Here is a 72,089-nt window from a genome sequence, read left to right on the forward strand (position 1 = left end):
GAATTACAAATTCTACAAGGAAGACCTTTACCAGCACTTAAGTCCAAAAAATACAGAAGCGTCTGTAATGGTGGATTCCAGCAGGGACGAATTCATATTGTGTGAAAAAGAGGAGGATGCACACACTGATGGGGATGACAATGATGATGATGATGACGGTGACGATGATGACGACATCTAATCTAATGTATTGTAAAGCCAGTTTGTGTATGGGATCATTGCCACCAATATCCAGTGCGCATTGGCAGCTTGTTTTGTGGGGGGTCCAAACAAACCAATCATTTCAGCCACAAGTGGCAGTCCCTGTCGTTGAAGTGATTGATTTGTTAAACTGTGAATGTCCTGTTTCATATATACAACATAAGGGTGGGTTGGAGGGCCCAAGGACAATTCCATCTTGCTCCTTTTTCCTTTCCATTATGTGCTGATTGGGGCATTGCTGCCTGACATTTTTAGTGTTATGGTTTATGAATGCCCAGAAATTTTAATGGCCACAGACAGCATCTCTGAACCAATTGCTGCTTGTTGTGTCAACCCGATGGCAGAAGTCGCACAACAGTGACATTCAGCCAAGGGTTCTCAGCCCATAAGGCTGCTACATGGCCCAAAGGTTGCATCCTGCGACCACCTGTCATCACTCCTAACCAGCCCTCAAGGCTGTAATGGCTGCAACTTGCCAAGAGTTCCAGGTCTTAAGGCTGTTGCAGGACTGGTTCCTTCTTAATCATAGCTCTGTATTCCATTACTACTCAGCCCAGAGGCTGCATCAACAATAAACTATCAACTATCAATTCTTCAGCCAGTGGCTGCACCAGTTATCAATTCTTCAGCAAGGGGCTGCACCAATTATCAATTCTTCAGCCAGGGGCTTCACCAATTGCCAATTCTTCAGCCTGGGGTTGCACCAATTATCAAGTATAAACTCTTCTTACTTCACTCAGTGGCTGCGCCAACTATCAACTATCAATTCTTACTTCGGACGGTGATTGTATCAATTATCAACTATCAATTCTTCAATGCTCAAGGGGTACCTCAACCATCATCTTTGCACAGTCCTCAACTCTATTTATCACTCAGTTTTGAGCCAGCTAGCTGGATGCAACCTTTTGGCCCTTAACTAGATGAAAAAAAATCCATATTGTGAGCTGTTAGGTGGTCAAAATTGACTTGAAACGAGCGGAAATAAATAAAAACTTTATGAATGGTCCAACGGTCCAGTGTTTTACTCAGAGATGTAATGTGATTTCTCCCTCTCGGAAACAAGAAGAAGAACAAAAAAATACAGTCTATAGTTTAGTCCAATTCCTTATAGATGTTGTTAAAGGTGAGTTATAGATACACTCACCTAATATAGGTGAGACACATTCATCAAAAGGTATCTTTTATTCCTTCTTCCTTACTCTCAATAGTAGGGTGTTAGGCACAAATATCTCCCTTATGGAAATTAACTCACCTGGGCTCAGGTGTCAGTGTTCCTCAAAAGGTATCTTTATGCATCCTAGTATGAGCGTCTTAATAGGTCTCACTCTCCAAGCATATAGTCACGGATCTCATACACACTTCTCAAAAAAGATGATGAAGATCTTCCACATCCATAAAAAAGATTTTATTTCTCCACAAAGTTTAAAAACACATCAAACAAACTCTAGGCATCTCCTATCCCACTCACCTGGAATGAGTGGAAAAAAACGAAAAGATCCTACCAGTAGAAAAAATGGTGTAACCATCCAAATGGAAAATCCCTTGTCACCAACACGTTTCGGGCCATTGGGGTCCTTCCTCAGGGTGTAAAGGGATCATCCACATGCTAACTTTTATACCCCCCCTAATTTGAATCAATCAAAATTAGGGAAGAGCTTCCCAGGCATAACTAATAACCCGGATAAAGTACAGCACTCCTAGTCCTCCAAACCTTAACCCATATAGATCAAAGTAGCATAATACATCTCCTAATATGACCTTCCACCAATACCATACGTAAAAACATTCAGAAGCCATACTTTAAAATAAAGGTATTTAGTCCATAAAAATATTTCAGTCCATATTTCCTAGTTGTCCGGAACGGATTCCCATAATGACGTCATCAGCGGGAAGATGGGCCTCCACGTGCGTAACTGGAAGTATAAGGTACCGCTTCTCTAGCGCATCCCCTCTCGGCTCAGTGCGACCGGAAGTTCCTGATTCCCTGCCGACCGGAAGTGGTCATCTCCTCCTTTCCGGAGACAGGAAAAGTCCGTCACAACCTCAGACCTCCGATACTTGTCCGGTGGCCATTTTGTGTTGGTCTAAATCTCAACTTAGTACTTGAAGTCAATTTTAAAGTTTGTTTCTCCATATTGGGGGAGTTCATGATGAAGTATACATGTGGGATGTAATAAAATGTATAAGAATCAAACAAATAAATAATTGAGAATAAACAAATAAATACCACATAAGGCTTATTAAAAACTAATTAAAAACACTAAACGCACTAAGATCAACCATATAATATTACAAAAACCACTTACTCTCAAAGTCAACATTTAAACCTGCTGGTACTAGCGACTTCAGAGAATATATCATAGCCATCTCCATTTTAGCTAATCTTGTATCTCTATCATTCTCTCTCCAATTAGGTTGGATAATTTTAATACCACAAAATGATTTTAAATGGCTTATATCACATTGGTGAACTGCTTTAAAATGTGCAGAAACATTGTGTGTTGCAAGGCCCTTTTTAATATTTCTTGCATGTTCTGCAAGTCGCTGCTTTAACATTCGAGTGGTTTTCCCCACGTACTGGTACCCACAAGAGCATTCCAACAGATAGATACAATATTTACTCCCACAAGCAATGAACTGATCAATATTAAAGGTCTTGCTGGTCTGTGTGGATTTAAATTGGGTGACTTTGGTCTCTTTACTTTTACATATTTTACATATGCTACAACTGCCACACCGAAAAAACCCTTTAGAAAGTATGTTGCCTCCTGTCTCTGGATTGTTAATGACACTCCTGACTACACTGTTTTTAAGGTTCCGGGCTTTACGGTAAACAAATTTAGGATGGGCATCTACATGTCATTGTAGTAAGGGATCATGGGTGAGTACCTCCCAATGCTTTTTAATAATCTTTTCAAACTGTCTAAAATCACTATTGATTTGAGTAACAAATGGGATTTTTTGGGTCTCTCCCAACCTATTTTTGTTATTCATTTTGGATAAAATTTTGGGCCTATCCATCTTAGATCCCCTCTCCTTAGCCTCTTCCACTATTTTCATATCGTACCCTTTTTGTTGAAATTGATCTTTTAAAATTGCTGCTTGTTCCTCATACACAATTTCGTACGTACAGTTTTGTCTGATTCTTTTAAACTGGCTATTGGGAATTCTCTTGAGCCACTTAAAATGGTGATTACTATTAAATTCAATAAAAGAATTACAATCCGTTGACTTAATACAATTTTTTGTTTTGATCTGATCTTCCTCTATATAAATAGTTAAATCTAAAAAATTCCACTGATTTGGTGCTACTCTTAAAAGTTAAAACAATATTGTGCAAATTGCAATTAAGGTGCTGGAAAAACAGGTTCAAGGATGTTTGATCTCCATTCCATATAAAAATAATATTGTCAATATAACGACGCCAGAGCACCAGACTGGATCTGAATGGGTGGCCACTCCAAACAAAATTTTCTTCCCGCCATGCCATGAAAAGATTGGCGTAGCTCGGAGCCAGTCTGGTGCCCATGGCCGTCCCTGTCAGTTGTAGATAAAATTTTCAAACCAAAAAAAATTGTTTTTTAAAATCATCATAATCCCTTCTAAAATAAACTTTTTTTTTGTAGTTCTCAGACACATCCTTTTTATCCAAAAAAACCTTACTGCTTCTAATCCTAATTGGTTAATTATTGTATATAAGGACGTAACATCCGCTGTTACCAACTGGTAACTATCTTTCCATTCAACTTCAGATAATATTTTAATCGTGGAAATAGTGTCCTTGAGGTAGGATGTAGTCTCATGAACCAATGCTTGAAGTAGTGAGTCTATATAATGGGACAGATTTGATAATATAGAGTTGGTCCCTGCTGCTATCGGTCGTCCTGGTGGTTTATCCTTATTCTTATGTATTTTTGGTAATACATAAATTACCGGTATGGAGGGATGTTCTATTTGAATATAATCTTTAATGTTTTCTGTAATAATTAATTTTGAAGTGTATAACATCAAAAAAGTATTTAATTTATGTGAAATAGAGTCTGTTGGATTCCATCCCAGTTTTTTATAGGTGGTCTCATTAGATAGTTGACGAATTTTTTCAGCATTATAATCCTCCATATGTAAAATCACCACACTCCCACCTTTATCGGCGGGTTTGATAACAATTTGCTTATTTTCTTTCAAGGTTTTGATAGCTAACCTTTCTTTCTTCTACATGTTATTTTGGATAGGTTTGAAAATCATTTTTTCCAAGTCATCTTTAACTAGTCGCTCAAACGTATCAACAAAACATCCTTTTTTATGAGTAGGGAAAAAAGTGGATTTCCTCTTAAAAACAGAAAATGAATTTTTATTCTCTGCAGTAGGGCTCTCACTAAAAACCTTTTGAGCGTTAATCTCCTAATAAATTTTTGTTAATCTACAAAAGCCATAAAATCATTCATCCAGCTTGAAGGAGCATATTTTAAACCTCTCTCTAAGACACACTGTTCATGTTCATTCAATTCGTAATCACTAAGATTATATATTTTAGTTCTTAAGGTATTTTATTTTATTGTATTCACTCCCGCCACTGGTGGATTACTTGGAGGTCTTTTTTATCGTATTCTTTGTCTATGATTAGTCTTAGACTTAATCCCCGCCCTTTTTTCTACTCTGTCTCTTTTTTACACGGGGTAAAGGGGTTGTCTGTCCTGTCCTAAAAAATATTCCTCTTTTTTCAGAACACTATACTTATTTCCTCTTCTCCAACTAGTACCCTCCTGATTATAATCAGCTCGTCTCCCCGTGGATCTCCTATTATACGAAGCAGGGAAGTTCTTCCCTGGGGAATTCCTAGTTTTTCTCTTTCTATATGTTTCTGTTCTTACCAATCTAGGTGTTCCCCGAGAGTCTCTTTCTCTAAATGTCTTTTCCCTCCTCAACAGTGGGGTTAGTCTCCAGGATGCATAAAGATACCTTTTGAGGAACACTGACACCTGAGCCCAGGTGAGTTAATTTCCAAAGGGAGATATTTGTGCCTAACACCCTACTATTGAGAGTAAGAAGGAAGGATTAAAAGATACCTTTTGATGAACGTGTCTCACCTGTATTAGGTGAGTGTATCTTTAACTCAGCTTTAACAACATCTATAAGGAGTTGGACTAAACTATAGACTGTATTTTTTGTTCTTCTTCTTGTTTCCGAGAAGGAGAAATCACATTACATCTTGGAGTAAAACATAAGGACAGCACCCGTTGGACCATTCATAAAGTTTTTATCTATATGTGTTAAGGGGTAGTGCGCCTGAGAGTGGACTAGGGCTGCAGTCTGGGAGTGCAGGCTGTTGTGGTATAATTTCTGTATTATATATTGTTGAGTGGAAATAAATGTTCTTGATATTGATAATACTGTAGGAACAAAAAAGGCCCAGTTATGTGATTTTAGCTGTTTTTATGATTTTTTTAAGAAAAAATCCAGATCAAAAACCAAAACCGAAAAGCAAAACACGGAGGTGAAGTTTTGCCAAAACCAATCCAGATCCAAAACCAGGGGAGATCCAGATCCAAAACCAAAACCAAACCACGGGGGTCAACGCACATCTCTAGTCTAAATTAGGGCAGAATACATATTGCAGTGGCAATTTAATGGTTCCACTCAATTATAAGATCTCAAGAGCAGCACATTTTTTCCTTCTGTCTTTTTATCTGTTTCCATGTCATTAAGGGTGCTGATTTTGAGTCTCACTCAATTTGGCTTCATTTGCAGACGCACTGCCCCTATTCAGCCGCTTGTGAAAGTTGCAATCATCACTGTCAGTGCATGTTTCCTCCTGCCAAATCCTGTCTCTGGGCCTGATTCAGTAAGGATCGCAAATCCGATTGCAATAGCAATTACGCACGCAGTCTCACTGTGATAGTATGCTAATCCATTGCAATCGCTATGCCATTGCAGCACTACACAAGGATGACCACTTTACCTTACAGACATCCATAATGTTTAGAAAGACTGCAAAACCATTGGTACAATCGAATACCATCACAGCCTCACGCACAATTGCACAAGTTTTGACCTTACTCAGAAATTGCTAACTTCATTGGACGTTGTGAGTCCTCAGGATGCGTACGGCATCGCAGTGGCTAATTCATGCCTTCTCCTGCAACAGCGTTTAAACGCACTTGCACACCTGCATTTCGCCAACCACCCCCCGTCACCTCCCACAAACAGCACTTACTGTCAATCACTCTGCAATGGGTGTGTGTAGTACGATCGCAGTGGTTGGTTTGCGGTCGGGCTCTGCGATGAATGCGCAAAATGCAACAATCGGCTGATTGCGTGTGCAATCGCAGTTGCAATCGGTAGTGAATCAGGCCCTCTGTGTGCACACCATTCTGAATAGCCTGTATATTCATCCTTTGTACACTTATCTTACACACAAGTCACCACCCAGTTGCAACCACTGTGCCACAAGTGAAGATGCCGCTGAGATGTGTATGACTAATTGGACGTAGTAGCTGGAATATGTATATGTAAGCTCTGATGCATGTGCTGTTGCTGAAAATCATGAGATCACAAAGTTTACTTTCATGCAAATCTGAATCAGGCCCAAGATGTGTATCCTTGTATTTGCATATTGCTGGCTCCATATTACTCTTTATGCTTGTCGAGAATTTTGTTTGCTGTGAGGAGGACAATGGAGATATTAGTGTTGTAGAAAAGATTGTTACCTGAGACAATATAAAATGTGAAATGATCAGAGGTGATTTTTATTTTTCATGAAAAGAATAGTACAGGTACAATGTTAGTCATCATAGCACATTGTCACCTATACACTCCATGCTGTTTTCTTTCATAAAGCTTTCCCCTGACATACAATAGAGAGGGTCTATAGTACAAACCTTTTCAGAACTCTTCACATGCATAATATATTCTTCATGTGTAGCATACAACTTTGGAACAAGATGACAGCTCACAGCACATGATAAAATGAGTGCGCACAGCAAGGTATCATGAGAAAAATATGCCAGATATACAGACAATAAATGACGTGTGTATTATCTGCTCTCACTGATTGCAGATGTTGGAGAAAACATGTTGTACAGATAACATTTACCTCTTCTCTTGAGAACCAAGGTCAAATTATTGTATATTTCTGTCTGCATTACATATACTCAGACATCTTTTTATTCTACTGTAAAAAAATGGAAATCTTTGTTCAATTAACCTTCACCATTACCATTTAAATACGATACCTTTATCAGCACCCACAGCAGAAGGCTAGAGTTAGGTAGAGCAAGCTGCAGAGTCTACATAGCACATAGTAGTACAGTCGGGTCCGGTACTAGGGTGTTTGGTGCTCCCTGGCAAACTATTAATTTGTGCCCTCCTAACCTCCATCAGGGACAGGCAGCTGCCAGCTGTCTCTCTCTCTCACACTCACTGTTCGGCATGTCCTCCTCCTGGAATTAGCATACATCTCTGAATTGGGCCCGGACACTTGACAGAAAGTAGGGGGCTCTCATGCCCCTACCATCCACTACTATCTCCTCCTTAAGTATAAAGGTACACTGCACCCTCTCCGACTGGTACGCCGCGTCGCACGTAAATGATTTTTCCGGGAAACAACTGACAAGGACGCCCGCCGCTCCTCCTGCTCACACACTTGTTCAATATAGTTTTTTTTTTTTAAGTCAGCGCGCGTGACGTCACGCTGCACCACTGGAAGAGAGAAGAGCCGCGCCAGCCAGCTATCCAGCCTGGCCCCGGGAGAAGAAGGAGCCTCCTTCAATGAGTGAGTAAGTCTGCAGCCGCCAGGATGTCATGCGGATGCGGATGCGCAGACTGTGTGGCTAGTACTGGAGGGCGTGTGTAGAGGTAAGAGGGTAGGATAGAGTGTGCTGGCCCATCTATATTAGTTATATATACACAGCCGGGGGGGGGGGGGTAGGCTTTGTGGGCCCATGCCTATTTTACTAGTCCCGGGTCCCAAAATCTCTGATGGCAGCCCTGCCTCCCGGCATTGCGATGTGCAGCTGAGGCTGCTTCTCCATTGCTCCTCTTCTTGGGCACAGCACACCACACACAGAGAGAGTGGGTTTGCGCGTGCAGTGTGATGTCATCACGTATGTCACGCATGTAAACTGCTGGTTTAGATGCTATTGCTGGCAGTGGCGCTGCTTATAACAACTTAACAAGGCAGGGGAAGAACTAGCTCCTCCCTCTCAGGGGCGGACAATGCCCTGCAATTACATAATTTCCTGACAGGGCAGCAATGGATAGAAATTACATCTAAATGTAGATGAATCAGCCATCTGGCTAATGGGTGGTCTGGAGTCAGAACACCCCTTAGTTTCGCACTGCCAGGCCTGCCCATGACACTGCTGCACTGGCTGCCTCAGCCTGCCTGTAACAGGTGCAGCAGCACAGCTGTAAAGGAGCTCAGAAAGCAAGCAGCGGGGATGATGCCTCTCCAGCCTGGCGCCCCCCTGCAATGCTTACTGTGCGGACTGCATTGCACCGGATTTGAATACAGTAATGTGTTGGTGACACAAACTCCAAATTTTGCTTTTCAGTTGTGAAATGTACATTCTGGAGCATATACTTACAGTCCAGAACTGGCACTAGGCATAGGCAAACTAGGTATATGCCTAGGGCAGTGGTTCCCAAACTGTGCGCCACCGGGGTGCCTCAGGACACTTGCAGGGGTGCCTCAGGTTGGTGGTCCAGCACCAAATCAAATAATTTTGGTCAATGTAATGTAAATATGTGGACAAACAGATGTGCAAACCTGTCAACTACTACATAACTGACCATAAGGATGACAGGTAAGCACAATTTACTTCACTTTACTACTTCACTACATTTTTTCTGAATTTCTCAATAACAAACTTTTGGCTTAGGGGTGCCGTAAAAACAATTCTGATGCACTAGGGTGCCGCGATTCAATAAAGTGTGGGAATCATTGGCCTACGGCATTAGGAATGCCTAGAGTCATGCGCCAGCTGAGGTGTGGGGCATGCCACTCAGACCTGCTGAATGCGGGCAGCTGGGAGACTCTCTGCTCTCGCGAATGCGGTTACCTTACTACCCACCAGAGCAGAAAGCTCTCAGCTCCAATCAGGCAGCTCAAAAAGGGTGGGGAGCAGAGACTATCAGTGAGGGCAGTGGGTTACAACAAAAATGCCCCCCGGAAGATGGCTGCTGTGCACAGGGGTACCGAGAGGGGTGTAGAAGGCCCTTGATTGCTGGAGGGGCCTGGCGGAGATGGGGGCCCCTCTTACCTATCAGCAGCCCAGCACATGCTGCAGTGTGCTGGGCTGAAGTGGGCAGGGCCATTAAGAGCCAGCCTGGGAGAAAGGGCATGACCCAATCTTGGGAAGTGTGGCCTTAGAAAAAAAGAAAAATCCCAGTTGCAGTGCTGCTGCACACTGGGGAGGGGGCGCTGTGAGTCCCTCAGCCTAGCACAAATCCAGGGGGGAGCGTGATCAGTGTGAGTGCTCCCCCCAACTCCAGGCAGAGGAGACAGCTGTTGCTCAGCAGCAGCAAGTAGTCTCCCACTGCAACCCAGCACACAGCAGCGTGTGAGGAAAGAGGGAGGGGGGGATGTTGTACCTGGGCCTGTATAGCAAGTCCGGGCCCGGGTAATTAGTACTCGCCCCCCCCCTCTCAGTGCCCCTGGCAATGGGAGACAGCTCTCTCAGCAGCAGTCTCCTCTGCCTGTGGGGGGGAGCAATCATACTGAGTGCCCCTCCTGGCTTTGCACCCGCTGAGGGGCTCACAATGCTCCACTCTCCAGTGCACAGTGCTATTTTGCAGTGCTACAAAAAGATTTTTTTTTCTTTTCTTATAAGGGGGTGTGGCCATGCCTCCCACGATTAGGCCACGGCCCTGTTCCCGGGGCCGGCTAACTACGCCCTGGCTGCTAGTGTCATGACCGTTTTTGGGTGTGTCACATCCTGCATCTGTGATCCCATACACAGTAAACATTGCCCTGGCATCTCAGTTCCCATGGCCATTCTGCTGACCATAGACTGCTAACATTGGATGATCTGCAACTGATGGTGCGTCTTTGTATGCAGATATTTGGATTTGCAAAGATGCTGATTGGCGTCTCAACACATCTCCCAGCTCTGTGACATTTGCATATTTCGCACAGCAGCTGCGTACAGTATTGTAGCTGTGGTGGCATTAGCGTACATCTCTGAATCAGACCCATAATTCCTACTTATTCCCAAAAACATACTGAGAGGTTAATTGGATACCCCCTATAATTTAGCACCAGGTACAGACAGACAGACAGACAGATAGGTAGATAGATAGATAGACGAAATAACGTTATCAGCGATACTTCTCCACCGAAAATGGCTTTTCTCGGTTAATTGAATATGCCCCTATGTGATGTACTAAAGCCGATGACCAAGGGTATACAGGGCTTAAGTCAGAGATCTAAAATCAAAGAAGCAATTTTTTACATTGGCAAAGAAGTCTATGGGGTAAATTTACTAAGATGGGAGTTCTAGCAACCAATCAGATTCCAGGTATTATTTTCTAGAAGGTGCTAGATAAATGAGAAGTAGAATCTGACTGGCTGCTATGGGCAACATCACTTCTTAAATAGAACTCCCATCTTAGTAAATTTACCCCTAAGTGTGTCGGCTGGTGCCATGTGCAAGCCTGACCTTTCCAATACTGTACTCAAAGAGAAGCCTCCTTCCACCACTTGTGCATCCTCTACAAATGTGGGGATGAGCAGCACAAGTGAACACTCTGACATTGAAATCGAGGATGCTTCTGTGGAATAGCACCACGATGAGGAGGATATTTGTGTAGCTGACCATAATAAGGATGTTGATGATGAGGATGTTGATTTTGAGAATCTTGTTGATTAGGATGTTGTTTTTGTAAATAAGGCACTAGTGGAAACAGTTGTTGCCATGATAAGGAAAAAAACATTGTCATGCCTGGGCATAAGACAAAAGAATCAATTTCTTATGTGTGGAATAATTTCTAGCCAAATCCGGACAACAATTGTCAAGCCATCTGTACCCATTGTAAAGCCAAAGTAAGTAGAGGTAGGGACATTAACCCTCTAGGAACCTCCTCCCTGTTACATCATGTACTGTGCATCCATCCAAAGTATTTGCAAAATTCAGAAACTTTGATCAAAAAAGTAACAACAAGCAGTCCAGAATCAGCTAGCTCCCTTCTCTCTGCTAGATCCAAGCACTTGCCATCTTCACCACCAACACCTTCATCAACAATATCATCAATCATGATCGGAAGTAGTCTTGCTTCCAATTTGATAAGGCTAACTCAGTCATCCCCTATCCTGGATTCCTGAAAAGAATCCTTGAGCGGGCCTACTGCTGCTGCTGCTGGAAGTGGATCTTCATCCCAGAAGGGAATCAGGAAGACTACTAGTATTAGTTAAAAAAAATTACTGTTAAACAACCCTTTGCAAGGGGGAGCAAGTATGATAGCAGACACCCAGTTGCACAACAGATCACTGAGGCCATAACATGTGTGCTGGTATTAAATGTGCGTCCGATATCCACCATTAGTGCAGTGGGTTTTAGACAGTTAATTGAGGTCCTGTGTCCCCACTACCAAATCCCATCTAGATTCCACTGCACTAGAAAATAAATCTCAGCCTGTACAGGGACGTTAAAAAAACTTAATTAGTGTCCACCAAAATGCCATTGTACCCACTGTCCACTTAACCACAGATATGTGGACAAATGGAACAGGACAAATGCAAGATTACATGACTGTAACAGGTGAGTGAGTTGCCTTCAGCACCACTAACAGCAGCAGCATCAGTAGCATCTAAGTAACAGCAGCTCATCCAGAGGCAGGCTATTCTGTGTATCACCAGTTTCACTAAGAGGCATATCACTGACAACCTCTTAGAAAACCTCAGGGAAGTCATAGCAAAATGGCTTACCAGCTTGGACTCTCCTCGAGATTTATGATTTCTGACTAGGCCACCAATATTGTGAGAGCATTACAGCTGGGTCAATTCCAACACATCCCATCTGTTGCTCACACAATCAATTTGGTGGTGCAACATTTTTTTAAAAAAATGACAGCGTCATGCAGGAGGTGCTCTCTGTGGGCCGCAAAATTTCTCCACCCTTAATATGCTTCATGCGGATGGAGGAACAACAAAAAGCCATCCAAAGCTACACAATAAAGTATGACATAGGAAGAGGAGGGGGAATGTATCTTACTCAAGTTTGGTGGAAAATACTTTCCGTGTTGTGCAAAGTGCTGAAACCCTTTGAAAGAAGTCACCTGTGAAGTGAGTTCAGACACTTCCAGCTTGAGTCAGGTAATTCCCCTTGTTAGACTGTTGGCAAGCAGCTTGATAAACTGAAGGAGGGGCTGAAACAAAGTGACTCTGCTAAGTATGTTGGACTTGTTGATCAAGTCCTGTATTTGCTTTGCCAAGATCCAAGGGTTGTCAGGATCTTCCAAATGTATCAATACATTTTGGTGACCATGCTCGATCCTAGTTTTTAGTCATATGTTGTGTCTTTCTTCCCAACAGACACAGATCTGAACAGATGCTGTTGGTAAGCAAATTGTCAGCTCAAGTGGAATATGATGCAGTGATGGTTTCTCCTTCAGTTTCTCCAGCAAGTGCGGCTGACAGGAAAAAACTAAACTTTCCCAAAAAAAGATCCACTGGTCATATGAGTCAACACAACCAAGTTTTGACATCTGGACAGGTCTAACAGAGGGCCTGATTCAGAGCTGGACGCTATTTGCACTCACTCATTCAGAAAAAGGGGCCGGCTATTTAAATTGAGCGCCCGCTCTTTGCGGTCTGTTGACGCCTCTATGTCTGAGCAAGCGAACGAAACATGCGCTCGCTATTTTGTAAAGACGCTCCCTGGACGCTCGCATCCTACGTCATCTCCGCTATTTATTTGATTAATCGAGTACATCGAAAGGCATCTGAACTGCTCGCAGTGCTTGTGGTTGGATGTTCCTACCGCAATCATGTTCAGGCTAAGAAACAACCAAGTGACGTGGTCGATGACGCTGCTTTGTTAATTATGCACACCCTTAAAACGCCCGTTTTGACCGTTTGGCATGCCTGCGTTCGGATCTCCACTCCCCGTTTTCAAGCACCTTCCCCTGTTACCACCCACAAACGCCTCATCCTGTCACTGAAATTAGCAGGCACTCGCAATTTTGTGAACACACGTTTTCTGACCGCACTGACTGGTTGGCGCATGCGCATTGCGAACCATATGCATGCGCAGATGTGCGAACATCGCTCGGAGCAAACGAGCGGCCACTTACGAGCGGCTCTGAATCAGGCCCAGAATTCCCTACAATTAATGAGACCTCTACCGTGACTCCATCTGATATGGTCACCATTCAAAGAATGGATGAGGACTATTTTAATGATAGCATACAAATAGGCATGTCAGACATTTCGTTTGACTACTGGCAGAAAGAAAGGCAATTTGAAGGCCCTTGCACAAACTGGCTTTGCTTTACTTGAGCTACCCACCCTTCCAGTGTGTACTCAGAAAGAGTTTTCAGCACAGCCAGGTACCTTGTCAGTGATCCATGTAGGAGGCTACTTCCTCAAAATGTGGAAAAGATGATGTTCATCAAAATGAACTACAAATTCCATGAGGAAGACCTTTATTGCCAATTATGTCCAAAATTTACAGAGGCACCTGAGGCTGTAATGGTGGATCCAGCGGGACAAATTCATATTGTGTGAAGAAGATGTACACACTGATGAGGGTGAGGAATCTGATGATGATGGTAACAACATCTTGCCTCTGTAAAGCCAGTTTGTGCATGGAGAGGTCATTGCCAGCAATGTCAGCTGCCCGTTGGTAGCTTGTTTTGTGGGGGCCCAAACAAACTAATCGCAACGTCTTCTCTCTTTTCTGTAACATACTGTACTGTAATTTTTTTCAACAGCATCACCAGAGACCGTACCCCCACCCAGCCCCAGCGACAGTTTGCGTAAGTACAGTGCATTGTTCTCTCTATCTCTTTTCATTCTCTCTCTCTGTCTCTCTCCCTCTTTCTTTCTCTCCTTCCCTCTCCCCCTCTCTCTCCCCCTCCCTCTCTCTTTTTCTCCCTCTGTCTGTGTTTGTTTTTTGTTGTTATAGAGGCTCTGTTCAAGATTTATGGTGCGTACACACTAGGCGATAAAGTGGACGACTCAGGGAGCATATCGTGTAGTGTGTACGCACCATTACACAGTTTATGTGTTTCCAAATGGTTTTGATGGAAACTGTTCTTTTTCTACAGTCATTCCACCGCCAAGAATGGTGGCAACACCACCACCACCACCCCCACCGACTCGTGTCTCCATGCCGCGTAAGTAAAGTACACCACATTGTTTTGTACAGCACTGTATCGCTCTTTTTTTATAACCTTGTCAGTCTCTCTCTCTCTCTGTCTTTCTCTCTTCCTCTAACCCTCCCTCTCCCTGTCTCCCTGTGTTTCTCTCTCTCTCTGTCTCTTAAAACATCTCCAACGTCTTCTCTCTTTTCTGTAACATACTGTACTGTCATTTTTTTCAACAGCATCACCAGAGACCGTACCCCCACCCAGCCCCAGCGACAGTTTGCGTAAGTACAGTGCATTGTTCTCTCTATCTCTTTTCATTCTCTCTCTCTGTCTCTCTCCCTCTTTCTTTCTCTCCTTCCCTCTCCCCCTCTCTCTCCCCCTCCCTCTCTCTTTTTCTCCCTCTGTCTGTGTTTGTTTTTTGTTGTTATAGAGGCTCTGTTCAAGATTTATGGTGCGTACACACTAGGCGATAAAGTGGACGACTCAGGGAGCATATCGTGTAGTGTGTACGCACCATTACACAGTTTATGTGTTTCCAAATGGTTTTGATGGAAACTGTTCTTTGGCCCTCATTCAGAGCCGCACGTTAACAACAGTACGCTCGTTGCGTTCCGATGTTGACTAACCGCGCATGCGTCGGTGTTACACTGCGCATGTGCGTACGGCAGATTGCGAGCTTTTTTTCTCTCGTTCCTAAAATAGCGTACAGGAAGTGACATGTCAAATGTGATTGACAGAACAGGGCGTTTTTGGGTGTTGACGGGGGTGGAGATGAAAAAACGCAGGCGTGGCGAGGCGTTTTTGGGGCGTACATACATTAGCAGATGCGAACGTCAAATGTGTTCGGATCGTCTCATACGTCACTGAAACATCCGCTTTCCCTTCAAAATGCTCGCACAGCTTAGGGTCAGGATTACTCGACCACATTGGCGATGGCCTTCTCCTCCGTCCCGGGACTCCACGATGGTGCAGCGATTAAAGTAATTAGTGTTGGATTGAAATCCGGCTTGGTATGTGTTTGGAAAGCAGTTTTTTGGGATAGCACAAAAGCGTACGCAGTTGGAAATCAGAGCTGCTAATGTCATGATTACACAATCAATTAGCGTACATTTTTGGGGTTTTATTTTGGCCACAATTTGGTGGTTATGGCCTATTGTAACAATAATGTCATCATGTTTTAATTTGCTCCCCTTTTTTTTGGTTTACTGTGGAATTTGCATCGCTATGTGATTTTTTAAACGTTCCTTAAAGAGGCCTTTTTTTTTTTTAAAGAGGGTCAGTTTTTGCGTTTAAGGCCAGGATTAAATGTAACTCAATTGTACAATAATGTCACAATACAATGTCAGTGTTTTGTTTTTAATTTATTGTTTACACACAAACAAATTGGCCTAATATTGTATTGCCTTTTTTTGAGGCCAAGATATTTGATCCAAAAAAAAATATAACATAACTACTAACATAAGCGTAAATACAAAATTTAAAAACATTTCACAAGAAAGGAGAGGGAAGTTTTGACCAGAAAGGAATATGAGCCAAGCACAGAAGGAGTGTGGGAAAAGTCGCCATTGCTGTCACCGTTTTCTCGCCCGTTTGGCTGGGTGAGGGTGGGCGCCAGACTGGGTCCGGGATGCCATCGGGCTGGCCTGTCCAGAGGCAGATGTTGTGGCCTCTGGACTAGGCACAGGGCTAGGCACATTTGGAGGATTGCCTGATGTTGTGCCAGAGGTGGAGGATCCGGATGTTCCGGCAGGAAGGGAGGTCGGCTCCACCATGTGCTGGCGAACGAGCTGCTCCAGGGCATCGGCGATGCGGATGTTGGCCCTGGTATTTTCCGCCAGGGCCTGACCAATGGTCACGTTGGCCGCAGCATTTTGCTCCAGGGCCTCAGCCACCCGTAGCAGACTGGCGTCCATCCTCTGCAGAATCTCCGTATGGCAATCCGATTTAAAATTGAGTTCTGTGAGGAGGCCCACTGCCTGCGAGGGGGCACGCCCTGGACTGGCTTCTGCAGGGTCCTCAGCCGGATGTACTGGTTCCTCCCCTGCAGAGCCAGCAGAAATTCTGCGCCCAAGGCTCCCCTCTGGAGCAGACTCATCCGCCTCTGTCTCTGTTAGGAAATTGGAGAAAAGACTCACATTAGAATCTACATATTGGCACAATAGCATTTCTGAGTTGGTGACATCACAAGACTTACCTTGGCCAACATGAGGAGCCGCAAAGTCTGGCATGTCCGTATCCATGTTGGACACGCCAAACACCTCCACAGCCTGCACACACCCCTGTGCCATCTCTTCTAAGTCTGTCAACTCCAATGACACAGGGGTGGGACCCCCACCTGTCCCCCTTGCATGCCTAGCCCTGTCGGCAAGTTTTTGTTTGAGACGATATTTGAAGTCTGCCCATCTGTGGAATGAAATTGGAACCATTATCCTTTTTTTTACAATGGGGTTTGTTTATAGGATGGGAAAGTGTTTACTTACCGCCGTTTGACATCCCGGGCTAGACGGACATAATCACCCACCCTATTGACAGCAACGGCGACCTCCTCCCACATTCTCCACTTCTGGCTTTGGCTCATATTCCTGGCTGCCTGGGGCAGGATGTCAACGCACTTCTGGATCAAAACCTCCATCTCCTTGCTTGTGAAATGTGGCTGCCTTTTTTTTTTGCCAGCTTTGGCGGGTTGACTGGGGCCAGCAGTCTCTTCCATGTCATCCTCCTCACCTATTTGGGTAAATATGCAGATTTAGCCACTTCACAACTTGCACAATATTATGTTTTAAAAGAATCATTGACTCAAAATGCATGAAGGCCTTACCGCCGCAATTTTGACCATTGTTTCCCTGGTTTGAAGCCATGTCTCTGCTTCCAGCATGAAATCATCCAGAAATTCTATGTGATTTCGTGACGTATTTATACATGCGTCCTTAGTTTGCGGCCGCATCATTGATTGTGCGTCCCTATGATTCATCCTTAATTTGTGCGGGAAAATAAACACTATTTATGGCTTGGTGTGTGTGGAGTCGAGGTGGGGTTGTTGGAGTGTTGTTGGTTAAGTGGTTTGGATTTGGTTTTTTGCGGTTGGAGGATTTGGCAGAGTTGGTTTTTTGTTTGTTTTTGCTACATTTCTTTGGTTTTTCCGTTCGCATTTTTTTCATTTTTTCCACATCCTTTCCTGATTTGGTAAGTTTTGTGCATTCAAATTTGTGGCCAATTGGTGTATTCTTCTGTTTTGTGGTTCGTTAATTTGTTTAACACTCATTTCATCTTTTTTAGTTTTTTTTGGTTTTCGGACCCAAAGAAGTTTTTTGTGGAAATCTTATATATTCGAGTTGGGTAAGTCCATTTTTTGTCTTGCATTTGCGAATTAATTACCGCATTTTTGACTGTTGGTGTAGCGACTTGCATTTGCGAATTAATTACCGCATTTTTGACTGTTGGTGTAGCGACTTGCATTTGCGAATTAATTACCGCATTTTTGACGGCTTATTCATCATATAATCCAGTTTTGCTTTTCCCTTTTCCATTTTTTGGGTCCATTTGAACCCTATTTGACGTACGGTGTGCAATGTCGTTTTCATCGATGGCCAAATGTGTGTTTCCGCTATTTTCTGTGTTGGCTTGCAACAATTTTTAAACCAAAAAAACACCCTCTAAATTTTTGAAGTCTCATTGTTGGCTTTTTTACAGTTTATACGTATCATGACAATACCCCGGCATGTAAGCAGCTATGGATGGTATCAGAAAGCTAAGTTGTTTTTTGTTACTTTTGGGGTGGGTCAAAAGCCTTACATTGTAAACTTTGAATTTCAGGTAGATCTGGGGCGAATTGTTCTGGCCCTGCTCCCGGAAGACGACCAACCTCAAACTCGTCCCAGGCGTAGGCATCGTAGGCATGCAAGGCCCCAGATATTTCGAACACGTGTCACCCTTTTTGGAATGCCCGATGATGAGGTTTTAAGACGCTACCGTCTACCTCCCAAAATCATCATAGACACTCTCTCATTAATAGAAAGTGATCTTGAGCGGCAAATTGACAGTCCAACAGCAATACCACCACTGACGCAATTTATGGCGGTGTTACATTTCTGTGCCTCAGGATCGTTTCAAACAACGGTGGGAATAGTGGCGGGCATCTCCCAATCCTCCTTTTCCCGGATCCTGAGGGCAGTGATGGAGGCACTTTTCAAGCACCTCCATCATTTTATTAAAATGCCTTTGGATATGGGTGCCCTTAGTGTGGCCAAGGCCAATTTTTACCAAATAGCTGGCTTCCCACACATCATAGGGGTTGTGGATGGTACTCACATACCACTTCAGCCTCCAGCACGGCTGGAGGCCATATTTAGAAACAGGAAACACTATCACTCCCTGAATGTAATGGTGGTATGTGATGCCTCCCTCCAGATCCTGTCCCTGAATGCTAAATTACCCGGAAGTGCTCATGACTCCTTCGTCATCCGGCAATCAGGGAAATGGCAGAAATTAACCAACCTACAAGCTGGTGATGCGTGGCTTCTGGGTAAGTGGAGACCTTTAGTACATAACAATGTTAAGCTTGATACACAGTGTTCCTGATGTGGTCTATTTTTGTTCACAGGAGACAGTGGATACCCTTGCATGTCCTGGCTGCTCACTCCTTATTTGGCTCCCACACCAGGGCCACAAAGTGCGTATAATTCCGCACTTACAGCCACCAGGCAAGTGGTGGAGCGCTGTATCGGCCTTTTAAAAGGCCGATTCAGATGCCTCCACCGCTCTGGTGGCGAGCTCATGTATGTGCCGGATATGGTGTCGAAAATTGTGGTCCTGTGTGGGATATTTCACAACATTGCCATAAGGAGTGGTGTCCCAATGCAGCCAGAGGATGCCTTACCTGAGGATGGCCCCCCCGAGGTTGGTCGAAGGTCAGTATGTGGGGGGGCCATACGCGATGATGTGGTGGCCAGATTTTTTAGGTAAGTTTGAACAAAACTCCAGTGTTTATACCTAATGTGTTTGTGTTTTTTGGCGAACATCTAATTTATTTTTATTTTTCTCACCATCTTCTGTTTGTTCACATAATCTTTGGCACTCCAACGCTCACTACTTCCTGCTACCCTTACCAAACCTGGATCTGGTCCTTTTGGGCATATATTCTGGAACCCATATCGCAACGCCATGTTTGTGGAATCATGTTGGCATGGTCCTTCGTCAACCAGTTCTTGATTTTGTGTTTTTATTTAATTATTTCTTGGTATGTGTTGTATTTGAATTTATCACTGTGTATTTTTTTTGGGAGTGACCAATTTGTTTTCTCTGTTATGTTGTAAATAAATGTTTGAAGAGTGAAATGGTCTTCCTTTTTTGGGACGTTAACAGCAAGTGTAACCAGGTTAACACAAGTTACATTTGACTAAGGGGTAAACCAGTACTGACGCCAGTTGAGCAAAACTGAAATATGTTTTCAGCTTCCCAATCCACACCAAAAGGAAGCCTGGCCCAACCTTGGGATTTGTAAGATTGGCCTAAGCAGCTTGCGCACCAAGTAGGAACCTGGAAAATGTAGAAATCTGTAATTGACACTACACCCAAAAAGGGAAATGACATTGTTACTGTTATGTGTTTCTGGTGTCTGTTTGACATACAAAGACAAAACACAATCTAACTTTTAAAAAAGGGAAATCCTTGCAGGAACAGTCTACTTATGTCAGGCTAAACTATCTTGGTTTTGGTTTTTAAAAATGAGCCACAACGGATATTTGTCTGAATAAATTTATTTGGAAAATAGAACCAAAAAAAAAAAACTAATGCCGAAGGAGGCCAGACAGCCGGTCGAGGGCCACCAGAAGGCCGATTACATGTTGGCGCATGTGCCCCACAACATCCGCCACCTCTTGCCGACGCCTCTGTTCCTCTGTGGGTGAGAAAAGTGTGTGGGTTAATACAACAATAGGGAATCCACAGAAAAATTAAAAAAAAAAAACAAATCACTCCTAAACCCAAAAACAAAAATAAAAAGGGTGGGCTGGCAAAAATACAAGGCCTAGGTACAAATTCCCACAGGTATGATATGTGTATGCTTAAATCACCAGGAAGAGGTAAAGGCAAACCTTCACAATCAACAAAAGTCAAGCCACAAAAACACGAAGAAAGGCACGACACATGATTACATACAAACAGTTTGTGCTTTAAAAAAAAAATTAAAAAAACATACCGGGAGACAAATCGGGAGCTCCGGCCAAACCTCCATGATCCTCCTTGGAGGATCCGTCATTCCCCAAAGAATGGGGCGGAGTTATGCTGGACTCCGGGGAGGGGGTAATTGGAAGAGGGGTGGGTGGAGGAGAGGGGGAAGTGGGACGGAGGGGAAGGAGGCCCGATATTTCCGGGAGAGGGTCTGGGAAGGATGGGGAGGAGTGGGGAATAGGGGAAAGATTTGGGGTGGAGTGTTGGCTGGGGGTTGGGGAGAGTGGGCGGGAACGCCGTCTGGACGGACGTTGACGGCGGAGTCTTGGCTGTCCCCCTAAAATATGTCAAAGAAATTGCGTTTAGTTTATGGACAAATCCGGGCAACCAAACAAAAAAACAAAAAAACAAAAAAAAACAAAAAAAAACAAATAGCAGTAGAATTAAAAAATCAGAAATAGAGGGGAAACATGCAGACGCAGATATGAGTACAAATAATAAATAGAACAGACAGGAAAACATGCACACGCAGATATGAGTACAAATAATAAATAGAACAGACAGGAAAACATGCAGACGCAGATATGAGTACAAATAATAAATAGAACAGACAGGAAAACATGCACACGCAGATATGAGTACAAATAATAAATAGAACAGACAGGAAAACATGCACACGCAGATATGAGTACAAATAATAAATAGAACAGACAGGAAAACATGCACACGCAGATATAAGTACAAATAATAAATAGAACAGACAGGAAAACATGCACACGCAGATATGAGTACAAATAATAAATAGAACAGACAGGAAAACATGCACACGCAGTTTGCCCCACAAACACAAACATTAAAACCACAATACATAACACTTACTTGCCAGGATCTGCATGCGAAAGCATGCCAGCAAGCGGGGCGTTCGCCGTTGCAGGTCGGACCACCTGCGCTCCAGCTGCCCGATGTTGCGGCGTGAGCCGAAGGACCGCAGGCGGGACCGTACCTCCGCATACGCGGAGCGCTTCTGCCGGTTGGTCATGGGTTGAGGCTGGCTGGTGATCCGGCGATCCATGACCTCCGTAAGCACCAGCAGCTCACGCCTGGTGAATGCGGAGGCTCTCATGATGGCAATGGTGTTTTTCTTAAAAATCATTTTTGATAAAGTGTGTAAAAATTTTCTGATTGGCTAATGTATTTTGGAAATTAACAGGAGCAATTTTAGTGGTTAGTGTATGAGTCATGTGTTCGACAGGGCCAGAAATCTCTGGAGAGTTATGATAGGCTTGATGCAGTGACATGCGTAAGCAAATTTAAATAAAGAAATGAACCCAGGGAAATATGCGGGGATCCACAGCAATAGTACAATTGTTTAATTGTGGTTCACATGTTTTTTGAACAATAAAAGCGAATGTTTCATCCGTACGTATTCTGCGGGTAAACACAAACACGGACAAGAGTAAAGTTTCTTGCATTGTGTTGAAAAAAAAAAAACAATTAAGCTAATTGATACATTGATTGGCATGATACGATTGATGGAGGTAGGCAGAATAAAGGAGCAGGTAATCGACATCTGACAAGGCCACTTCCTGTTTATACGTGTGCGTGCGTTCCTTTCAAGCCATTTCGGGGATGTACGCTCGCTATTTCGTACGCTCGTTAGTTAGAGGAGGGGTCGTCAGAGTTTAGGGAGGAATTTTAGATGCGAACGAAAATACGAGCGAGCCATTGAATTTAAATATTTTTGTACGTACGCCTAACGTACGTGCGCCCGCTTGCGAGTGGGTCTGAATGAGGGCCTTTGTCCACAGTCATTCCACCGCCAACAATGGTGGCAACACCACCACCACCACCCCCACCGACTCGCGTCTCCATGCCGCGTAAGTAAAGTACACCACGTTGTTTTGTACAGCACTGTATCGCTCTCCTTTTTTAACCTTGTCAGTCTCTCTCTCTCTCTGTCTTTCTCTCTTCCTCTAACCCTCCCTCTCCCTGTCTCCCTGTGTTTCTCTCTCTCTCTTAAAACATCTCCAACGTCTTCTCTCTTTTCTGTAACATACTGTACTGTCATTTTTTTCAACAGCATCACCAGAGACCGTACCCCCACCCAGCCCCAGCGACAGTTTGCGTAAGTACAGTGCATTGTTCTCTCTATCTCTTTTCATTCTCTCTCTCTGTCTCTCTCCCTCTTTCTTTCTCTCCTTCCCTCTCCCCCTCTCTCTCCCCCTCCCTCTCTCTTTTTCTCTCTCTGTCTGTGTTTGTTTTTTGTTGTTATAGAGGCTCTGTTCAAGATTTATGGTGCGTACACACTAGGCGATAAAGTGGACGACTCAGGGAGCATATCGTGTAGTGTGTACGCACCATTACACAGTTTATGTGTTTCCAAATGGTTTTGATGGAAACTATTCTTTTTCTACAGTCATTCCACCGCCAAGAATGGTGGCAACACCACCACCACCACCCCCACCGACTCGCGTCTCCATGCCGCGTAAGTAAAGTACACCACATTGTTTTGTACAGCACTGTATCGCTCTCCTTTTTTAACCTTGTCAGTCTCTCTCTCTCTCTGTCTTTCTCTCTTCCTCTAACCCTCCCTCTCCCTGTCTCCCTGTGTTTCTCTCTCTCTCTGTCTCTTAAAACATCTCCAACGTCTTCTCTCTTTTCTGTAACATACTGTACTGTCATTTTTTTCAACAGCATCACCAGAGACCGTACCCCCACCCAGCCCTAGCGACAGTTTGCGTAAGTACAGTGCATTGTTCTCTCTATCTCTTTTCATTCTCTCTCTCTGTCTCTCTCCCTCTTTCTTTCTCTCCTTCCCTCTCCCCCTCTCTCTCCCCCTCCCTCTCTCTTTTTCTCCCTCTGTCTGTGTTTGTTTTTTGTTGTTATAGAGGCTCTGTTCAAGATTTATGGTGCGTACACACTAGGCGATAAAGTGGACGACTCAGGGAGCATATCGTGTAGTGTGTACGCACCATTACACAGTTTATGTGTTTCCAAATGGTTTTGATGGAAACTGTTCTTTGGCCCTCATTCAGAGCCGCACGTTAACAACAGTACGCTCGTTGCGTTCCGATGTTGACTAACCGCGCATGCGTCGGTGTTACACTGCGCATGTGCGTACGGCAGATTGCGAGCTTTTTTTCTCTCGTTCCTAAAATAGCGTACAGGAAGTGACATGTCAAATGTGATTGACAGAACAGGGCGTTTTTGGGTGTTGACGGGGGTGGAGATGAAAAAACGCAGGCGTGGCGAGGCGTTTTTGGGGCGTACATACATTAGCAGATGCGAACGTCAAATGTGTTCGGATCGTCTCATACGTCACTGAAACATCCGCTTTCCCTTCAAAATGCTCGCACAGCTTAGGGTCAGGATTACTCGACCACATTGGCGATGGCCTTCTCCTCCGTCCCGGGACTCCACGATGGTGCAGCGATTAAAGTAATTAGTGTTGGATTGAAATCCGGCTTGGTATGTGTTTGGAAAGCAGTTTTTTGGGATAGCACAAAAGCGTACGCAGTTGGAAATCAGAGCTGCTAATGTCATGATTACACAATCAATTAGCGTACATTTTTGGGGTTTTATTTTGGCCACAATTTGGTGGTTATGGCCTATTGTAACAATAATGTCATCATGTTTTAATTTGCTCCCCTTTTTTTTGGTTTACTGTGGAATTTGCATCGCTATGTGATTTTTTAAACGTTCCTTAAAGAGGCCTTTTTTTTTTTTAAAGAGGGTCAGTTTTTGCGTTTAAGGCCAGGATTAAATGTAACTCAATTGTACAATAATGTCACAATACAATGTCAGTGTTTTGTTTTTAATTTATTGTTTACACACAAACAAATTGGCCTAATATTGTATTGCCTTTTTTTGAGGCCAAGATATTTGATCCAAAAAAAAATATAACATAACTACTAACATAAGCGTAAATACAAAATTTAAAAACATTTCACAAGAAAGGAGAGGGAAGTTTTGACCAGAAAGGAATATGAGCCAAGCACAGAAGGAGTGTGGGAAAAGTCGCCATTGCTGTCACCGTTTTCTCGCCCGTTTGGCTGGGTGAGGGTGGGCGCCAGACTGGGTCCGGGATGCCATCGGGCTGGCCTGTCCAGAGGCAGATGTTGTGGCCTCTGGACTAGGCACAGGGCTAGGCACATTTGGAGGATTGCCTGATGTTGTGCCAGAGGTGGAGGATCCGGATGTTCCGGCAGGAAGGGAGGTCGGCTCCACCATGTGCTGGCGAACGAGCTGCTCCAGGGCATCGGCGATGCGGATGTTGGCCCTGGTATTTTCCGCCAGGGCCTGACCAATGGTCACGTTGGCCGCAGCATTTTGCTCCAGGGCCTCAGCCACCCGTAGCAGACTGGCGTCCATCCTCTGCAGAATCTCCGTATGGCAATCCGATTTAAAATTGAGTTCTGTGAGGAGGCCCACTGCCTGCGAGGGGGCACGCCCTGGACTGGCTTCTGCAGGGTCCTCAGCCGGATGTACTGGTTCCTCCCCTGCAGAGCCAGCAGAAATTCTGCGCCCAAGGCTCCCCTCTGGAGCAGACTCATCCGCCTCTGTCTCTGTTAGGAAATTGGAGAAAAGACTCACATTAGAATCTACATATTGGCACAATAGCATTTCTGAGTTGGTGACATCACAAGACTTACCTTGGCCAACATGAGGAGCCGCAAAGTCTGGCATGTCCGTATCCATGTTGGACACGCCAAACACCTCCACAGCCTGCACACACCCCTGTGCCATCTCTTCTAAGTCTGTCAACTCCAATGACACAGGGGTGGGACCCCCACCTGTCCCCCTTGCATGCCTAGCCCTGTCGGCAAGTTTTTGTTTGAGACGATATTTGAAGTCTGCCCATCTGTGGAATGAAATTGGAACCATTATCCTTTTTTTTACAATGGGGTTTGTTTATAGGATGGGAAAGTGTTTACTTACCGCCGTTTGACATCCCGGGCTAGACGGACATAATCACCCACCCTATTGACAGCAACGGCGACCTCCTCCCACATTCTCCACTTCTGGCTTTGGCTCATATTCCTGGCTGCCTGGGGCAGGATGTCAACGCACTTCTGGATCAAAACCTCCATCTCCTTGCTTGTGAAATGTGGCTGCCTTTTTTTTTTGCCAGCTTTGGCGGGTTGACTGGGGCCAGCAGTCTCTTCCATGTCATCCTCCTCACCTATTTGGGTAAATATGCAGATTTAGCCACTTCACAACTTGCACAATATTATGTTTTAAAAGAATCATTGACTCAAAATGCATGAAGGCCTTACCGCCGCAATTTTGACCATTGTTTCCCTGGTTTGAAGCCATGTCTCTGCTTCCAGCATGAAATCATCCAGAAATTCTATGTGATTTCGTGACGTATTTATACATGCGTCCTTAGTTTGCGGCCGCATCATTGATTGTGCGTCCCTATGATTCATCCTTAATTTGTGCGGGAAAATAAACACTATTTATGGCTTGGTGTGTGTGGAGTCGAGGTGGGGTTGTTGGAGTGTTGTTGGTTAAGTGGTTTGGATTTGGTTTTTTGCGGTTGGAGGATTTGGCAGAGTTGGTTTTTTGTTTGTTTTTGCTACATTTCTTTGGTTTTTCCGTTCGCATTTTTTTCATTTTTTCCACATCCTTTCCTGATTTGGTAAGTTTTGTGCATTCAAATTTGTGGCCAATTGGTGTATTCTTCTGTTTTGTGGTTCGTTAATTTGTTTAACACTCATTTCATCTTTTTTAGTTTTTTTTGGTTTTCGGACCCAAAGAAGTTTTTTGTGGAAATCTTATATATTCGAGTTGGGTAAGTCCATTTTTTGTCTTGCATTTGCGAATTAATTACCGCATTTTTGACTGTTGGTGTAGCGACTTGCATTTGCGAATTAATTACCGCATTTTTGACTGTTGGTGTAGCGACTTGCATTTGCGAATTAATTACCGCATTTTTGACGGCTTATTCATCATATAATCCAGTTTTGCTTTTCCCTTTTCCATTTTTTGGGTCCATTTGAACCCTATTTGACGTACGGTGTGCAATGTCGTTTTCATCGATGGCCAAATGTGTGTTTCCGCTATTTTCTGTGTTGGCTTGCAACAATTTTTAAACCAAAAAAACACCCTCTAAATTTTTGAAGTCTCATTGTTGGCTTTTTTACAGTTTATACGTATCATGACAATACCCCGGCATGTAAGCAGCTATGGATGGTATCAGAAAGCTAAGTTGTTTTTTGTTACTTTTGGGGTGGGTCAAAAGCCTTACATTGTAAACTTTGAATTTCAGGTAGATCTGGGGCGAATTGTTCTGGCCCTGCTCCCGGAAGACGACCAACCTCAAACTCGTCCCAGGCGTAGGCATCGTAGGCATGCAAGGCCCCAGATATTTCGAACACGTGTCACCCTTTTTGGAATGCCCGATGATGAGGTTTTAAGACGCTACCGTCTACCTCCCAAAATCATCATAGACACTCTCTCATTAATAGAAAGTGATCTTGAGCGGCAAATTGACAGTCCAACAGCAATACCACCACTGACGCAATTTATGGCGGTGTTACATTTCTGTGCCTCAGGATCGTTTCAAACAACGGTGGGAATAGTGGCGGGCATCTCCCAATCCTCCTTTTCCCGGATCCTGAGGGCAGTGATGGAGGCACTTTTCAAGCACCTCCATCATTTTATTAAAATGCCTTTGGATATGGGTGCCCTTAGTGTGGCCAAGGCCAATTTTTACCAAATAGCTGGCTTCCCACACATCATAGGGGTTGTGGATGGTACTCACATACCACTTCAGCCTCCAGCACGGCTGGAGGCCATATTTAGAAACAGGAAACACTATCACTCCCTGAATGTAATGGTGGTATGTGATGCCTCCCTCCAGATCCTGTCCCTGAATGCTAAATTACCCGGAAGTGCTCATGACTCCTTCGTCATCCGGCAATCAGGGAAATGGCAGAAATTAACCAACCTACAAGCTGGTGATGCGTGGCTTCTGGGTAAGTGGAGACCTTTAGTACATAACAATGTTAAGCTTGATACACAGTGTTCCTGATGTGGTCTATTTTTGTTCACAGGAGACAGTGGATACCCTTGCATGTCCTGGCTGCTCACTCCTTATTTGGCTCCCACACCAGGGCCACAAAGTGCGTATAATTCCGCACTTACAGCCACCAGGCAAGTGGTGGAGCGCTGTATCGGCCTTTTAAAAGGCCGATTCAGATGCCTCCACCGCTCTGGTGGCGAGCTCATGTATGTGCCGGATATGGTGTCGAAAATTGTGGTCCTGTGTGGGATATTTCACAACATTGCCATAAGGAGTGGTGTCCCAATGCAGCCAGAGGATGCCTTACCTGAGGATGGCCCCCCCGAGGTTGGTCGAAGGTCAGTATGTGGGGGGGCCATACGCGATGATGTGGTGGCCAGATTTTTTAGGTAAGTTTGAACAAAACTCCAGTGTTTATACCTAATGTGTTTGTGTTTTTTGGCGAACATCTAATTTATTTTTATTTTTCTCACCATCTTCTGTTTGTTCACATAATCTTTGGCACTCCAACGCTCACTACTTCCTGCTACCCTTACCAAACCTGGATCTGGTCCTTTTGGGCATATATTCTGGAACCCATATCGCAACGCCATGTTTGTGGAATCATGTTGGCATGGTCCTTCGTCAACCAGTTCTTGATTTTGTGTTTTTATTTAATTATTTCTTGGTATGTGTTGTATTTGAATTTATCACTGTGTATTTTTTTTGGGAGTGACCAATTTGTTTTCTCTGTTATGTTGTAAATAAATGTTTGAAGAGTGAAATGGTCTTCCTTTTTTGGGACGTTAACAGCAAGTGTAACCAGGTTAACACAAGTTACATTTGACTAAGGGGTAAACCAGTACTGACGCCAGTTGAGCAAAACTGAAATATGTTTTCAGCTTCCCAATCCACACCAAAAGGAAGCCTGGCCCAACCTTGGGATTTGTAAGATTGGCCTAAGCAGCTTGCGCACCAAGTAGGAACCTGGAAAATGTAGAAATCTGTAATTGACACTACACCCAAAAAGGGAAATGACATTGTTACTGTTATGTGTTTCTGGTGTCTGTTTGACATACAAAGACAAAACACAATCTAACTTTTAAAAAAGGGAAATCCTTGCAGGAACAGTCTACTTATGTCAGGCTAAACTATCTTGGTTTTGGTTTTTAAAAATGAGCCACAACGGATATTTGTCTGAATAAATTTATTTGGAAAATAGAACCAAAAAAAAAAAACTAATGCCGAAGGAGGCCAGACAGCCGGTCGAGGGCCACCAGAAGGCCGATTACATGTTGGCGCATGTGCCCCACAACATCCGCCACCTCTTGCCGACGCCTCTGTTCCTCTGTGGGTGAGAAAAGTGTGTGGGTTAATACAACAATAGGGAATCCACAGAAAAATTAAAAAAAAAAAACAAATCACTCCTAAACCCAAAAACAAAAATAAAAAGGGTGGGCTGGCAAAAATACAAGGCCTAGGTACAAATTCCCACAGGTATGATATGTGTATGCTTAAATCACCAGGAAGAGGTAAAGGCAAACCTTCACAATCAACAAAAGTCAAGCCACAAAAACACGAAGAAAGGCACGACACATGATTACATACAAACAGTTTGTGCTTTAAAAAAAAAATAAAAAAAACATACCGGGAGACAAATCGGGAGCTCCGGCCAAACCTCCATGATCCTCCTTGGAGGATCCGTCATTCCCCAAAGAATGGGGCGGAGTTATGCTGGACTCCGGGGAGGGGGTAATTGGAAGAGGGGTGGGTGGAGGAGAGGGGGAAGTGGGACGGAGGGGAAGGAGGCCCGATATTTCCGGGAGAGGGTCTGGGAAGGATGGGGAGGAGTGGGGAATAGGGGAAAGATTTGGGGTGGAGTGTTGGCTGGGGGTTGGGGAGAGTGGGCGGGAACGCCGTCTGGACGGACGTTGACGGCGGAGTCTTGGCTGTCCCCCTAAAATATGTCAAAGAAATTGCGTTTAGTTTATGGACAAATCCGGGCAACCAAACAAAAAAACAAAAAAACAAAAAAAAACAAAAAAAAACAAATAGCAGTAGAATTAAAAAATCAGAAATAGAGGGGAAACATGCAGACGCAGATATGAGTACAAATAATAAATAGAACAGACAGGAAAACATGCACACGCAGATATGAGTACAAATAATAAATAGAACAGACAGGAAAACATGCAGACGCAGATATGAGTACAAATAATAAATAGAACAGACAGGAAAACATGCACACGCAGATATGAGTACAAATAATAAATAGAACAGACAGGAAAACATGCACACGCAGATATGAGTACAAATAATAAATAGAACAGACAGGAAAACATGCACACGCAGATATAAGTACAAATAATAAATAGAACAGACAGGAAAACATGCACACGCAGATATGAGTACAAATAATAAATAGAACAGACAGGAAAACATGCACACGCAGTTTGCCCCACAAACACAAACATTAAAACCACAATACATAACACTTACTTGCCAGGATCTGCATGCGAAAGCATGCCAGCAAGCGGGGTGTTCGCCGTTGCAGGTCGGACCACCTGCGCTCCAGCTGCCCGATGTTGCGGCGTGAGCCGAAGGACCGCAGGCGGGACCGTACCTCCGCATACGCGGAGCGCTTCTGCCGGTTGGTCATGGGTTGAGGCTGGCTGGTGATCCGGCGATCCATGACCTCCGTAAGCACCAGCAGCTCACGCCTGGTGAATGCGGAGGCTCTCATGATGGCAATGGTGTTTTTCTTAAAAATCATTTTTGATAAAGTGTGTAAAAATTTTCTGATTGGCTAATGTATTTTGGAAATTAACAGGAGCAATTTTAGTGGTTAGTGTATGAGTCATGTGTTCGACAGGGCCAGAAATCTCTGGAGAGTTATGATAGGCTTGATGCAGTGACATGCGTAAGCAAATTTAAATAAAGAAATGAACCCAGGGAAATATGCGGGGATCCACAGCAATAGTACAATTGTTTAATTGTGGTTCACATGTTTTTTGAACAATAAAAGCGAATGTTTCATCCGTACGTATTCTGCGGGTAAACACAAACACGGACAAGAGTAGAGTTTCTTGCATTGTGTTGAAAAAAAAAAAACAATTAAGCTAATTGATACATTGATTGGCATGATACGATTGATGGAGGTAGGCAGAATAAAGGAGCAGGTAATCGACATCTGACAAGGCCACTTCCTGTTTATACGTGTGCGTGCGTTCCTTTCAAGCCATTTCGGGGATGTACGCTCGCTATTTCGTACGCTCGTTAGTTAGAGGAGGGGTCGTCAGAGTTTAGGGAGGAATTTTAGATGCGAACGAAAATACGAGCGAGCCATTGAATTTAAATATTTTTGTACGTACGCCTAACGTACGTGCGCCCGCTTGCGAGTGGGTCTGAATGAGGGCCTTTGTCCACAGTCATTCCACCGCCAACAATGGTGGCAACACCACCACCACCACCCCCACCGACTCGCGTCTCCATGCCGCGTAAGTAAAGTACACCACGTTGTTTTGTACAGCACTGTATCGCTCTCCTTTTTTAACCTTGTCAGTCTCTCTCTCTCTCTGTCTTTCTCTCTTCCTCTAACCCTCCCTCTCCCTGTCTCCCTGTGTTTCTCTCTCTCTCTTAAAACATCTCCAACGTCTTCTCTCTTTTCTGTAACATACTGTACTGTCATTTTTTTCAACAGCATCACCAGAGACCGTACCCCCACCCAGCCCCAGCGACAGTTTGCGTAAGTACAGTGCATTGTTCTCTCTATCTCTTTTCATTCTCTCTCTCTGTCTCTCTCCCTCTTTCTTTCTCTCCTTCCCTCTCCCCCTCTCTCTCCCCCTCCCTCTCTCTTTTTCTCTCTCTGTCTGTGTTTGTTTTTTGTTGTTATAGAGGCTCTGTTCAAGATTTATGGTGCGTACACACTAGGCGATAAAGTGGACGACTCAGGGAGCATATCGTGTAGTGTGTACGCACCATTACACAGTTTATGTGTTTCCAAATGGTTTTGATGGAAACTATTCTTTTTCTACAGTCATTCCACCGCCAAGAATGGTGGCAACACCACCACCACCACCCCCACCGACTCGCGTCTCCATGCCGCGTAAGTAAAGTACACCACATTGTTTTGTACAGCACTGTATCGCTCTCCTTTTTTAACCTTGTCAGTCTCTCTCTCTCTCTGTCTTTCTCTCTTCCTCTAACCCTCCCTCTCCCTGTCTCCCTGTGTTTCTCTCTCTCTCTGTCTCTTAAAACATCTCCAACGTCTTCTCTCTTTTCTGTAACATACTGTACTGTCATTTTTTTCAACAGCATCACCAGAGACCGTACCCCCACCCAGCCCCAGCGACAGTTTGCATAAGTACAGTGCATTGTTCTCTCTATCTCTTTTCATTCTCTCTCTCTGTCTCTCTCCCTCTTTCTTTCTCTCCTTCCCTCTCCCCCTCTCTCTCCCCCTCCCTCTATCTTTTTCTCCCTCTGTCTGTGTTTGTTTTTTGTTGTTATAGAAGCTCTGTTCAAGATTTATGGTGCGTACACACTAGGCGATAAAGTGGACGACTCAGGGAGCATATCGTGTAGTGTGTACGCACCATTACACAGTTTATGTGTTTCCAAATGGTTTTGATGGAAACTGTTCTTTTTCCACAGTCCTACCACCACCACCACCAACAACCACGGCAGAAACAGCAGCACCACCACCCTCCAGGGGTGTTTAATTTTCAGCATTTAGAATGCGGCTTGCCGCCCTGAGTAAGTACCGTGCACTACTGTACATTGTGCTCTCCTTTTTACACTGCCTCTCTCTTCGTCCTGTACTCCAAAGACCCATGTCCAACCTCTTCACCTTACACACTAATTGTTTCTCTACTTGTGTAACTGGAATATTTTTTTTTTTCCCCACAGTGCGGGAATGTGGAAGGCCATATCCACAACGCCCCACCGGCCAGTTTCCGGAAGCAGGGCGAAGCAGGCCTCACAGGCCGTGTAAGTACTGTACCCTACACAACTGTACATTGTCTTCTTCTGTACTGTCTCTCTCTCTATCCTTTTTTTGTTTTCACAGCTTCTCTCTCTCTTCTGTACTACAAAGACGCATCTCCAACCTCTTCTCCTTCCACACTTTGTTTTTTTTTTTTTTTATAAAGGACATCACTCTAAAAGGTGCCCATCTACTTAAAAATACCGGTATGATAACCACTGCATGATTACGACATTTTAATCGTGCAGTCGTTTGTCAGTACAGTAAGTGATGAGCCTACTCTGAACAAGCAGTTGTTCAGTGCAGGGTCATCAATCATTACTGTACTGTATCTACACTGCACCTAAAGTATCCCTCTATCTGCCAGCCTGAAGCTTCAGTCAGTATAATGACCTTTGGTGTAGCAATGTTTAGACTGTACAGTAAATACAGCACTATTAATGTGAATATATTTTTTTCCAATACAGTCTTCAGTCAGGGACCCCAAGGGAGGCAGGGACCCCAAGGGAGGCAGGGACCACGCCTGACTCGAGGTAGAGTACAGTATTTACGGTAGTGTCAAGATTGTACAATATTGTACTGTATATTAGTGTTGTAATACTGTACCCTTTTTTTTCTCCCTACAGAACAAATAATTATGTTTTTGGCATTATATCGCCAGATGGCCCACCACCTGGTGGATTTATTTTTTAATTTTTTGTTCACTTTATTTTTGTTTATTTTTGATTTTTATTAAAATTTCTTTTATTTAGTACAACGTTATCTGTCTTTACTTGGTTCTGTGGATAAAGTAGAGTATACTGTATTGAAATTTATTGATACGGTAGCAACTAAAAAGTAAGTCACCCATTCTGTACTTTTATTAATTGCACACCACTCTTAAGGGGTGATTTCATAAAGCTTGGAGAGAGATAAAATTGGAGAAACTGTAAATACAGTAGCACCAACCAATTAGCTACTACTGTAACTGTCATTTTTCAAACACATCCTGTACAGTGACAGTTAGGATCTGATTGTTTGGTGCTATTTACTGTATCTACAATTTTATCTCTGTCTGAGCTTTAAGTTAATAAATACACGACAACAGTAAACTTTTTTTAGCCAATCACATGTTTTTGCGCGCCCCTGGTGAGTGAAATCCTGGCAAATAGGACGATACACCTCTGCATCTGTGTGTTATTGACTTTTTGTACCTTTTTAATTACAGATGCACGTGTTGGGTCTCAGGCGCACTTAAAGACTGAATTACATACAGTACAAACACCAATTGTATAAATTAATGACAATTTTTATTTAACCAACATTAACATGCTTTACAGAGGGGGGGGGAACTTCTTTAGCTTTCCACCCCTGTAGTCCTCTACTGTCACACGCTTCTTTCTTCTGCCGCTGGCATGTCCTGGAGTTCCAAGCTGGACATGGACACGACTACTCTACAGTACCTAGGAGGAAAGAGATGACGTGAGAACAGTCCTTACTCAATGCCGACCGATACGCCCTACTGGACCGATGATTACACAAAAAGAGTTGGCTTTTAAGTTAAAATCATCACTGGCACTTTTGGCCTCAGATGCAGAGTTTCACCTACACCAGGTGCAGACTCTACCTTGTATCAGAGTGCAAGGTCCACTGTACACCCTGAAGAAAGGAGGATAGGCAGAGACAAACAAACAGTAAAAGACAGACACACAGGTACAGTACTCACCGGAGATACTCTTGTTCTTTGTCCCGCTCAATCCCACACAGAGGTCCCTGTAGGAAAGACAATATGCCATGCAAGGCCCTTTCCTGCTCTAATAGTGTCACACTAATCTACTGTAACATTAATATCATCCCTACTGTATCTCAGCAGCCTAACAAACTACAATATAAATTAATGTACTGTACAGTACAGTTGGCCTCACAGAGGGCCTACCGGTACCTGTTATGGTGGAAGAGGCTTTGAGGGGTGGAACTTCTTTAGCTCTTTTGCTTTCCACCCCTTTAGTCCTCTCCTGTCCTCCGCTTTTCTCTTCACATGGGTCTTCCTCTCTTCACACCTGTTGGTCTACTGTAGGTTGGTTTAATGTTCCGTTGGCCTCACATAGGGCCTATCTGTTATGGTGGAAGAGGCTTTGAGGGGGGGAACTTCTTTAGCTCTTTTGCTTTCCACCCCTTTAGTCCTCTCCTGTCCTCCGCTTTTCTCTTCACATGGGTCTTCCTCTCTTCACACTTGTTGGTCTACTGTAGGTTGGTTTAATGTTCCGTTGGCCTCACATAGGGCCTATCTGTTATGGTGGAAGAGGCTTTGAGGGGGGGAACTTCTTTAGCTCTTTTGCTTTCCACCCCTTTAGTCCTCTCCTGTCATCAGCTTCTTTCTTCTGCCGCTGCCACGTCCAGGACAGCGGCGGCGCCGGGTCTTCCTGTCTTCTGACAAGTCCCGTCAAGTCGTGTTTGTTGATTGCAGATCTGTACTTGTATGCGTGACTGTCCTCCATGCATGTTTCCTTGGCATGCGCAGCACCCCATTCAGCGTGTCCTTTATCTGAGTAAGTTCTTCTTTTCCAATCCTGAATCTTGTCCGGCATCTTGAGAGGATATCTTCTCTTAAATTGTTGGGGATTGGCACTTTCTTCCGACTTCCATCAAAGTTCACCCGCTTCATCCAATTGCAATACAGGTCATAGGGCACATGTTCCTGAAATATTGCTTGCGCATATCGATGCATCTCACAATTCACAGCTCTGTAAATTTCATTGTCTTTCTCCACGTTGATCACAGCCAGTGGTATATCCGGTAAGGGTGTTCCAAATACAGTCAGTGGTGCTGGCGTGCTCGACATGACAGGCGTTCCTGGTGAAAGTACAGGCATGCTTGCATTGTTGATCCTTGATTCTTCAACTGACCATTCAGGCAGGCGATGTGATGCCACTGGTGTACTCTCCCACTGAGGCAGGCTACATGATGGCACTGGTGTCATGTCCAAGTGCTCTGATGCCACTGTATTGTCCATATGTAGCAAGTGGAAGGATGGGTCAGTCTCCAAGTTGAAATCGTCGTCGTTCTCCTCAGGCTCAAATTCATCCGGTGTGACCATTTCATACTGGATTGCCTGGTCATGTCTCTTCCTGGTACTCTGGGCAGCGGCCTCTTGCCATTCTTCTTTACTTTGCCGGATTGCTTCTTTCATTGCTTCTGCAATGGTGTCCTTCAGCCCTTCCTTCAGCTCTTCTTTCAAGTTGTCAATTTTTGCTTCCAGTTGACCAACTTTTCCGACGAGGTCTCTCACCATCCTGGCACAGCTACATTTGCATGCGTTATCTTCTTGGAATGACAGTTTTCGCTGAGTTGGTGAGCAGGATACATCTTCAACAAGAGGCTCAAAGGTGTCCAATTCTTCTGGCCCATAAATGACTGGTGTTTCCTCCTGGTTCGGGATGTTCATGGGTTGCTCCACGTTCCCTGGTCCATTTTCTCCGATGTCCACTTGCAAAGTGTTGTTCTTCGCCTTTGCATTCTTCCTTGCCTTGACTAGAAGAGGTACCTGTAAATTTTCCTTACCTGTTTTCTTCTTGGAAGGTTTGCTTGTAGACCGTTGTGGGACTAGTGCACTCAGCCTTTTGGTCAGTGGAAGTGGGCAAGATTCGTTTCCATTGTAAAAACCTTTGCTCTTCACCATGTTGACAGTTCGGTGCACTCTGAAATACACAAGTATAAAGACACTAAATACAATGTTAAGTAAAATACTGGAAATACTGTACATGTACTGTATACAGTAAATGTTTCACATTACAACACTGTAAACAATTACAGTACTCTTTCTGTCTCCTAAGACTGTGCGTGTGTTATACAGTATATACAGGTAAATATAGGAGATTACACAGCGCTAAAACTGTTAAAGCACTAACCACTATTGTGAGATTGTATAGAGGCACAAGATAATAAATATGATAAATACAGGTATATAAAAAACACTCCGTAATTATATACTGTACGGTAAGGTACAGTAGGTGTCAGCTCAACAGTAATAAAATGTGTGAATATCTCAACTGATATACAGTACAGTACTGTAAAGTACAGAGCCAAATTTGCTATTTTTATTACATAAATCAAAACTTAGTGTGTACATGACCATTAAAACCATTAGTCTCAAAGTTAAATGTGCAAACTGGTGCAATAATGCAAACACACGTTAAACACAGCAATATTGCGACTGAAAAAACAAATGGCCGCTGAGCAAAACAAGATGGCGGCGGTCAGTCACGGGAAACTATGAGGGGCAACGGGAGGCTAGGAACGATCGGTATGTGTGTGTGATAGTTACTGGATTCACAAGTAAGCCTCTACGGGGATGGGTGAAGGACGGGGCATACCGAGGCAGCAGGACGATAAACACAGCAATATTGCGACTGAAAAAACAAATGGCCGCCGAGCAAAACAAGATGGCGCAGTCAGTCACGGGAAACTATGAGGGGCAACGGGAGGCTAGGAACGATCGGTATGTGTGTGTGATAGTTACTGGATTCACAAGTAAGCCTCTACGGGGATGGGTGAAGGACGGGGCATACCGAGGCAGCGGGACGATAAACACAGCAATATTGCGACTGAAAAAACAAATGGCCGCCGAGCAAAACAAGATGGCGGCGGTCAGTCACGGGAAACTATGAGGGGCAACGGGAGGCTAGGAACGATCGGTATGTGTGTGTGATAGTTACTGGATTCACAAGTAAGCCTCTACGGGGATGGGTGAAGGATGGGGCATACCGAGGCAGCGGGACAATAAACACAGCAATATTGCGACTGAAAAAACAAATGGCCGCCGAGCAAAACAAGATGGCGGCGGTCAGTCACGGGAAACTATGAGGGGCAACGGGAGGCTAGGAATGATCGGTATGTGTGTGTGATAGTTACTGGATTCACAAGTAAGCCTCTACGGGGATGGGTGAAGGACGGGGCATACCGAGGCAGCGGGACGATAAACACAGCAATATTGCGACTGAAAAAACAAATGGCCGCCGAGCAAAACAAGATGGCGGTGGTCAGTCACGAGAAACGCAAATCAGCGTCTAACACAGCAAACTGCAAAAACATAGCAAGCTACCGTACTTACAGTACCAGTGAGTTGATACTGTAGGAAACAGCTGTAGAAGCATAAAAGAGCATCTCAGACCGCACTAGCTATCCACACTGTGAATCTGCTACTTAACTGTACGGACTTGCTGCTCGGATTGTCTCATCGGCACGTATCAACAGTACAAACCCTTGAGATACTGTACTACTACCTGCAATGCTGCCTGACTTCTAAGTCGCTGTTGTTGCTGCTCCTTACCGTGATCTTATGTACCTCGGCAACTCTGCCTTTGTTGCTGTACCGTGAGCTTCTACAGCTGTTTCCTACAGTATCAACCCGCTGGTACTGTAAGTATGGGAGCTTGCTAGGTTCATGGTCATTTTGCAGTTTGCTGTGTTAGACGCTGATTTGCGCAGCGACTTTTCAATGCATATACGGTACCGTTTTGTTTTGCTCGGCGACCATTTTTGTTTCAGTCGCAATATTGCTGTGTTTATTGTCCTGTTTGTCTCCTTCATACAGTACTGTAGATGCATATTTGCGTATTTAGGGGCATACTGTATGAAAGCTTGATGTTAGATTAAATTGGGAAATATATATCACAAATTAGCTCAAAGCTATCATTTATTAAACACAGCCTGCAAAATGAAATTTACTAGCTGGTTATACTGTACATGTTATGGCTGATGTACAGTAAGAATGTAATAACCCCCTGTGTTTAAGATACTGAACATTACATTACTGTATGTACTGTATACTGTACTCAGTCTGTATACTCAGCAACAGTACTGTAACGTATTTTTCTTGTTCTTTACACAGATTTTGTCATCAAACATGGCAAAAATCAGCAAAGCCATCAGCAAGATAATTGCAAGCATGAAAAAAGAACACAAAACAACACGACAGATTCATGCCTGGCTGAAAGAGTGTGGTGTTCTTGTTAGTTTACAGACTGTGCGCTATCATGCATTTGAGAGAACGCGGACCAGATATAGATTTCCTTCTAAATGCACATGGTAGGTACTTTACATAAACCTTTTTTTATTACAGTATACTGTATGTTGCTAGATTGGTACTGTATTGTGTTCCAATTTCAACACTAACTGTCCAATAATTGCTATATGCTCTGTATGTGTTCTACCGTTAGGAGCGTCAAAAAGATTGTGCACAAATTGACTTGTGAGGATGATGAGCGTACAGCTTTACAAATCAAACGTATTCTAAAAGCAGAATGTGACCTGGACATCTCCTGTTCCAGCATCAAAAGGATGCGTAAGGAACTGGGATGGACTTTTGGCCCTACAAGGTACTGTACATACTGTAAAATATATATACTGTATATTAATAATGCACTGATTTTACATGACAGTAAACTAAAACTTGTTTTTATTTCACAGGATAAATCCCATGATAAGGGATGTTAATAAAGTAAAGAGAGTTGAACAAGCACGACGGTGGATAGAGAGTGGAGAGAATTTTAATTACGTCATTTTCACAGATGAAACTTCGGTTTCTCTCGAGAGGTTCTCAAGACTGTCCTTCCGACACCGTGCACATCTCTCACTTAAACCACGTCCGTTAAAAGTCCATGTATGGGGAGGTATATCTCATTGGGGTGCAGGACCGATCTATATTTTTGAAGGTGCAGTACAGTAATGCTTGTTTTAAACATGATTTACAGTCCTGTACAGTGTATGCTTGTTACTGACAATTTCTCATCTCTTTAGGCATCATGGATAAGACCTTCTTCCAAGAAAAAATAGTAGATTGCTGTATGGTGCCATTTGTGAGAAAATGCTTCCCATCAGGACATCGATTATTCCAGGATAATGATCCCAAACATTCGGCTTCAGCAAAATTCATGGAAGAGAGAGGGATAAATTGGGAATGCACACCACCAGAGTGAGTATTGTCCTATAGTACTGTATTAACTGTTTATTGTACCAAAAAGTATGTACAGTACCAAGCAGTAATTATTCTAGTACACTTTATACTAAAGTACAGTACTGTGACTGAATATTTTTTTTATTTTTACTTACCTGTAGGTCACCGGACATGAATCCCATTGAAATGGTCTGGGCCCAGTTGAAGAGGTTCATCAGGTCTGATGTGAAACCAACAACTAAACAGGAACTTTTGGATGGGATAATGAAGTTTTGGAGAACAGTATTGACACGTGCCCAGTGTAACAATTATATTGATCATCTCCATAGAGTCTTACCAGTTGTCATCGAAAGAAACGGTCAAGCAACTGCTATGTAGCTTATACTGTACTGTATATAATTTGTAATGTGGAGGAGGGGTTTAACTTCCTTGATGTTGCCATTTGTAATGCAGATGTTTCAAGTTTTCAGGTTCCTTTAGTTCATATACACTACAATAGTAGTGGCTGCTTCAACAACCACATCCATAGTTGCAGACATACTGTACAGTAGTGGGTGCACCGCGAATTGAGAGACAGGCTTCTACTGTATGGTTAGAGCGGCGGTCCCTTCGACATCAGGATAAGGTGAGATTTTTGGTAATGTTAGTGCTCTGTTATCGTATTCACACAGCTGGTGTTCACCTCCATCTGGGGCACCCAAATACTGTTTTGTTTCATGTATTTTTTTTTTTTATGTTATATTATGGTGCACTCGGATGCACGGTAGAGTCTGCACCTGGTATAGGTGAAACTCTGAATCTGAGGCCAAAAGTGCCAGTGATGATTTTAAATTAAAAGCCAACTCTTTTTGTGTAGTCCTCGGTCCCCCAGTAGGGCTAAAGAAGTCCCCCCCCCTCTGTAAAGCATGTTACTGTAGGTTAAATAAAAATTGTCATTAATTTATACAATTGGTGTTTGTACTGTATGTTTACGTCATTTTGCCAGGCGTGAAATTATCGCTGTGCTGAATTTGAAAGCTTTTCTGCCTACTGTAGGCGGGAAGTCAATGCAATGTACAGTAAGACAGTATGTAAAAAAGTTTCGCCTACTGTATGAATAGCAGGTGGAAAAATTTTGTGAATTGGGGTGCAATGTTGCGGGAAGCCTTCAACGTCCCCTAAAGGTACTGTAAACTGCATAAGTTTTTTTTTTTTTAAAAAGTCAGAACACACTAAAAATTCACTTTCATTTTGGGGAAGAAAAAAAATTGGGGGAAAAAGTGAAACTTGTAGGGGTAAATTTACTAAGATGGGAGTTCTATTTAAGAAGTTACTGTACTGTACAGTATGTTGCCCATAGCATCCAATCAGATTCTACTGTACTTAGCATCTATCTACAGTAGCACCTTCTAGAAGATACTGTACAGTAATACCTGGAATCAGTTTGGTTGCTATGGGCAAAATTACTTAATAGCACTACCATCTTAGTACATTTACCCCCTAATATATAAAATGTACTGAGTTTAGTAAAAAAAAAGAAAGCGCTAAATGGGTATACAGTAGATCTGGGCATGCGCCTGAGATACGATGACGTACAGTATTGTAGGAAACACTGAAGCCAGGTGCAAACTTGGTATTGCAGGCGGCTGTAGTGTAATGGTAAATAATCAAACCAATACATTACGCTGCCTGTACAACCCTTTTGCGGGTTCGAAGTTTGAAAGGTTACACTTTTTATTTTTTATTAACAAGGTTAGACTTTTTGGTCTAAGTACTGTGGCATAGAAATACCAGAATTTCTGATAATGTACTGTATTAGTGAAGATTTAAAACAAAATAAAATTACCGTATAAAGTATGTACTGTACTTTAAAGGTCTCGAACCAGCGGTACAAGAAAATGGTAGATGCAGTAGGGCTAGGCATTAGCCCCCTAGACTACTGCATCTACTGTACTGTAGTTCCTAGAGTCAGGGAATCACTACAATGTCTACCGTATTGTACTTACAACTACAGTTATAAGTACCGTATAATACAGACAACTGGGCATGCGCAGTGCTATGAGACTCAATACGCCACAGTGTAGCGCGCAACAATGCGGTATACTGTATGGCGTACCGTATGGAGCAACAAACTACAGTACTGTACGATGACGTACAGTACTCAGGCGTCTGTAGCGTAGAGGTAAGAGATCGTACTTCTACATTGCAGACGTCTGTACAACCCGGGTTCGAAACCAGGAAGCTTAATAATGAAGCTTTTCATTATTATTAGACAGTCAAGGTTACACTTTTTATTTTTAATATTATTATTACACAGTCAGTGTAATAATAACACACTTTCACTGTGTGTGAATCATGACCTGGTACTGTACAGTATGATATTCCATACTGTACGCCATGGCGTACAGTACATAGCCATAGCGCTACAAGGGTATGGCTATGGCGCAGCACCACTGGCAATGCATTGCAACCCCGCCACTGGGCACAAGCCAGAGATCCTATTTGTACCGTAACCCATCAGAACTGGCTATAAGTTACCACAACGCAAACTGTGCTGACAGTTGACACAATTTTGCGGTTTAAACGCCGAGTCAGTTTGTACTAGAGAGACCCCTCTCTTATACACAGTCAACTATCAGTTACTAAACATATTAAATTAATAATGTTACCAAGTCTATGACAGCATTTTCATTGACGCAAGTTTGCGCTCTGCATCTGCCCTACAAACTGCTGTTAGTCCACTACTGTAGCACCTTATGTACTGTAGTAATGAATTTACTATTGTGTATACTGTGCGGTACTGTAAGTCTCGGACAGTGCAGAATGGCACTAGTGTGAAAATTCAACAGTACTGTTGGCAATACAGACAACTGGGTATGCGCCATAAAATAGCGCAACTTAATGTATGGCTTGGCTCCACTGGACATGGGGCACACATTCCATTGTGATTAAAATCCGACCACTGGGCACGCGCAGACATTTACGCAATTTTGCGGTTTAAACACGCAGTCAGTTTGATATACAGAAACCAGTTTCTTTAACAGGGCCCATTGCCACTTGATGGTCATAATAAATAACTATAATGTCCGCGTTCATGTCAGCGCCGGCATTGACGCAAGTTTGCGTTCTAAGGTACAGTACTGTATGTACAATAATAAAAATCCTAGTTTCGCTGTTTGACTCCCGAAGCACTGGGCAGACATGCGCTCCACATGTACTGTATTGAATACTGAATATTTTAAGTGAAGATTTTAAAAATAAATTAAAAAAACATACTGTATTTTCAAGGTCTCGAACCCACGGAACAAGAAGAGAGGAGAAGCAGTGAGACTAGGCATTAGACCGCTAGGTCACACGCTTCACCTATTAATAGAGTTCTGTAGTTTGTAAAGTCTAATGTCTAAGCTTCTGTCAAACAGTCATCGGCCGGTGATACAGAACATACCGTACGGTACATTGGAAAGTGACACCTGGTGGGCAAAATGTTGTATTACACATCATGAAATCACACGCATGCGCTATGTAGTTTAGGAAAAGTGACACCTGGTGGGCAAAAAGTTGTATTACACTTAATGAAATCTGACGCATGCACTATGTAGTTTAGGAAAAGTGACATCTGGTGGGCAAAATGTTGTATTACATGTAATGACTTTTTTCACTAATAAACTTTCTTTGTGGCGCGACTCATGGCGTGGTGTGTGGCGCGCCATACGTGGCGTGAGAGATAGCGCTGTGATGCCACGTTATAGCTGGGCACATCAGTATAAAAAAGAACCTCCTCCAGATCTAAGATGTCTTTCATGAACTGAAGAACTTGATCTTACATTGATCCTCCATCATAAATTTTCTTCAGAATCAAAACATTAAAATAATTACATTTACAAACTAATCAATCCTTCCGTCCATCCTTTCTTCAGCCCATAAATATATTCCAACTCCCTTAGGCCTATGACCTTGTTCTTGATTAATGAAAAGTGAAAACATTCTTGGTTTTCAAACTTCCTATAGGGTTGTATAGTTTATTAAACTGCCATCCTGTCTACCAATGCACTGTCACTCTGTGCCATGTTGAAAGCTGAACTGCCACATGTAAGTGCCGCCCACTGCTGTCGCTTAGCTTAGTCAGCCAGCTAGCTGGATGCAACCTTTTGGCCTAAACTGGATTAAATCAAAATTGTGAGCTGTGAGGTGGTAAAAATTGACTGGAGATGACTGGAAATAAATGTTATTGAGGTTAATAATACCGTAGGAACAAAAACAGGCCCAAATTAGCTATTTTTATGATTTTTTTAAAAAAATACAGATACAAAATTAAAACACGCAAGGGCATTTTTGACAAAACCAAATCCAGATCCAAAACATGAAGAAGATACAATACCAAAACCAAAACACTGGGGTCAGCGCACATCCTTAGTTTTCACACCCTTTTCACATTATCCTATTTTTGCATAAAGTTTCCGTGAAAAACTACTCCAAGCTCTTCAATTCACATATTTTTAGTGAACAGATCTCATTTCCCATACTTGTAATGTGAAATGTGATCTGCTCAGACTTACTAAAAATAAATTTTGAAAAAATACTGGTGTAAGCCCTGTGATGAAAACGCCACCTGGAGATGGCATTATCCAGGCTTTCCCCCTGTACCCCGACACTGCTCTGCTCTGACAGGCAGAGCAGAGCTGGAAGCTGGTGTTACAGGTCGAGGTCATGACTTCTCTCCTTCGAGCAGTTTACCCAGTCAGGATCGTGTTACTACAGTTTCTCCTGTCATTAGACGATTGGCATGCCTCAGGAAGTGACGTGTTGATCACAGTGATTGGTGCTTCTTTCTATTTGTACTCACTGGACTTTTACCACCTCGCCGACTATAGCATATCTGTGAGTCCCATCGGTTTGGCTGCATGGTCAGCATTCTGTTCCTCCATGTGGTACAGATTTGGACTTTCCTGAAATGGCTTCCATGCTACCTCCGCCTCCCAAGCTTCTTCTATGGCTTCCAAACCACACCTACACCGCCGTGCTGCCATCGGCTCTCCAAGCCGCAGCACCGACTACTTACTTTTCTACCATCTGCTCTTCCCGCACCTTTAGCACATTTTCCGCACTAACAGCTTCCATGCTGTTACCAACTCTCCAGCTTCTTCTATGGCTTCTAAGCCGCACCTACACTGCTGTGCTGCCATCGGCTCTCCAAGCCGCAGCACCGACCTCTTACTTTTCTACCATCTGCTCTTCCCGCACCTTTGGCACATTTTCCGCACTAACAGCTTCCATGCTGTTACCAACTCTCCAGCTTCTTCTATGGCTTCTAAGCTGCACCTACACCGCCGTGCTGCCATCGGCTCTCCAAGCCACAGCACCGACTACTCACTCCTCTACCAACAGCTATTTCCACACCATCGGCACACAAGCCGCACCATCGGCACATTTGCTGCATCATCAGCACATTTGCCACACCATCGGCTCTCAAAGCCATAACATACCATTTGACTGTCTACTAACAGCTATTGCCACACCATCGGCACACAAGCTGCACCATCAGCACATTTGCCGCACCATCAGTTCTCAAAGCCATAACATACCATTTGACTGTCTACTAATGGCTATTGGCACACCATCAGCACACTAGCCGCACCATCGGCACAATTGCCGCACCATCAGCACAATTGCCGCACCATCGGCACATTTGCCGCACCATCGATTCTCAAAGCCATAACATACCATTTGACTGTCTACTAACAGCTATTGGCACACCATCGGCACACTAGCCGCACCATCGGCACATTTGCCACACCATTGGTTCTCAAAACCACAGCTTATCCATTGACTATCTACTAACAGCTATTGCCGCACCATCGGCACACAAGCCGCACCATTGACACATTTGCCGCATCATCGGTACACTTGCCACACCATCGGCACACCACACCATCGGTTCCCAAAGCCGCATCTCTCCTACTGTATAAACTCCTTCTTATCACCTCAGGATTCCAGTTGACACTCCTGTAAGCTGCTACTACTCCGAGCAGTAAGTCCAGGCAGCCACCTAAGTACCGTGAGTGAATTAAGGGTACAACGGGTGGTTGTTAGTGGTGGAAGACCTCGTAGCCTGAAGTTCAAGTCAGCTTATTAGGAGTGGTCACTGGTAATCATAATAACCGGCCCCTGTGATCAGCTTTGTAGTCTAAATACAGGACCTCACCGGAGCACTGATCACAAGGCAGGTAAGTGTTATCTGAAAAGGGGGGGGCGATCACGGAAGGGCTGCATTGTTGAGCCGGCGGCGCATGCGTGGACCCCTTCGTACTGTATTTTTGCAAAAAATACAGTGAAAAGTTTGTGAAATGGATTCGCAGGGACAGAGCAAGCGCTGTCCCTAATGTATTCAAATATCACATTGCGATATTGGGCGAATTTATCACAGCCAATCAGCATCTAAGATGCGGATTGTAATAAATATGCCCCTCTGGAGCCGCACTGATTCTTGCTCAATTTGCATATTAACAAAGGTTATGAAATATGCAGAAAAAGGTTAGCCCCTTGTTACCTGAACCCCTAGTGAGTGGATATGTGCAGGTCCAGTTCTCAGAGAATTGACAACAACTGAAATTAGGGGTTCAGAGTCGAACCAAGTCCGAGTTCGAAATTACTTTGGGGTACCGAGCCGAACCAAGTCCATGCTAACAGATCAAAATGACGTCATTTCAGCTGGGTTTTTTTTTTTTTTTAAGCACAGATTCAAAACCAAAACCAAAACACGTGAGGGTGGTTTTGCAAAACCAAAACATAAAGATGAATCCGGAACCAAAATCAAAAACATAACACAGGGGCCGGCGCACATCTCTATTAGTGAGTGGTGTTCTGCGGCCACCTTGGTAGGCACACTGGGCTTAGTTGAGAGTTGTTGGGGCTGATGAAGGTGGTGTGGTGATTTGACTTGTCTCTGTGGAAGCAGATCAGTAATCTAAACAAGACATCAGCATATTAGTATTGTCCAGTGCATGAGGCTATATTTGAGGACAGTAGGAGTAGAGAAAAAGAAGTTGCTTCTTCTGATGCACTAAGGTTAAAATATAACTTTTATTAGTTCAATTTAAATAAAATAGTGAGTTATGTTAGCCAAATAGTTAAAAGGTTATTACTTTAGCAGTAATTCAGTAACAGACAGTAAGATACGTTATTTAAAATTCATGCAGTTTACCAGTTAGAACTGTTTGAATATTTTACAATTCCAGCAAAGTGTGTTTTGTGTGCATATAGCACTAGCTGGTAGTATGAAAGTAGGGAGAATCCATTCATACTACCATCTACCGCTATATACACACAAAAACACACTTCTGGAATTGTAAAACAATGCACCCAGTATTTTCTAGCTATACTAACGGGTTGGGTATGAAATGCCGATGGCTGGGAAGCCGTCTGACTAAATTCCGATGACGCAAGTCCGAACTCTCGAAATCCTGACTGGGGCTGGTAAGTACCCTAACCCTCCCCTCTCCCCTCTCTAACCCTAACCCTTCTTTAGTGGTGCCTATCCCTAACCTCCCCCCGGTGGTGCCTATCCCTAGCCTCCCCCGGGTGGTGCCTAACCCTAACCACCCCCCGGGGGTGCCTAAACCTAACCTCCCCTCCCTGCACTCTAAACGTAACCCTCACGGGGTGGTGTCTATCTCTAACCTCCCCCCAGGGGTGCCTAAACCTAAACCCCCCCTCCCTGCACCCTAAAACTAACCCTCCTGGGGTGGTGCCTAACCCTAAGTCCCCACAGGGGTCCTTATACCTTACCCCCCCATGGCTAAGCACTAACATTGCTCAGCTTACCTTCGTTCAGGAAGCTGTCCATCTAGATTTCGGCATCGGGATTTAGAAGGGCGTCGGGATTTCACCGCCTGTCTTTAGTCCAGCATCGGTATTTCAACGCTGGGATTTAGACAGGCGGCCTCCCGGCCGTTGGCATTTTGACTGTAGGTCAAGATTTACAACATGGTGGAGACCCACCGAAGCCGGCCAATCGGCAGGCATGCGGTACGATCCTGGTCATCGTGACCCGGATCGCACCGTTTACACTACAGGGTTTCACGGGTTATTCCCATGTTAAACCCTGCAAGTTACCTGGGTTGTATTGCTGGGTCACTCCACCCGGGAATCCAACCCAGTCCCCTTTTACACCAAGGAACTACCCGGGTTAACCCTGCAATAACCCGGGTTTTAGCTCTGGTGTAAAAGGGGTATTAGTAAGAATTCATCTTCTACTTCTAATTTCAAATATGCATCCATTGCTGTTGTCACACCCTTTGCTTCTGACATGCTAAACTGATTGAGAATTGTACCAATTTTAGCTAAGAAGTGAATCTAATTCTCATTGTAAGTATATTCCTTGGCAGTATGACATCATCCCCAGGTCATTAGTATCAGAGAGCCTGATTCAGAGTTGTATGCTATTCCAGTGTTTACAGAATTGAGTGATTACCAGTAAACCGCGCATGTGTCAAGTTGCAATGCGCATGTGTCAAGGACCATTACCATTTTCGCTTGCAGCAACTATTTATTCGCAGTGTGATTAACAGTCATGGAGCATTTGGGGGAGGTAACTGGGACTGTAGGAAAAGAATGCAGACATGTCACGTCCATTTCGTGGGCATCTCATCTTGCGACTGCAATCCTGTACACAAGGAATATAGCTCAGGTGTCTCAATTCCCACTGCTATTCTGCAGGATCATAGACTCACTCATGACTGCAACAATGAAATGATCTTTAAACGCAGATGCTTAAACATTTTACGCAGATTAAGTAGTATTAAAAAAGTGGAGCTGTGAAACAACAGTAGAATATATACAGTATATTGTTACTGATTAAAAAATAAATGCATAACACATAATAAAATAGCAGCTTTACAAAATATAATATATAAAAAGTCACTTATAAATAAAATAAGTCTCAGTCTCGTATAGAGCAAGTAAACACATAGCAATTGTGTATATAGGAAAACTTTAAATTATTCCAGGTGGAAATGTATTTGCACCAGAGACACTCCACAGCTCCAATGTTAATAGGAATCACGTGAGCTCCGGATCTCTTTATGGAGACAACACAATGCAGTGGGGAGCTATATTGTGCATGTCTTCCAAATAGAGACATCAGTAGCTGGGACATAGAGGGTTGCAGAGCCGTAACTAGACTTTTTGGTACCCTGTGCCAGAAAGTGCATTGGCGCCCCCCTCATTTTTCAAAGGGACATAATGCACCCAAAAAAGGGCCATGGCTTCATGGGGAAGGGCCAGGGAAGAGATAGGAGAGGCCAGGAGATGCTGTGGATGAAATAAGAGGAAGCTACAAGCAAGAATGATAATAAACAGAAATTTGACAGGCCCAAACAGCGCCCCCTGACATGTGGTGCCCTGTGCGATGGCACCGGCCGCACTACCCGAGCTACGGCCCTGGAGGGTTGAGCGCCAAAGCAGGTGCTACTGCAGGTATTATGCTTAGTTCCATATATTTCAGGAACAATAAACTGCACAGTTCAATCCACTGACCACTCGTCCTGACTGAATGAAGGCCTCATGGAGTCGCTCAGAGCTTCACCGCTATGTGCTCTTCTATAAGCAGCACTATGCACCAGCTTCTGTTGCCTCCTGGCGGTCTCTACATGGGGTAAATATAATTACCTGAAGCTATGTGTCTTAACATCAGGTACTGTATTGGCTAGTTCAAATATTCCAATAAGCATAACGGAGTGCTCCAATCTGTAAGGACTTATCTGCCTCTTGAAAAAGCTGCAGAGTGCAGTGAAACACGTTGCCAGAACAGACGTCTATACCGAAGTCTCTGCATTACATTGGATACTCCACAGATCAGAGAACTCCATCATCTGCCACCACGCCAGCTTGTATCAATGACATGTGTCTGAAATAAAAGCCTTCCTGCATACTGAATGTAAGTGCAGGTCCAACACTTTTCCATTGGGGATAAGGTGAGTGTTTTTATATATATATATATATATATATATATATATTATATATATATATACATTTATATATATATATATATATATTTATATACAGTATAAATATATATATATATAGTGTTCCGTCTAGCTCCGGCGGGAGGCAGCGCGCCGGAGCTAGAGAGGGCATACCCGCGCGCGCGCGCCGAAGGCGCGTGCGCGTCCGAGAAGGGGGCGCGGTCATCGGAAAAGGGGGCGTGTCTATAAGACGCGTCCCCTTTTCGTCACTCTTGGGGGCGTGCCCGGCACTTACGGACACGCCGGGCAGCCCCCAAGCCCTGCAGACAGGGAGAATAGATGCCGGGCGCATGCGCCCGGCGTCTATTCTCCGGCGGTGACCGGGTCACCGCATGTTTCTCCACCCGCGGTACACTGCGTCCCGCGGGTGAGAACGGCTCCCGCAAGCTGTGAGGGCAGGGCGCTTTTTGCCCTCCTCCTGGAGGGCAGGGTGCTTTTTGCCCACCAGAAGGAGGGCAGGGCGCCGCGCCCCGCTAAAACAGCCTAGCGGGAATGCTATATATACTAGCTTTTGTCCGCGGGAGTAGCCCATGTGACCAGCAGCGCTTTACAGACTGGTGACAGCAGCACCTTCACCCACCACTCACACCAATGTCACTGTGTGCCTTGTGCACAGACTGCTATGTAACCCAAGTGAACACGGGCCCAGAGCATCTTTCCACCTACCCCTTACCGGCCACACACATGGTGCCACACCTTTCTATAGCATTGATGATGTCAATAAACTTTGTTTTTGTTATTGCTCAGTCTTAACTTTACTGATTCATATGAAACAAAGTGCAGGTTATTTCTAGAAGTTTCCACTACAAAATGATGCAGATTTCCTGAAAATCGCTTCAGTAGTTTTTGCGCCAACTTAGAACAAACAGACAAACACAACGTTCTTATTATATTATAATAGATATAGTTGGAGTAAAACATTAACTAAAGCACACAATCATTAATAATAATTTGCCTCTGGACATTTGTGTGAATGATTCAAAGATTTGTGGAACTTCACTGTACTCACAGTTATACAATGTCCCTCTTAAACAATAAACAACAGGAACTGTCATATCAAACAGGAAGAAATGTATTCTGCTCTTAACTGTAACTGGCAACTTTATCAGCTTCAATCTCCCTTGAATGATTTGCAGTCCTTTTTTTCATTTATAGCTATAGTGTTATGTCTGTGTAAACTGCATTTATTTATCTTACTGGGAAGTCACCTAAAGGCTTTTTCATTGAATCTTTGTACACTTTAGGGTTTGTTTGGTTGGCAACAATGTTTAGTGGCAGTCTAACTCACTCTGGTGAAGATCCCACTGCAAAATAAAGACAAATAAAGACAAAAAATAATGTTGTCAAGGGGAACCTAATAAATGAATGCCACAGACATGATAAGTACTAAACTTTCAACCACTGAACATATATGGGAAGCATAGCAAATTGATCACTCAGCAGCACATCTCAATCAATAAACTACACTACACACCCAGGCCCTGCTTCAGCTTGGATCGCAGTTGCTAATACACACGCAATCGTGTGATTGTTGCATTCTGCGCATGTATATGCACCGCAGTGAGCATGCGCGAACCGGCCACTGCGGTGACTACGCAGACCCATCGCAGAGTGATTGACAGGAAGTGCTGTTTGTGGGTGGTGACGGGGAAGTGGTCGGTGAAACGCATTTGTGCCAGGGCGTTTGAACACCATTGCAGGGGCGTGCATAAATAATCCACTGAGATGGCCTGCGTAGCCTGAGACCTAACAGCGTGCATTGAAGTTAGCAATTTTTGAGTAAGGTCAGGCCTTGTGCAAGAGTGCGTGAGGGTCCGATGGTAGTTGATGGTTTTGTTATTCTGCTAAGTGTTACGGATGTGTGTAAGGTAAAGTAGGCATCCTTAGGTGCTTCGAGGGCATAGCGATTACAATGGATTAGCATACTTTCGCAGTGGAACTGCATGCGTATTAGCAATTTCTTTAGCAGTTGCATTCCTTACTGAATCAGGCCCCCAATCAACAATTTCTCCCTACCAAACAATGCAATAAACTAATCACATGCTCCAATTTAACATACTGTATTAGCATGAACTACATACAGTTCATATCAAAAATGTTAATACATCTGGTCAAATTGCATGTTTTACTAAATCTCTAAGGGGCCTATTCATCAAGGGGTATGGGCCCAGTATACAGTAGTTTCCACATGTTCTTAGTAACCATTGCTGCAAAACAGGAGATATCACTGATTTTCCTGTTGTCCCTTTTGTGGCTCCCATCTACTGTACGCATAGGCTACCCGCAGCCCTGTCACATCACTGTATTCATAACTCCCTGGCCATATGGACCTCCCATAATATAAAATGCAACTAATTAGAGCTCATCTCATTACCATGTTGCTAGTCAGGATATTCTAATCAAAAAACACCCAGGTGAGCAATTTACAATGTGTGATCTCTGTCCAGTCCAGATAGTTAATGAAAATAATCACCCTTTCAAAGTACAGTCCCTGTATAAGACGTAATCTCCTGTCGAAGCTGGATAATTGGCTGAGACAGAATCAGTTTTAAAATTAGATCAGAGCGACGCCATCTTGCGAATGGCGACAAGACAACATCTTAGAAATAGGTCACACAGCGCCATTTTGTCAAAACCACATAGTACACAAACACATTGCTAAATTGCTAATAAATAGCAATTAGTCAAAACCACATAGTACACAAAACACAACACTAAATTGCTAATAAGCAGCACGGTCAGCTTTTTAACAATCTTCCCCAAACACATACCGACAGTGTTTAACATACATAAAAATGACTTTCCAACACATTAAAATAACCACGAACTTAAATAATGAACAGTGCAAAATAGTAGCAAATTAGTGGTGTTCACATTAACACATACACGCGATGTTAAACAGTGCACAACGCAAAATAGCTAATTAGTAGCACGTTCAGCTTTTTAACGATCCCTACACTACCAATACCGACTAAGTCCCATACACTCAGAGATAACTTTCCAGCTTAGTGCTGCTCGCTAAGTACCCCACAGACCCCCAGATGCACAATGCTAATTAGTGTCGTTCTCCCATGCATACATACACTTAAAGCAATAGTTCTGTAGCACAAAAGGGTTATTATTACATGATTCATTCACAATGCCAGCGTGTAAAGAAATGACTGTTTTCTGCAACTAAGGTTTAGTACATGGTAAGCAGATCGTGTCTGGTGTTGTACTGATGCACTGTGTCTCCACATATATCCGGTACCATAGGTGAGAAGATTGGAACCAGCATCTGCAAACTATGGACTATAGAGAGTTAAAACATTAAAATGTACTCTGTAAATGTTAGCAGCTTAGATTTGCATGCAGCGGGAAAAAGGAGACAAAGGGCTGTCGGAGGCTGACCTGTGTCCATTTGAATCGTCCTGTTAAATGTCCTGTAACAGAAGCACCGTGACGGAGGACCAATGGAATCATGCCAAATATGCCTATTGTGTTACTTTGCCCTGTAAGGGTATATATGTGCGTTCAGACCCCAATCTGGTGTCTTCTTGCTGATGCTGTTGACGGAGGTTTCTTGTTGATGCCGGTAACTGGTCCCAATGCGCGTGCGTTTGTATAACTGTACCTTGGGTCTGTATGATATCTTTGCACTAAATTGTCTTTAGATCACAGCGTGTAACCTACTGTTTTTTATGTTGAATAATAACCTTTGTGCATTGGAAACACATTTCAAAGTCTGAAGGCAGTTATTTACTATGTGACTCATTACACTAAATTGCAACAATTCTAGAAGGTATAGGCAGGATTTAGAAGGTATAGGCAGGAGCGTATAGAGGTTTAAATCCAGTATCATTACTCCAAACTAGATTTTCCTTTTAACCTGATGCAGGAACTCCACTCTTTCAAAGTCTTGATACAAGTTTAGTGTTCAAAGTGTGCCAGTATACAATGGTATGGCCAGGTCGGCGCTACCACTAGGCTACCACAAGGTAGCTTTAGGCCACTGGAGGGCGCTGCTGGTTTCATTAAGTGTAGTGCAGACCGTACATAAGTCCAGTCAGCACTACACAGTAACAAACACACAGCCGGTGTTTGTTTTAGCAGCCGATGAGAGCCAGACAGACTCTCATTGGCTGCTGCACTCACTGCCAGAGCTGGGGCTGGAGCTCAATCATGAGCTCTATCTTCCGGCTTCCGCAGTGGGTGATGGGAGAGACGTCATGACTTCTCTCCCATAATGCAGAGTGGGCTGGTCCTGGAGGACAGAGGGGCGCAGGAGCAGGAGTGGGACTTCAGGTAAGTGGGGTTTTTTGTGTGTCTTTGTCTGGCACTACTGGGGGCACTATATATGGGGCACTGCATGGGAGGGACCACTATTGGATAGGGGAGAATTACTGCTGGGGGCACAATATATGGGGGACTGCATATGGGGGACTACTACTGGGGGCACTGCTTAGGAGGGTATTACTACTGGGGGCACTATATAAGGGGCACTGTATAGGGGGGACTACTACTGGGGGCACTGCATGGAGGGATTACTACTCGGGGCACTGCATAGGGGGACTGCTACTGGGCGCACTGCATTGGTGGGACGAATACTGGGGGCACTGCATAAGGGGGGATTTCTACTGGGGGCACTATATAAGGGGCACTGCATAGGGGGGACTACATATGAGAGTACTGCATGGGGGGATTACTACTGGGGGAACTGTATAGGGGGGGACAACTACTGGGGGCACTGCATATGGGGGATTATTATTGGGGGCCCTACTGGGGCACTGCATAGGGGGGCTACTTCTGGGGGCACTGCATAGGGGGGATTACTACAGGGTGCACTATATAAGGGGCACTACTGGGGGCACTGCATAGGGGGGACTACTACTGGGTGAACTATATAAGGTGCACTGCATAGGGGGAACTAATATTGGGGGCACTGCATAGGGGGAATACTACTGGGGGCACTATATGAGGGACACTGCATAGGGGGGACTACTACTGGGGGCATTATATAAGGGGCACTTCATAGGGGGACCACTATGGGGAGTACCTCAGGGGGGGCACTACTGGGGGCACTGCATAGGGGGGATCACTACTGCTGGCACTACTGGGGGCACTGCATAGGGGGGGCACTACTGGGAGCACTGAATAGGGGGGACCACTACTGGGGCACTGTGTAAAGTGCACTGTATAAGGGACACTACTGGGGGCACTGCTTAGAGGGGACCACTACTGGGGGCACTGTATAAGGGCTTGTGTAGCTATCCCAGCAGGGGGGAACAGAAGGTTGAAGCTATGCCTAGGGTGGGCGGTGGGTGGAGGCATGTATTGTGTAGCTTTCCAGCTCAGCGCTGAAGCCATGCCTCTGCCCTCTGCCCTCTGCCTTAAAGTTGAAAAAATATATAGTTTAGTGCTCGAAGTGCCGGTATGCCATACCCAGGGCTGGTGCATGAAACCTTGCACCCGCCCTGGGTATGGCATACCGGCACTTCGAGCACTAAACTATATTTTTTTAAAACTTTAAGGCAGAGGGCAGAGGCGCGGCTTCAGCGCTGAGCTGGAAAGCTACACAGCACATGCCTCCGCCCACCGCCGCTACACGTGCTGTCAATGTCAGTGTAGTAGGACAGCCCCTATTACAGCCTCAGCCCTAAAGCCAGCTGCAATGTGAGGGAATGAGTAAGTGCTATTTTTTCTATACTATGCACAGTGGTAGCCTCGGCTGGTGTGTAATGTATCACGTGACCCCCGCGGGAGGGGGGGTTTGGGAGCATGGCTGTGAGCGGAGGGGGGGAGGAGGAGCTGAGGCAGGAGTACAGCCACTAACAGGGAGGGGCCTCAGGAGTATGGTCATGAGCAGGGGGGTTTGGGAGTGTGGCCGCGAGTGGGACATGAAGGGACTCTGGCCACAACAGGGGGGTGTGTGTGTTAGCCTACTGGTGGACATGATGCAGTGAGCTGCAAGGGAGGTCTGACACACTAATGAGAAAAAAGGGAGCTGAGGAAGAGAAAAGAGGGGGGAGAGTAAGAAGAAGAGGGAAGTTGGGTTGCCACCTATTTATTATAATTATTATTAACACTCAGAGGACCTGATTTCCGGACTGTCTGAAGTGTTAATAATTCCAGATAGGTACAGTAGCATCTGGAATTTATACATTTTTTTTTACTTTTCACTTTACAAGCTGAACTCCCCCCATACCAACCCGCCTCTTGCTTGCCTCCAATCCTAACCCACCTCCAGTCCTCTACTTCCTACTAGCAAGCTTCCACACCCATTTCCGTGGCTCCATCCAGTTCTCTCCCACCCACCTTCTCACTGCTTAACACCTGCCTTTAGTCCTCTCCTGCCTACCTCCTTACCTGCCTCCAGTCCACTTCCGTCTACTGAACCACCACCTCCTTGCTTGCCTCCAAACTTCACCCAACTGTATCCCTCTCCCAATCCAATCCTCTCCCACCTATCCTCCCGCCTCCTCACCTGCCTTTAGTCCTCTCCTGCCTAACCGACCGCCTTTTCACCTGCCTCCAGTCCACTCCCGTCTACCCACTAGTCTCCTTACCTGCATCTAGTCCTTGCCCACTTCCAGCACTCCCCTCCCTGCCACTATTTTATTTTATCCATGGCATGTCCTGATAGCTGGAGAAAAATTGGTGGAATTTGAACTGCTGTTTTAGCAGATGTCATAGAAGGCATTTTTAATAAACCAATATAGAGGCTGACAATGTAACTGTCCATTCTTTGGAGGCTGCTCCTGGCATTAAATACAGTTACTGTAGTTATAGTGTCCGATCTACAGCAGAGCAACTATACAGAGATTAGCTGGGTGCAGTGCCCACTGCACCCAGCATAGTATATCCCAGCCTGATACCAGTACACCCAGCATGATATATCCCAGACTGATACCAGTATACCTAGCATGGTACATCCCAGCCTGATACCAGTGCACCCAGCATGGTATATCCCAGCCTGATACCAGTGCAGCCAGCGATCCGTTGCCCACCACCTAGCAGCAGAGCAGCACCCAGCACCGGGACTTCTCCTCCCTGGGTCACTGCAGCTGAGCTGAGTGACCGCTGCAGTGCACACACAGGCAAGTCATGGCTGTTATGATGGTGTCGGGTGTTCCTTGCTGGACAGAACAGAATAATGACATGAGGGCACCCACCACACCCTCAGCACTGCTACCCGGATGCAGAGTTACTGCACTGTGTGAAAGTTCCCACAGTAGTAGTGCCCCTTATACAATGCAGTCTGTGAGCATTGCATAAGGAGCACTACTACTATGGGCATTGCATAAGGGACAATAATACTGTGGGCATTGTATAGGGGGCACTACTACTGTGGGTATTGTATAAGGGGCACTACTGTAGGCATTCTATAAGGGACACTACTACTGTGGGCATGGCATAGGGGGCACTAGTACTGTGGGCATTGTATAATGGGCACTACTACTGTGTGCATTACATGGCACTACTGTGGGCATTGCATAAGGAGCACTAGTACTGCGGGCATTGTATAGGGGACAATACTACTGTGGGCATTGCATAAGGGGCACTACTACTGTGGGCATTATATAAAGGGCACTACTATTGTGTAGCATATTGTGTATAAGGGGTACTATGGTGTGGTACACTACACTGATGAAAAAAAGTCTTGTCTTAAGGACACTCCCCCTTGTCAGTGGCCACACCCCCTTTTCTGGCACACACATAAATACAACCCTAGTTTTTCCACACCCCCACTTCAAAATTTCCACTTTGACCACAGAGTTGAATAACATATACAATTCCAGTTACTCTTTTTGTTAAGGATAACCTACAAAATAAGTGACCCCTGACCCTTACGCCAGACAGCATATAGGAAACGGGAGGACACCAAGCACAAGAAGTAACGCAGAGACTGTTTGAAAGATAACACATTTAATAGAATAAATGCACTCACTATAAAACAGAATAAATAAACATATAAATACTCCACAGTCAGGTTTAAATTTACTAAGAATCGCGTCTGGGCGAGATGTCAATCATGGGTGTGTTTGGGCATTTTTTACAACTCACAAATTTACTAAGGCATACTCGGGTAAGAAATCTTGAAAAACTCTGCAAAACATGAGTGAAAACACAAATAGAAATAAATACACCATCGGTCAAACTCGCAGGTAATTTCCATAGACAGGATACAACATGGAATTTATCAAGAATCGTGATTATAAACACGGGTGTAATTTTAGCAAACTCGGTTCTGCCTGGAAATAATCAAAAAAATGGGTTATATGTAAAAAAAAAAGCGTAGGGGGACAAAATGTGTAGGGTTCCCCCATATTTTATGAACCAGCACTGGGCTCCATGAGCCAGTCCTGGTTTGAAAAATTTGGGGAAGAAAGTGTGTGAGGTGCCCTGTATTTTTAAAACCAGCACAGGGCTCAAACTTAATGGAGTGTAATGCCACAGCCAGGGGACCCTTTCACCGAGTACCCTGGCCAAAGCATTAACACCTCATACTAGTCAGCCCAGGATGGGGAGCCCAGGAGAGGTGGGGTCCACCCAAATAATGGGGTTCCCCCTCTCCTGAGCACCCCAGGCCTGGACTGAAGCCCGGGGTAATAGTGACAAACATAATTGTATACTATTGTTTTTACAGTGGGACTACAGGTGCCATTGTGCCTTCCCTTTGGCACTTGTAGAACTTTAAGTACCAGCAGGCTGCCGGCACCGGCACTCCCACTGTTAAATAAATTGTAAAAAAATGACAGGACACACACCATAGTAGTATAAGTTTATTACAAACAAAAGACACACAAACTATACTCACCTTGTCCACGGTGTTCGGTCCCCTTGTCTAGTAGAAATCCTCAATTATTAAAAAATAAATAAAATACTTACCTACCTCATGGTGCAGGTCGGTCCTCTTCTCCAGTAGAGTCCTGGCCATAAAAAAAAAAAGACTCACCCGGACCATTTTGTACACTGAAGAGATGTATGCGTTTCCACATACATCTCTTTCCCAGGAAGTGACGGAAACCTTGTGGGTTCCGTCATTTGCCGGGCAGCCAGCCAATCAGAGGCCGCTCTAGAGTAAGCGGCCGCAGGTGCACTTGCATGCACCATCAATATTATGGGCACCTCTGAATCAGGCTGTCTTCTGTATTGGCACCAATCTACAGCAATCATGATACAGACAAATTTAATCAAAGGAAAAGATGGCCCTGAGCAATTGAATATACAATTTACAATATAAGAAGTGTAGTGAACACTTGATACATAAGGTAGAGCGCATACATGTCTCTCCGGCACTGCTCTCGAGCATCATGAGGCTTGTAGTCTTCTGCACATCTATGGCTGCCTTGCACAATGTGAAGTGACAATGCTGGGTATCGCATCAGTAATACATAAGTACTATGTTATTGTAGGTATGTAGTCATAAAGATGACATTCAGAATATCGACAGCCGATTTTAGGGTTTGGGTTAGATTAGGGTTTGGCTGCTACTAAAGTTAAGGTGAGGGTTAGGTTTAGAGTTAGATTATTGGTCAGTGCAAAATTGCATTGTCTACATGTCGAATGTCAACATTCACAATCAAAAGTAAATAATTGCAGTGATTGTGCAAAGTGAGCTGCTCAAATAATAGTAAAGGAAAAATTAACAAGATGAAATTGAGCGCTTGTATGTGTGTATATGAGCCACGATATAATTGTTACAAATTTAATAAAATCTTATTTCTGTTAAGAAAGCGTCTCCTTATACACCAGTACTTTATAGCTCCTTTTCTGAACATGTGGTGTGGAATGGAGATGTCTGTAGGCAACTGGGTGATTGCGGGAACTCAGCAAATAACTGTCCCTAGTCTTACCCTAAAGTGGTCCCTCCGGTGTCTGTAATCAGCTGTTTGGACGAGTAGTCTCGTGGTGCTGCGGTGGCGGCAATCTCTCTCTATCCCTTTGGCTTAGTTGCTCTGTGCCTCTCCTTCTGGGGGATCAGTAGCATCTTGCACTTAAGGGGAGAGTAGATCAGAGGGCACATACATCCGTAACAACACATTTTGTACAGTTATGTACTTTTTCAAGGATGACGTCAATTGTCCCAGGCGGTCTTTTTATCTCTGGCTCTGTTGTTTCTTTTTTTTAAACTTTATTAGTATGACAATTAAATTTGACACAGTGTGTCAAGTACTATTGAATTGTAACAGTTATTAATCGTGGTACTTAATGATATTAATATTCTAGAAGCGTATTAAAAGTGTAAAAATGTAAATATAAATAGGATAAAATATAAAAAAAAATATTTAAGTGGGTAGAAAATATAATGATATAAAAATTTAAATGCTATTCTAAAAATACACTCAATTCAATATCGATATTTAGGCCTTGTGGTTTGAGGGTTTCTAATTGGAAAATCCATTTACTTTCTCGCTTTCTTAGCTCCTTCACTATATCCCCCCCCCCCTCCAGTTAGCTTTGACTTTTTTAATTCCCATAAATTTAAGTCCTGTGGGGTTCTTGCCATGTGTTTATAAAAAGTGCTGGGAAACACTACATAGACGATATCCTTTTCATATGGGATGGACCGGAGGAGAAATTGGATGCATTCACCAAATACATCAACAACAATAACATGAATTTGGAGACCACCACCAACACAAGCACACCGATGGTAGTGTACCTTGACCTTGACTTGGAAAAATACATAGAGGACGATAAAATCAAAACACAGACACACCGAAAAAAATAGACTGCAATACAGTACTAGCAGCAAATAGCAACCACCACCAAAAGTGGATTAGAAATATTCCAGAAGGACAATACAGAAGATCAAAGTGAAATTGCATTGACGAGACATATTTAAAGAACAGAGTGAGGAATTGACAAACCAGTTCCTGGAAAAAGGCTATAAAGAAGAAACACTCAGAAAAAATATGCAGAAAAATTTGAGAGGATGAAAAGAGAAGATCTAATAAGAGATAAAGAAAAAAGTAAGGCAGGCAACTTTGAATTAGCATTTATTACACAATATAATTGTAATAATAAACTTATTGAAGAAATGTTACACAAGCATTGGGACTTACTGGAACTGGACAAAGATCTAAAAACCTTGATCCCAAGAAAACCTACGTTTATTTATAAGAAGGCAAGTAACCTGAGAGAAAAAATAACATCAAGAGAAATTCCAGTAGAAAAAAATTAAAAATGAGAAATCAGGCAATAAGGGGTTCCACAGATGCCTAGATTGTAAAGGGTGTACAAATCTAAGAAAAGAAGACCGCTGCACGACATCAATAACATCATTTTCAGCAAATGAAAGGGAATTTTATATTTCTGATCATATTACTTGCAACACCGAAGGTGCTATCTACCTTTTAGAATGTCCATGTGGACAAAAATATATAGGTCAGACGAAAATAAAAATAAAAACTCGCCTCGCTGAACATATTAATATCATCAAAATAGGCCTTACCACACATTGTGTATCCCAGCACTTTTTAGAAGCACATGACAAGAACCCCACAGGACTTATAGTGAAGGAGCTAAAAAAGTAAGAAAATAAATGGATTTTCCTATTAAAAACCCTCAAACCACAAGGCCTAAATATCGATATTGAATTGAGTGTATTTTTAGAATAGCATTTATATTTTTATATCATTATATTTTATACCCACTTATATATATTTTTTTATATTTTATCCTATTTATATTTACATTTTTCCACTTTTAATACACTTCTAGTATTTTAATATCATTAAATACCACGATTATTAACTGTTACAATTCAATAGTACTTAACACACTGAGTCAATTTTAATTGTCATACTAATAATGTTTAAAAAGAAGAAACAACAGAGCCAGAGATAAAAGGTACTTTTTGAAAAAGTACATAACTGTACGAAACGCATTGGGGACAGATCTGTGTGCCCCCCAATCTACTCTCCCTTTAAGTGCAGGACGCTACTGATCCCCTGAAAGGAGAGGCACAGAGCAACTAAGCCAATGGGATAGAGAGATAATGCCGCCGCCGCAGCACCACGAGACTACTCGTTCAAACAGCTGATTACAGACACTGGAAGGACCACTTTAGAGTAAGGCTAGGGACAGTATTTGCTGAGTTCCCGCAATCACCCAGTTGCCTACGGACATCTCCGCTTCACACCACAGGTATGCAGTCGGGAAGCTGATGGACCTAATCCCGACAGCTTCCCGACTGCTTTATCCCTGCGAGGGTTAAATGACAGGTGTCTAAATCTAGATGCCGTGAGACCGGTGCCCGGCATCCCTATCGAAGGAACGCCGGGCGCCAAGCGCGGATAGCCGCGGGGGGGGTTAGGTTTAGGATTCCCGGGGGGGACTTAGGGTTAGGCACCCCCCCGGGAGGTTAGTTTTAGGCTAGGGGAAGGGAGGGTTAGAGTTAGGCACCCCCGGGGGGGACTTAGGGTTAGGCACCCCCCCCAGGGGACTTAGGTTTAGGTGGCGGTGAAGGGGGTGTTAGGTTTAGGCACTTAGAGGGGGAATTATGGTTAGGCACTGGGGGGAAGGTTAGGGTTAGGCACCCCTAAGGGAAAGTTAGGGTTAGGTGGTAGAATTAGGTTAGTCAATACTTACCTTAGGACGATCAGGATTTCCTCCTCTGCCGGGATACCGCTGTCGGTACTGCCGGCGGTAAATCATTCCGATTCCACACCACATGTTCAGAAAAAGAACTATAAACTACTGGTGTTTGAGGAGACGCTTTCTTAACCGGAGTAAGATTTTATTACATTTGTAACAATTATATCGTGGCTCATATACAAACATACAAGCGCTCAATTTCATCTAGTTTATTTTTTCAACATTCACAATGTTGACATGTTGCAATATTGACATTCAGAACATGCAACATTTATGTTCATTCACCATAGTGAAAGTTAAGAGATCTAGGGGTCTATTTACTAAGCAGTGTTAGGAGACAGAGTGAAAAGTGATAAGAAAGTGATAAGGTGCCAGCCAACCAGCTTTTCAAACACATGACATGACAGTTGGGAGCTGATAATGGGGGCCTGCATAAGGGGGACCACTACAGGGGGGGCACTGTATAAAGGGCGCTACTGGGGGCCACTACTGGGGGCAGTGCATAAGGGGGACTGTATAAGGGGCACTGCATTAAGGTGCATAAGGTCTGGAAAGGAATGTTCCCATAGTGTCGAAAAAGGGGTGTGTGTCATGTTGACATGTCCCATTTTTCAGTGACCACGCCCTTGTGGCATGTGGCCATGCCCATTTTTCAGTGCGCGCACCTATGGCACACACACATGGGGGGCCCCTTTATTCAACTTGCCCTAGGTTCCAAATACCCTAGGTACACCACTGGGGGAGGGTAAGTTTACTTACCCGACCCCTGCCGGCAGGGCTGCCATCAGAAATGATGGGGCCCGGGACTGACAAAATAGACAGGGCCCCCCTTCTGTATCTCCCAGCCAGCCCCCCTTCTGTGCCTCTCTTGTCACCCCCCTCCTCTCAGCATAGTGGCGCGGCGTGAAGTCATACAAGCCGGGCTGAGTCTCGGAGGTGGATTAAGACCCAGTGGAGACCTAGATAAAGTACTGGCATGGCCTCCCCTCCTCTGTGTGTGTATATGTAAATAAAAGCTACGTTTGTGTGTGTATATGTATATATAAGCTATGTGTGTGTATATGTATATATACGCTATGTGTGTGTATATGTATATATAAGCTATGTGTGTGTATATGTATATATAAGCTATGTGTGTGTGTGTGTATATATGTATATATAAGCTATGTGTGTGTGTATATATATGTATATATAAGCTATGTGTGTGTGTGTGTGCATATATGTATATATAAGCTATGTGTGTGTGTGTATATATAAGCTATGTGTGTGTATACATGTATATATAAGCTATGTGTGTGTATATGTATATATAAGCTATGTGTGTGTATATGTATATATAAGCTGTGTGTGTGTGTGTGTATGTATATATAAGCTATGTATGAGTGGGCCTATACTACAACCACTTACTGCTTGCCTTTAAAAACACTGATCTCCTCTTTTTCTTGACAACTACTTCATTCACCTCACAACCCCCTGATACATTGCAATACCCCACCCAACCCACCTCACTCCCCAGGATAATGCTTACACTTCTCTTACACATCGCTCCCCCCTCCGATTAATACAAGTATAGACCCCCACCTCACCCACATAACATGAATAAGTATGGTGCTCCATAATTATGGGGTCACCTCTCTCTTGGTTATGGGCATCCCCTTTGCCTAGTGGCTTAGTCCTGTCCCCAGGGCTATTGTAAATGATATGCTGCTCTTGTATAAATATAGGAGACACCCCACAGTTTTCTAGGTGTTCCCTTGATCCCCTAATCGTCACCACTGGTTTTTTTTATCAGGGAGCTAACATACAGTATAGGAGTGCCTTATGGACATGTTTAAAAGCCCCTGTATTTTTGTAATGTGGTGCCCCACCCCCTCTGTTAGGGACAATTCCTTTGAGTAATGGCTCCACCCTGTCCACAGGGATATTGAAAATGATATGCTGTATAAGTACAAGGGGACACCTGGAAAAAATTACACTTATACAAGGGCAGCACTTCACAATATCCCTGGGGACATGGCTGAGCCACTAGGCAAAGGTGGTTTCCCTAACTAACAGAGGTTAGTCAGGGACACCATAACTATGGGGCACAACATAAAGTACAGAGCCCCCCCTAAGGTACTTACCTCTGCTAGCAGCATCGCAGCAGGCTCTGAGTCCCTCACACAATGGCTGCAGATGCAGAGACAACATCAAGCAGGCCTGGAAGAGCATGAGGGGGCGGGGACTCGGGGAGGGGGCGGGGACTCTGGAAAGGGGCAGGGAGGGACCTCACACTATCTGAAGGAGAGGACATGTAATAAAGAGCAGGAGAAAAAGAGGAGCTGGGACTCGGGTAGGGGGCGGGGAAAGTGGGCTTTACACATCCGTTGGCATGGGGGATACCTCGTGCAGAGGGAGAGACACAAATAATTTAAGTGAGGCAGTGCTAAAAGCAAAGCCTCTGTCCTGCCCTCCTATGAGAAGGGGCCCTGCAGCTGCTGGTAGTCACATAGTGACTGACACTGACAGGGGGCCCCGCAGAGCACCGATCCTGCAGTAAACTGCTTTGTACTCACAGGAAGTCATCTGCCTGTGACTAAGACTGAATCATCTGCACTCTGCGGGCCCCCTCTGAGCCCGGGCCCGGTACAATAGTACCGGCTGTACCCCCCTGATGGCGGCCCTGCCTGCCGGGATACCAACCGTCGGGATGCCGCTGTCGGTATTTTGATAGGAGGCATCCCAACTTCTGGCATTACATACCGATTCCATTCATGTATTGACCCTTTGTCAATAAATAAGCGTAATAGTAAATTAGGTAAATTATGCTTATTATTTGACCAGTTTACTGTCTTAAACAATATAAAATATAAATAAAAGTTGTTTATCATATGTGCCAGAACAAAACAAGAAAATTTGGGTCAATATGTAGCAGAGGGAGCACAAAGCAAAACAACATCCTGGTAACAGCAACTTGCTGTGAATATTATAAAAGGGGTATATAAAATAATAATGCTATGAGAATCTAGATCACTAAAACAGGTGGCAAGCTGGAAATTGAATGTGGGCCAAAAAAAAAAAAAGAACCAATATTCCACCAGCAATGCAGAAACAAACCAGAGTCAGTGACTGAAATAAACCAGGATGAAGCACACACCATGTAGACAAAACAGGAGGATCTGTCAGGGGATGTCAGGTTCAAGCAGGTTATATAGTTAGCTTGATTGTAGGAACAGTTACAGATATGTAGAGAGTGCGGAAAGCAGGCTATAGAAACTGTAAAAAGAATGATAGGATTCTGACTGTAAAGTGGGTTATGTGCAAATCACCACAGGATGCTGGAGGGCTGCAGAAGTGTGTCTTTACTTGCTGTCTACATGCTATAAAATGGCTGCAGGGGCAGTTCCTGAATAACAAGTGGATGGCAGTGATGCAACTTCCGCCATCCACAATACAGCATGCACTGACAACCACAACGTCTGAGTAGCGGAACAATCCAGAAAATTGGAAGGCAACTACTCTAATTTGTCTATTTTCAGTGAAGGCCTTGGGTGTGGTCAACAAGACAATCTTCTTGTCAGCACGATAACACATGGTATTGACAGCAGAAAAATGCTAATTAAAGCCATTTAATGTTGTCAACAGTATACCTGTAAACATGCTTTAATTAGCATTTTACAAAGGTCAACATTGTGGTGCCAGGATTATTATGCTTACAAGAACATTGATGAAAATGCTCTTGTCAACATTATGACTACATACTGGCCCTTTTTATTCATTTGGGATGTGTTTTTGCTCCCTTGCATTTACCATGCTGTAACACTGGAGTTGTTTACTCATTCTAGGAAGGGGCCACACATTAAATAAATATATATATATATATATATATATATATTGCATTTTTTCTTTTATTTTTAAATACAGTTAATGATGTAATGAGATACAATTAGAGCGTATATTGAGTATGCACATATTTGCACAGTATTTTGAGTTGGATGTATCTTAAGGAACAAGCAATTCATAATACACTACATGTGCTGTAATTTGGACACTGTTATTGCTCTAATGTTTGATGCACACAATTGAAGCATGCCTAAATGAGGGCAATGTGATCAGGGGGCATGTCCAAAACCACAGTAGGCTTACAACCATTTTATTTGGTAGATTTAATGCATTTTCTTATCACTCTAATAGAGAAATAAAAATGGATTTATGGCATCAGAATCAAGCATATACATCCTATTTATTCAAAAGTCAAGAATGTTTCTTTAAAACACACCTCACTTAAAAAAAAAGTGTATTCTTTTTTGGCTCTAGACCTGTGATAGGAAATCCCACATTCCATCAGATATCTCTATATTTCATTAGACTGCACCACAAGCCACTTATATACTATCAGACACCTCCATATGCCCATTTATATGCCATCTACATTATTGCATATGTCCCTTTATATTACATAAGATCAATCCACATGTCCCTTTAAAGCTATTAGAGCCCTCACATGGTACTTTATACGCCATCTGTTCCTCGTGCTCTTTATATGTCAGCAAGCCCACACATGCCCATTTATTTTACTTCAGAGCCCCTACATGCCCCTTTATATGCCATCAGAACCCCCACATGCCCCTTTATATATGTCAAATGATCTATATGACCCTTTACATGTCATCAGAGTCCCCTCATTCCCCTTTATATGCCATTATCATTAGAACTTCCACAGTCCCTTTTATATGCCATCAGAGCCCCCGCATGCTCCTTTATATGCCTTCTGATCTATAATGTCCTTTATATGTCATCAAAGCCCACATATGCCACTTTGTATGCCATCAATTCCCCCACATGCCCCTTAATATGCCATGTGCTCCACATGCCATTTTACCCGTCCTCAGATCCCTTCTATACATGCCCCTTTATATGCTCTCACGTGACCCTTGCGCCATCAGAATCCTATAATAATTTCACTATGGCAAGGTATGATAGCACTATGATAGCAGCAGGTCTATTCTATTCTTGTAAGATGCAATAAGGCAGAGTCCAATCCAAATCCACTGCTTGCTTTGGTGAAACTCGCTGCAGAGGCTCTTGAATTGCAAGCATAATAAGCAACAAGGAAGTAGCTTACTGCTGCAGTGCATGCCGGGAAGGAATGGTCAGCAGCGCATTCAGCAGAGTAGGAGGCAGGACCTGAAAGCAGAGAGAGCTGGCCAACCTCATGAGCACGAGATTCTGTTTCTAAAAAAAAAAGATATTCCTGTTTTCCAGACACTGCCATCCGGGAATTCTAAGACACAATTGTCCTGATTTGCAAATTGCCTGGAATAAGCCCGAATGAGTAGCAACCCTACTACAGGGTACAGCAAAAAAGGGGTATATTGAGTGTGCATGACATGAAGCACAGTATTTTTAAATACTGTAGTGAACACTTTCCATGACAGGTCCTGTAAATAAAGATATACAGTACATAGGAACTGATACAGAGAGAGCCCACAAGTAACGGAGCTAAGTTCAATTAAGATTTGTCAACCAAATTGTGGACTATGCAGAGTTGCGTGTATGCATAAATATGACTCTTTTCAGATGCTCCCTGCTAGTGATGACAGCTATGTAACCATATGGGTAGAGACAGTCTGGCCACAGAGCTGTGTACAACTCTACATACTGTATGGGTGAATGTAAGGCATTTTGTTTTGTGCGCGCAAGATGGATGCAACTACGGCCGACTTGCATTCACCTCTACATCAACCAATTAGTGTGCGTTACTATACAGAGAAATAGAGAATGCTTAACACACACAGTATAGATAAATAATGTAAATGCTAATATGTACATACAATACCAATGGCCACAATGTACAGTAGGTATTTGCACACAATGCACATAACATTATTGTACAATCATAATATTCTCAGCTAGTAAATCATAATAAAGAAATTACAACCAGTCTGTGGGGAATATCCAATTAGCTTTGGGGTTTACCCCGTGGTTAATTGTCAGTTCGGACCTATTCAATCAAGTCCTTTACCCATCAGGGGATAACCCCCAAGGGGGCACTTTTCCTCACAGCCTCAGGAGCTGCAAAAAATATCTGTGTTTAAGTGCATCCTCTAGTATTTAACAGGTGGAGAAACCCATAGAGTCTGAGAGAATTTATAGGTTACCGCACCTTGCAAGAGGGTTTACTGTGCGGGGGAAATGCCAAATTTAATAGCTGCAGTTGTGGAACTTGGAACTTTTTCCCACATGGTAAACCCAGCTCCTAATTGGATATTCCCCTGTGTCTGATTCCCAGCTTTACTGGAAATAGTCACTAAGTAGAAAGAGCAGGGACCTCTTATCACTACATCCGGTTTGGTAGTACCAGCCTTGTTTTATTATTATGTTTGTTCTCAAAGCAATGCAAAACAGGATGGCACTATATTAATAAATGATAATATTAATAACTAATGGAAAATGGACAGGACCTCCCAAATACAGACAAATAAAATTAGCAATTAGAGGCCATTGCCCTGTTATTGTACTAAGTTTCTGTGACATACAGAATACAAAAGGGAGATAGGCATTACAGTTTTATATATATACTTTTTGTTTTTATACAAAAGTAAACAAACACCAAGGGCCAAATGTAATAGGGTGAGAGTTTAGAAAATGTGAGAGTTTAGCAGTAAACTCTCACATTGGTTGAGTTTTATCTTCAAAATGGGAAAACATCTGAATGAGATTTTAAATCGTGAGAGTTCTTTAAGTCTAAAAAAACATGCATGTTCGCTCTGTTACTTTGTTTTTGGACTCTATTACATTGGCAAAGTTTAAAAAGTGTCAGAAACTCTCACTTTTCTAAACTCTCACCCTATTACATTTGGCCCCATGTCTTGTTTGGACAGGTTTTAATAGTCCAACTTCCCATTCTTTTTAACTTTAGCATGCTTCTTACTAGAGATGAGCGGTTTGGATTCTTTGGATCCGAACCGGCCCGAACATTGTGAATCCGAGTCAATCCAAGCGGCAGCCTGACTGGATTCCACTTCGAGGCAAAGCATCCATCATTCTTGCGAGCTTTGGGTTCTATATAAAGCGCCGTGGACAGGACTCGGCGCCATTTCTTTGTTAGGCACGTTGATGTATGCCTCACTTAACTCTGCTGTATAGGCTGTGCTGTGTGTGGCTCACAAGTGGCTGTGCTACTTAGTGAATGTGTTTAGGGGGGGTGCATGCATCTGTATGCTGTGCTGTACTCTGCTATATAGGCTGTGCTGTGTCCAGACTCCAGGCTCATAAGTGAATGTGCTGCTTAGTCAATGTCTATAGGGGTGCATGCTGTTGTATGCTGTGCTGTACTTTGCTATATAGACTGTGACCACACTCATAATTCAAGTCACAACAAGTGGCTGAGCTGCTTAGTCAATGTGTATAGGGGGTGCACGCTACTGTATGCTGTGCTGTACTCTGTTGTATTGGCAGTGCTGTGTCCATCAGTAAAACATTCACATGCATTTGACTCCACTCCACGCTGTTTGAATAGACCTGCTCCTGCGACATTGAAAAAAAAAAAAAGAATTAAATAATTCTACTGTTTGGTGCGCTTTGTTCACGTGCATATATAAGGCAAGCCCTGTGGCTCCAGTCTATGCAGGAATAGAGCTGCGCCATCAAAAAAATAAATTAAATAATTATACTGTTTGGTGCGCTTTGTTCACGTGCATATGTAAGCCATGCAGTGATCTGCGCATTGAAAAATTTATAACGTTCCATTTAGAGAAGAGCAACCAAATACTGTCGCTGCAGCTACTGCCACCAGTAATGATGATGATGCTAGTCCTTCAACGTCATCTGCTAAAGCCGATGCTCGAGGGCATCTAAAATAAAAATATACAGTGCTAAGGAAAAAAACATATCTAATAAAGGGAAAGTGTGGTGCAGAAAAACATAAAATTACCAACATGCCATTCATCACACGCAGTGGCAAGGAAAGACTAAGGCCTTGGCCTCTATTAATGAGTGGTGGTTCTGCTAGTGTCAGTGAGACATCTTCCTCTGCCTCTCATGACGATGCAAGGCCTTATCACTCAGAGTGTAGAAGAGGTGTAAAAAAATGAAAACCACTAAGGCAGTAGAACAAAGTATGTGTTCAGAAACAGAAATGTCACAAATCGTTGAGGAGAGTCTAAGGGGTATATTTACTAAAATGCAGGTTTTTAGAAGTGGAGATGTTGCCCATAGCAACCAATCAGATTCTACTTAACATTTATCTAGCATCTTCTAGAAGATAATAGCTAGAATCTGATTGGTTACTATGGGCAACAACTCCACTTCTTAAAACCCGCACTTTAGTAAATATACCCCTAAGTGTGTCCACGTGTGAGATGTGTGAGCCTGACCTTTCTGATACTGTTGTACGTGCAGAGAAACCACCTCCCACCATTTCTGCTCCCTCTGCAAATGTGGGGATGAGGAGCACAAATATATCTGATGACATAGACATTGAGGATGCCACCAAGGAAGTGCAAGAGGATGAGGGGGATATTTGTGTAGCTGACGCCTGCACTAATGAGGATGTTGTTTGTGTAAGTCAGGCACAAGTGCAGCTCTTGGCAATTGTCAAACCATCTGTAGCATTTGTGAAAGCACGGTAAGTAGAGGAAGGGACGTTAGCCATGTAGGAACCTACTCCCTGTTATGTCATTTGCAGCAAACTCATGAAAAGTTTTCGACAACATCAGAAACTGGTGCTAAAATAATAATAACAAGCAGTTCAGCATCAGCTAGCTGCCTGCTCTCAAGTTCAACTAGATCCCAGCACCGGCAATCTCTACCGCCAACACCTTCATCCTCAATATTTACAGTAATGATCGGAGGTAGTCCAGCATCCTAATTTTTAAAGCTAAGTGACTCCTTCCCTATCCAAGATTCCTCAGAAGTATCCTTCAGTGCTAGGCCTGCTGCTGCTGCTGCTGGGGATGGATCTTCATCCCAGAAGGGGACCAAAAAGACTACTATTATAAAAATCAACTGACTGTGAAACAATCCTTTGCAAGGGGAAGCAGGCATGATTACTCTCACCAAGTCACAAAATTGATAATAATACTCTAGGAACAAAAAAAGGCAAAAATTCTGTGATTTTACCTTTTTTTTGCCAATTTTTTGAAAAAAAAAACAACCAGTCACGGCAGTTTGGCAAAACCAAAACCGGCCATGTTTAGCAATTATTTACATTATTTACCATCGATCTTTGGGACTGCTGCACTACTGCAGTTTCAGGAAAGGGAACTGCTGATAGCAAATTAAGTGCCACTTTGTCGGGAATGGAGTATGCACCATTTAGTTTCTGCAGTAAAGCAGTCGGGGTATATTTATAAGTTATATTTGTTAGACAAAACTTCTACTAGCGAATGTTAAGCAATTGATTTAGTACATAAAATGACTGGACTGTAGAGCAAAGCAATTTTCAAGAAAAAAGTTCTAATGAAATCTTGCCATTTAGCATAAAGATTGCAGAGCTGGTGATTAGTGTAATTAATAGTTCATTAACTGCATAAACTGTGCAGTAACTTGCCCAATTTTCCATTACTTTAACTGGCGGCACGGCCAGACCTTTGTAAGATTAAATAGATGCTATTTTAAATTTGCTAATTTTACTAGAAGGATACAGCAGCCTAAACAGTGACGTTATAATGATTTTCTGATATGGGAATAATATGCAAATAAACCTGAAACCATTTAAAGTCAATACATATCCAAAAGCACGCACTTTAATCTAATAAACATAATCTGTCATGGCTTAACATTACATGCATGAGAAATACTAATTATTTCAGGAGCTTTGTTTCCAGTATAATACAAAATACTAGATATAAGAATTGCAGAATAAAAGACATGTAGGAAGCATTCACAAAGGTTTGTAAATGCTAATAAATAGGGCATTTTCTCTAT

Source organism: Taudactylus pleione, unplaced genomic scaffold (genome assembly GCF_031769625.1).
Source record: "Taudactylus pleione unplaced genomic scaffold, aTauple2 ptg000181l, whole genome shotgun sequence".
NCBI lineage: Eukaryota > Metazoa > Chordata > Amphibia > Anura > Myobatrachidae > Taudactylus > Taudactylus pleione.